The 72,089-nt window shown below is 36.3% G+C and overlaps 4 protein-coding genes across 4 annotated transcripts; 3 read left to right on the plus strand and 1 right to left on the minus strand.

The window, feature by feature from the left end:
- The first annotated feature begins 23,619 nt into the window (after window positions 1-23,619).
- On the plus strand, window positions 23,620-37,476 carry LOC115411127 (regulator of G-protein signaling 20-like). The gene is made up of 5 exons (XM_030123075.1): window positions 23,620-23,804; window positions 27,670-27,830; window positions 34,769-34,852; window positions 34,956-35,190; window positions 36,540-37,476. The coding sequence occupies exons 2-5, from the start codon at window positions 27,673-27,675 to the stop codon at window positions 36,726-36,728; spliced, it is 666 nt and encodes a 221-aa protein (XP_029978935.1). The 5' UTR covers window positions 23,620-23,804; window positions 27,670-27,672; the 3' UTR covers window positions 36,729-37,476.
- lypla1 (lysophospholipase 1) lies at window positions 37,400-42,542 on the minus strand. Its single transcript, XM_030123074.1, has 9 exons — window positions 42,180-42,542; window positions 42,005-42,036; window positions 41,827-41,892; window positions 41,581-41,628; window positions 41,416-41,486; window positions 41,239-41,312; window positions 40,598-40,699; window positions 38,443-38,619; window positions 37,400-38,340 (listed from the first exon to the last, which is right to left on the minus strand). The coding sequence occupies exons 1-9, from the start codon at window positions 42,246-42,248 to the stop codon at window positions 38,281-38,283; spliced, it is 699 nt and encodes a 232-aa protein (XP_029978934.1). The 5' UTR covers window positions 42,249-42,542; the 3' UTR covers window positions 37,400-38,280.
- Window positions 42,543-42,963: 421 nt separating this feature from the next.
- On the plus strand, window positions 42,964-45,436 carry mrpl15 (mitochondrial ribosomal protein L15). The gene is made up of 5 exons (XM_030123073.1): window positions 42,964-43,141; window positions 43,307-43,464; window positions 43,634-43,799; window positions 44,717-44,840; window positions 44,942-45,436. The coding sequence occupies exons 1-5, from the start codon at window positions 43,037-43,039 to the stop codon at window positions 45,277-45,279; spliced, it is 891 nt and encodes a 296-aa protein (XP_029978933.1). The 5' UTR covers window positions 42,964-43,036; the 3' UTR covers window positions 45,280-45,436.
- A 15,772-nt stretch (window positions 45,437-61,208) lies between these two features.
- Window positions 61,209-63,207, plus strand: sox32 (SRY-box transcription factor 32). Its single transcript, XM_030123927.1, has 2 exons — window positions 61,209-61,555; window positions 62,555-63,207. Exons 1-2 carry the CDS (start codon window positions 61,255-61,257, stop codon window positions 63,205-63,207), a joined length of 954 nt encoding a protein of 317 aa, XP_029979787.1. The 5' UTR covers window positions 61,209-61,254.
- The last annotated feature ends 8,882 nt before the right edge of the window (window positions 63,208-72,089 follow it).

Consider the following 72,089-nt stretch of genomic DNA (forward strand, 5'->3'; position numbering starts at 1 on the left):
ATACTAATAATGAATATATCTGTAAATCAACACCATATTTATGTTCATCGCTATGTTTATGGAATGACTTCTAGTGTCATCTCACAATAATAAATCAACAAATCATCGCGTTTGTGATTTAATGGAAAATCCAACATTATGCACTTTTGTTTTTTCAACATTTAGTAAATATTGGTAAAGTTTTGCACAGATGTCCAATGGAAAAGCGACTAGTGATATGGAAAACTATGCAATAAAAACATGTTTAATGCTGCTAATCTGACGTTTTCTCACATTTTAACATACTCTAATACTAGTTATTATTGACTTCATGGAGATAATATGCAAAAAAAAAAAAAAAAAAACCTGCTAATTACAGTCTAATGTCAATTAGCAGTTGATTTACACCCAAACATGTTAGTGCAGATGAGGTTTATTAAGAACAGCACAGTTACAGTAACGGTATGAAATGCACTGTATGGGATGGTGCATAAGTGTCCACTGTGTTGTCTGATATGGAACTAAAACAACAAAACCCATGAATATACAAGACAACAGCTGGAGAAGAACTGTCCACTGGAGTGACCACTATACATGAAAGGGTTAGAGCCAGTGTCAGGTTTCACCTCTGACATTTAAGGGAATTTTCACCAACAGCTCAGACAGACAAGTGACTCTACAAAACACTGTGTAAATAGTAAAGCTGCAGATAATGATGACAAAGAGTTGACAGAAAATATCTTAACTTTTCTCCAGATGAGTATGAATCCTATATCTTTAACCTTTAACTAAGGTCTAATCCCAGTTCACCCCTTGGCCTGGGCCCTCCCCCTTACCCCTACGAGCCCTTGGCGCTTGCACTTGGCCCTCCTCCATGAAACAGAACTGCAAGGGGTATGGGCTGAAACATCCCCCTATGAAATGAGACAACCCTTCGGGACCTGTTACATCATCAGCGGTCATTGATGCCGCTCTAAACAGATGCGACAACTTTGTTTCCGAAAGAATTCCCCATGCCGTCAGTAGCTGTAACCGTCTCTGCTGCATGGGTTTTGGGCTTTCTTTTTGCGGCAAAGCACAGAAATGCGGTTTATAACACATTGAAACAGCATTAAACGGTCGATCAAACGATTATGTTGTTTACAAAGAAAATACGAACATTTGTGTGTTTCTTTCTTCACAGTGCTGCACTTTTTTTGCTGTGTTTACCGCCATCAATTTTAATTTTTTTTTTATTTTTTATTTTTAAATTTTAAAATTTTATGTTCTTACCTTGGTTTTTATCCCAGAGACTGTTTTTATCTTCTTGAGGTTTTTTATTATCTTTTATTGCATCTTGTTTGTATTTATTTGACTTTTTTTTTTTTTTTTCCTTTTCCTTATCCATGCTGCTATACTGATGAATGGTGGAACACTGAGCACTTTTTGTCTTGACTCTCAATCAAGTACCTACCTAACAGGTTCAATGTGTGTTTTGTTGTAATGCCAAATGCAATCACTGTCTGCAAAACAAATCTACCCATGGGTATGAAATATTATTTTAATTTAGATAGTTGAATTCTTAAGTTTAATCACATATTAGTCAGTATTAGTCAGGATTCTTTTGTGTCACTAGATTTTCTTTGTTTCACTGGTCAGTCGTAAATTTCGTAGGATAGGTCACATCTTGGTCACATACTAAACTGACAGATTTCTGATCACAGGACGTAGGTTTTATCTTAGGCACACTTTTAAATACACATGTCTACAGATGATTGTAAACAGCAAGAGATAAGAGGTAAACACTGTCAATAGGGGGTTTTACATGGAGTTGAAGAATCACATTTGCTTGACTTTAGAGTCAGATGACACCAGTCCATTTTCTGTGACCCAGCCCACCTAGCACAAGGGGGTCAGCCCAGAGTTTGGAGATCAGTTTACAAGGATTATAAAAGTGATGTGCATTGGAATGTCTGGGTCCATTTCCCTGCTTGGGGTGTGGATCCTCAGCTGAGTTATATTTGTTTGCGATCAGACCAAGTCATTAATTAAATTTAGAAAAATGAGACCACAAAGAATCCGGACTTATTCTTGGAGCTTCCAATTAAAGAACACACTAACTGGTAGGGATGGGAATTGAGAACCGGTTCTTTTTGAGAACTGGTTCCCAGTAGCTCGATTCCTTGGAATCGTTTGCCTGCCTGCTTAACGATTCTGCTTATTGATTCTGCCTTTGTTGTGCATGCGCGATGCCGTCACACATACGCTGCATTGTTTTGGTCAGAACATGGCCAACATGGCGTTGAGGCAGAAATGGTCTAAACAGACGACACCAGGTCCACTGGAACACTGTCAAAGCTTCCATGTCTTCAAAAGGGTGGAATCCCTCAAATATCCTCAAACATTCATCCACAGCATGTGAATCATTTACAGGAATGTCACGTATTTGATACTCTACTTAGCGGTGCTTGTGAATGTAGCGGCAGAGCGAACACCGGGCCAGTTCTGGTGCAGGCGACAAACGTTGTAACTCCTCAAATACAAGTTTCTGAAGGTAAGAAGGGAAAGGAAATGAGGTGCACAACAACAGGAGACAAGCCAAGCCGAGTCGAACCGGTTCCACATGGTAGAAATGCGGCAATAGAGGAAAGCGCCTTTAGTTTCACTTTCACTGTGCCCCCCCTAAACCAGCCCGGTGTCATCTGTTATTATCATTTGTACATACTGTATATGTTATATTTTCTGTGCAGAGATGGAAATATAAAAGACAGTTAATGCAAACACACCTGTTTGTACTCTTTTATTCCCTCACCCAATGAGAATCGATTAGAGAATCAGATCAATAAGGAATATCGATAATGGAATTGGAATCGTTACATTCTTAAAGATTCCCGTCCCTACTAACCAGTATACGTGAAGTAACCTTGAACCTTGAATCTTGCTGATGATTCAAACAGAATTAATGCGAGATTTCTCATACCCCTCCGTTTGTAGTGCAGTCCTGAAAAAACTCCCCCTTAGCCCTTCCCTTCCGACTCATCGAGAATCGGGACACCCCTACCCCTTCATGTGAATGCGCAAAATGGAGGAGTAGGGGTAAGGAGTCGGACCAAGGGGTGAATTGGGGTTGGGCCTAAAACTATATTTGTATATCCTACATATCGAGCTGATTTGTTGCATTTGAGGTGATGATAAACTGGCAAAAAGTTAAGACATGCTCCTTTTGCAGTAAAGAAACTCTGTAAAATAAAGGTAAAAAGCCTTTGGTGTTTAAATTTACCTCCTGTTCTGTGGGCACGGAGATAATGCAACCATTCTCCCTGTGCCAAAATGAAGAAACATGCAGCATTTGAGTACGGGAAAGACTGCTTTAGTGGCAAGACATGACAAAGACTCTGTAAGGTTCCCAGTGTCATGCAGATATATCATCACTGCTGCAGGAGGAAGGAAAGCAATGTTTAGCGCGTGCATCTGCTGATAATATAGGAAGCTGCTTTACATCGACTATATCTGTCTCCATTAGTGGATGGATGTGATGGATCCTGGACAAATCCTAAAATACAAGCAGAGTTGAGATGAAGGAGGTGAAGGAAGATAGACCTCTTTTTTCTGTTTTTTGGGTTTTTTTTAGGTTTTTTTTTTTTTTTTACTGCCTCAGTTCGGCATTATATCAACAAGCTATCACTGTCTGTCCAATTATTTTGGAAGAACATTTTCCCTTTCTCTCAACCTTCATTTTATTCCTGAGAGATCTCTAATTAGCTGGCGTATTTTCCAAGTCACTGTCTGCAGGAGAAGAGTTATACGTCCAACCAGAGTAATGGAGGTGGCAGAACATTAAACTCTAACTGGTTTCTTGACAAATGTTTAATACAGGCTGATCTCACCTGAATGACTGTGCTGAAAACTTCCAGATGTATAGTGTCAGTGGCTCTGCAGACCCCTGTACTGGATATATGAGCGCTCAGAGACAGAAAAGATGAAGATTACACCTTCACTTTATCCTGACAGCTGGATGACATATTAGACTCCACCAAAAAGCTGAGGGAAACCCAACAAATTATTTCAGTTTCCAAGGTGAATGAAGAAAAACACATCAACGACTCAGCTGCGAGCAGATAATAGCTTTATTTCTTCAGATGTTTGCTTTTGCGCTTGCTGTGGATAGTGTTGCTGTTTGGCAGTGAATGAAGCATCGCACCATTACCCGCTTTCCATGTCTTTCATAACACTATTTTCAAAAGGGAATGCAGACATATCACCACAAGGCTTCTGTACTGGCTTTCATTATGCTACAGTCAAGTAGTTCTACAGGCTAAGAGCACTTTAAGATACATGGAATAGGACTGGCCATTCAAAGCACTAATCTAAATGTTTGATTTATTTTAAAAGTAGTAATAAAACCAAGGTAAGACGAGGTTATTTTAGAAATGTTTGTGAGGGAATATGTGGCATCAATGTTTATTTTAAAGCAGGGGTCTCAAACTCATTTTCTTTCAAGGGCCATATTCAGCCTGATTTGATCTGAAGTGGGCCGGACCAGTAAAATAATAACATAATAACATATAAATAATGACAACTCCAAATTTTTGTCTTTGTTTTATTGTAAAGGAAAAAAAAATTAAATTATGAAAATACTTACTTTTATAAAGTATCCAAAAAAAAAAAAGACGTGAATAACCTGAAAAAACTGAAATTTCTTAAGAAAAATAAGTTCAATTTTAACAATATTCTGCCTCAACTTATCATTTATACATGTACATTATGGATCGGATCTACAAAGGCATTAAACACTTAGTAACAGGCAGAAAATTGTTAAAATTGTGCTTAATTTTCTTTAGACATTTCAGGTTGTTTGTATTTGTTCAGGTTATTCACATTTTATTGTTACAGGATAGTTTGTAAATGTAAATATTTTCATAATTTAATGTTATTTTTTGCACTAAAACAAAGAAAAAAATTTGAAGTTGTTAATTTAAGATTTTTTGCTTAATTCAAGATTTTTTTTTAGTTTAATTCAAAAAATTCTTTACTTAATTGAAGATTTTTTTTTTTTTTTTTGCTTAATTCAACATTTTTTCCTTAATTCAAGCTACATTTTTTTGCTTAATTCAATTCAAGACTGTAGAATTTTTGCACTTTGCAAATTCATCCCACAGGCCAGACTGGAACCTTTGGTGGGCCGCATTTGGTCCCCGGGCCGCATGCTTGAGACCCCTGTTTTAAAGGTTCAATCTGTAACTGATCAGCCATGACGTTATAAAAAACTGACAGCCATAGTGGTGTTAATGTTGATGACCTCATGCCAGTGGGACCTGTCAGTGGGTTATATGTATCAGGCAGCAAATGAATATTTAACGCTCAAAGGTTTTGTGTTCGAAACAGTAAAATGGACAAAAGTAGAGATCTGAGCATCTCTGACAAGAGAGAAATAGTGATGGTCTAAGTCACTGGGTCAGAGCAGCTCCAGATCTTGGTGTTCATACCCAATGTAAAGTGGTTAGAATCTACCAAAAGTATCTAAAGAACAACAACCACATCTCAACCATTCCAGTATCTATAGGAACAGAACATTATTACCATCATTATTACCACTTTTGGTAAATTCTAACCACTTTACATTGGTCCTCCCTGAGGTTTCTCTTTTTCCCACTGGGGTTTTTGGAGTTTTTCTTTACCGAGAAGGAGGGTCTAAGCCTTGCACAGGTGTCAAACTCCGGTACTCGAGGGCTGGTATCCTGCATGTTTTAGATATTTCCCTCTTCCAACACACCTGGTTCAATTAATGAGAAGCTCATCATCAAGCTCTACAGAAGCCTGATAACGATGTAATGGCTTCCTGGTGTGACGGAAGAGGGAAACATCTAAAACATGCATGACCTCGATGACTGGAGTTTGACACCCCTAGACTCTAAGGACTGGGGGTGCCCAGGACATTGATCCATTTGCTTCACCGACTGTTTACTAACAGTGTTGGGCAAATTACTTTAAAAAAAATAATAATTAGTTGTAGTTACTAGTTACTTTCCCAAAAAAGTAATTTAATTAGTAATGGAATTACTTCTTCATAAATGTAATTAGTTACCAGGCAAAGTAATTATTGCATTACTTTTTTGAAAAACCTTCAAATATGTAAAAGGAAACAGATTTTTCAGTGTGTTTCATGGGTCAGTTGCATAGAGTAGAACAGCAGACAGGTACTGAAGACCATGACTGTGGTGAGGCTGGGGTCCACCAGGGCCCAGCGTGGACAAGTCAGTCTCATGGGGCACACAGGTGAAGCATGAAGGCAGTGTGGGCAATCTGAATATGAGAACGGCTCGTAAACGAACAGCTCACAATGAATTGGTTGTTATTGTTCACTGAAAAGAGCTGTTCAAAAGACTCGACTCGACTGCGAACGTCACACCTTTTGTGCCTGGCTAAACGAGCCAGGACGGATAACAGCTGTTAGAAAGATAGATATCAGTGCATAGTAACAAACCACATTTCACTGCCGGTAACGGTAACGGCGTTGTAATGTTTCAAATAGTAATTCATTAGATTACCCGTTACTGGAAAACAATAGTGGCGTTAGTAACGTTGCCATTTTAAACACCGTTATTCCCAACACTGTTTACTAACTGATTACTTGACTGTTTATTTTCATTGTGTTTTTTTTTTTATCAATTCAACAATTTCTGGAAAACCCTGTGAGGCAACTTTGTTGTGATATTGGGCTTTATAAATAAAACTGAATTGAATCTGTCTAATATTGTGTAGTTTCCCCCTTTTTCCACAAAACCAGCTCTGATCCGAGGCCTAGACTCCACCAGATCTCTACAGGTGTGCTGTGGTATCTGGACCAAGACGTTAACAGCAGATCCCTGAAGTCCTGGAAGTAGAGAGGATGGTAGAGACCTCCATGGATCTGATTTACTTGTCCAACACCTCCCACAGATCATCAGTCTTCCTGAGTTTGGATGTCCTTCCTTAGTGGTCAGTACTAAATACTGCAGACCAGGAACACCCAACAAGACCTGCAGTTGTGGCAATGCTCTGACCCAGTCATCACTGTTACAATATGGACCTGGTCAAAGTCACTCAGGTCTGTATGTTGCTCATTTTGCTGCTTCCAACACTTAGGCTTCAGTGACTAAATGTTCATTTACTGCCTAATATATCCAACCCAGTGAAAAGTACCACTGTAATGAAATAATCAGTATTATTACCACTTCTCCTGTCAGTCCTCAGAATGTTATGGCTGATCAGTGTACGTATTAATCGTTTCTTTACATTTCTAATCCATTAATGAATTCTAAGATGTCTCAGATATGGACACTTTCCTTAAAGGGGTCATATTTTGTTAAACCCACTTTTATTAGTCTTCGGTACATTTATTTGTGTATTTGGGCCCTAACAGTTTAAAAAGTTTGAATTTGAACCCTCCAGGTGCTGCACAGCTGTCTTTATATTCATTCCAGCAAAAATCGAGTGGATTTCTATAACCCGTTTCAATTCCTGCTTAATTTGTTAGGTTTTATAACTAGTTATGTCATGACATTTGCACATATAAGGTCAAGACTTCCGACGAACATGTCTCTGAGTACGACATAACTGTTTGTCAGTAGCAGCGGTTGTAGTAAAAACTGAAAATATGTCCAAACTTAGAGCCGATTACCTAAAATGTTCAGTTGTTGGTTGTATTAACGAACACAAGTCACTGACCTTGACAAAACGCACCATCAACAACCTGGAGGGGGTGGGATATGAAGTGGCTCATGTGCATTTAAAGGGCCAGCGCTCAAAACGACCTTTCTGGTGTCATTGCTTAGAAATAGGGTTGAAGATGGACCTGTGGAGTTGAATTAATGAAGAATTCAGACCCAAGCAGAGCATTTACAGTTTATGTAGACCAAAGGGAACTGTTTTAAAATGTAGAATTCCATTTAAAAAGGCAAAATATCACTCCTTTAACTGTCTTCGTTGCCTTATGTCCATGATAATGTCCTTCACTGTATGTTGATTTGTCCATAGAAAACTTTTTACTCACTTTGACCAAAAACTGGCTGAAAGAAAATTTCTCAGTGCATTGGGAAATTAAGGCTTGTCATTCTTTGGCACCTACCATGACACACCTATAATACAGACTTTGACTTGTGATGGTGCGTAGAGGTTGGAGGTCTTGTGGGTTTGCTACAGGTCCTCTTCCCATTAGAACTGTAAAATGGTGCAGGATGATGATGATTGATGTTGGATGAAAATCATAAACCAATAATAAAATAAATGTTTTAAAAAAAAAAGTCCAAACTCCAAAACTCAAACATCTTCATTATTTGGTTCATTTTTTTCTAGTTAAGTCAAATATTGTCAGATTTCGCCCACTTTCTGGCAACTGTCTGTACAAAAAATCCTGGATTAACTCACGACAATGCCACTGTATTCACTGAGTTTTCAAAAACAGTTTTCTAGTTTGCTGTGGAAAAGCTGGACTGCAAAAAGCACAGACTCAACCACATCTAAACACTTCAATGAGCTGCAACTGACTGTGAGCTGCTATTTAATGACCAACAGCAGTGGTCAGCCTTTAATCTCACCAATGCTGTTTTGGCAGACAAGACACAAATCCCTGTGGATAACTCTTAAAATCATGCAGGAAGCCTGTCAAAAAGTGGACATAGTGTAGTATGTTGATGCTCCTTGTTTGAGAAAACAATGATTGAGAATAACAAGAACATAAACTTTACTTGTCCTCATACATTTATTCATACCATGGACCATTATATACAGTTTTCCTCATTCATTTTGCTGTGTTTCTCTTAATACTAAACATTTGCCTGCAGAAGCTTGAAATACTTTTCTTCTGTCATTTCCATCAGAATGACAAGTCTATGTGTGACAGTGTACAGAACGAGTACATGTAGCATTAGTTTCTGTACTGTATTTCTGATGTAAACTATGGTTAAGGTTTGATGACAGTGATTGGAAACGCTCAAGGATGCTGTTTTTCTGCACATATCAATTTTCCCGGTATAATGTCAGAGATTATTCCACATAGGAGAGGGACAGGATTCACATTCACGTCTTTAATTTTTGAATGTTGACAAAGACAGGACCATTTACAGGACTACATGGCAAAAATGCAATAATACAAATGTAAACACAGGAAACACCCCTCAGACACAAGTGGATATATAGATATAGTGCTGTAGGGGAATTACTGTGCAATCTCCTGATGTTCCCATCTGTCAAACAAGAAGCACTCGGAGAGCGTAGACCTCTGCCAAGGCTGATCAGTGGGCCTCCCCGTGGGCCCCCCCACCCCCGATCACCCCCAAAAGTTGATCATTTCTTCCTTATCCCATTTCCAACAAACCCTGAAAATTTCATCAAAATCTGTCCATAACTTTTTGAGTTATGTTGCACACTAACGGACAGACAAACAAACCCTGGCAAAAACATAACCTCCTTGGCAGAGGTAATCACAGGTTTTCATCCACATAAAAACATCGTTTCTCACAATGTAGTACAGTCAAAAGGTGAGAAAAGACAGGGAGGAAGACCATGTGGTGGAGAAAAAACAGAGGGGTCAAGTCACACTCTAAAAAATGATTCATGGGGTTAGTAAGTTAAGCTTAAAGTCAAGAGCTTTCTTTGCTTAAAAAAATTAAGTTTGTTACATGTACACATTTAAATCAGATGATAAGTTATTTTATTAAGTTGGTCTAAATGAAAAACAAGGAAAACACTCTTAACTTAATAACATATTGATTTTGAACAGACATTTCTGCCTTTAACTTAACAAAGAAATATATTAAGTTAGTACAGCTTAAAAATCTTGTAAGCTTCCTCTAAAAGCTGAGTACAAAGCTGACAAGTCTGGACATGTTTTGCTGACAGACCATGCCTACCACAAGAAAAGGAGGGAAGCACAGAAAAAAAAGGGAGAAACATAATTTTGCACAGAACTTTACCAAACTTTAAGGCTTGATAGAATTTAGCTTTGTTTCTGCAACAGTAGTTTTAATTATTCAAGGACTGAATAATACACATTTTTCTCCTTTCTAATTTAAAATTGTAGTATATATTGTCGCGTGTTTGCTGCATTGCATTGTGGGTATTGGGTATATTGTTGAAAACGTGTTCTTTTATGTGCAGGGGTTCAGCAGGGTTGTGATGTTGGTGTTAATTTTGAGTTAATGTGTGCATTCTAATATTTATTGGCCTTTTTGTGTTTTTTTTATTTTTTTTATTTTTATAGAACTGCACCATGAGTCAGAGCCATAGGCCACACAGTGCCTTTCCTGTTTATTATTGCTTGCAGTTATATTACTTAATGTAACTCTTCACTGCTTAACAAATATAAATCAATATTGGCAAGAACGTTAGAACCATAATACAGTGTACAATTGAGATATTAACATGTGGACACATTTAGTAAGATAGTTGTGCAGAGAATAAAATGGGTCAGTCATATAACTGGAATTTCTTCTGATGTATAGATATAAGTTAGACCAACTCAAGAAATTCAAGAAACTACTTGTATGAACACTTTTGAGTAGAATAAAAGTAAAACAATAAGTCAATATAACTAAATGGAGTAGTTTTTACACAATTAAAATTAAGTTGGTTCGACTTAATTAAGCTCGTAGAGTAAAAAGCAAATCATGTTGTTTGTACTAAAGTAATAGAGTTTACTTAACTAGAGAAGTCTTGTGGCATTTAAGCAATTTGCCAAGTTGAAATAACTTAAAAAGATTAATGGAAATTGTTACCTCAATTTTTTTTACGTTGAGCCTATTAATCATTTTTTAGAGTGCACGCGGTTATGTAGGGAGTGCCCGACTACATTTTATACTCTAATTCAAAATGTATTTAAACTAGAGACATGAATAATACATCATTTTAAAGGTATTAAGTAGTACTTGAAGCTTATAAAAAGAAACAAAAGCTATAGTGCCATCTTTTGCCATAAAAATTTGAAAAACTGCATGGTTATGTAGGGAACAAAAATTAACATCTAAATTTTCCTTTTTTTCTAAACGTTTTAAAAGTGCGGTTGCAAGTGTCTCCTAACTATGACAATTTGCTGAGATGTTCTTTAAGGTGTCTATTTTGATAAACTATGGATGCATTTTTTATTTTTTAAATATAACTATGAGTTTTGGCAAGAGTTTTAAAGAATGGAATGGTTATGTAGGGAATTAGGAATTTCGGTTATGTAGGGAAAGAAAAGACAGGTAACAAATTTATACATATATATATATATATATATATATATATATATATATATATATATATATATATATATATATATGTGTGTGTGTGTATAGATAGATAGATAGATAGATAATGTCCCAGTGGAAAAAGATTAGACTGACCTCAAACATCTCCGTAAAATTCATTTTTTCTATGAGTTATTTGTTTTGTTTAGTATCCCTACAGTTCTCAGGTGGTCCAACTTTAAATGATTGCTCCATGACTAAATAAATAACATGTTCACCATGACAGTTATTCATCATCACCTGTCAAATGGACATATGGAGCTTCTGTTTAGAACTTTGGAAATGCTTTGAATGAATGAATGAATGTTTTACTGTTTGAAAGTGTTAATAGGGTAGCATTTAGCATTAGCTCACTTATTACACCTTAGACATGGCTCTGATCCTCACCATCCTGCAGTTCTGTCCCTTTGTCCAAATATGGTCATGTCATGCTCCAAAAAGTTAACCATGTAACAGCCAAAATCCCAATCAGCGTCCAAAATCTCATACTAATATGTTATTTACTAAACTGAAACAGTACGAGACATTTTAGTTTGTCCACAACCTCAGTATAAAAGTAGTACCATGTAAGTTGGATACTATTTTCAGGTAAATATGACAGTATAGCAGGTTTTGACATCATGAATATCCCATAAAGCAATGCAGTAATGCTATGACCCTTTCGTGGGTAGAGGCACAAACATTCCAGTGGAGGTGAAATTGGCCAGTTAAAGGTCATGTGCCTCCATCTGGTGAAGACACTTTCAGAAACTGACATGTATTCATACCATGGGTTGTGCACCCACATAAATACATTTGATTGATCATTCACACAACAGTAGGCTAAATGTCAGTAAATCTTGTGTAGGTTGTACATTATATAGGGTTTTTGAGTGCTGGAGGGATAACATCATGGTGCCTCCATCCTCTAATAATGAATTTACTATAGTTACCTCCACCAAGGAGGTTATGTTTTTGCCAGCATTGGTTTGTTTGTCTGTCTGTCCATGTTCAAAATAACTCAAAAAGTTATGGACGGATTTGGCTGAAAATTTCAGGAAATGTTGAAACTGGCACAAGGAACAAATGATTAAATTTTGGTGGTGATCGGGGGGGGGGGGGGTGGCGACTGATCTGTCTTGGCAGAGGTCTGTGCTCTCCAAGTGCTTTCTAGTTTACACTGTGGGATAAAGAATGGTTTTGTAGATCATATTTGATTTCATCCATTCTTTCTTTCTTCTACCTTTTTCAGCTTCTATGAAAAACTTTCCTTGTAAAAACTCAAGCAAACACTAAAATTCTAAAAACTAAACTAAACGTAATCATTTCTGCAAAATAAAGGTTAAAACTAGAAGCACCCGGAGAGCGCAGACCTCCGCCAAGGCAGATCAGTGCCCCGGATTTGGATGAAAATTTGAGGAAATGTTGATACTGGCAAAAGGAACAAATGATTAAATTTTGGTGGTGATCGGGGATGGGGGGGGGGGGGGGGGGGGCACTGATATGCCTTGGCGGAGGTCTGTGCTGTCTTTTCTAGAAAAGCCCTTGTAGAGAGCAGACCTCCGCCAAGGCATATCAGTGCCCCCCCCCACCCCCACCCCCGATCACCACCAAAATTTAATCATTTGTTCCTTGTGCAAGTATGAACATTTCCTCAAATTTTCATCCAAATCCATCCATAACTTTTTGAGTAATCTTGCACACGGACAGACAGACAAACAGAAAAACCAACACTGACAAAACATAACCTCCTTGGCAGAGGTAATAAACCTAATAAAAGACAAAGTCAGTAGGATGGATAGATTATGACAACTGGCCCTCCACTTCTGCTATGCCATTTACACAAATGATGTTTAATTGAAATATAATTTTACAAATCAAAAAAGTTTGTGATGAAGATGACATCCAGTAGTCTAGTTTTGTATGAAATGGCTCAGTGGACTGCATCTCTCACAACACGCACATCATAAACACCAAAACAGCTGATACCTTGGCAAATTTCAGTTTGTTCTACCAGAATAGTGGAATTAAAATAGGTGGAAAATAAGTCTGGTCATGTTTAAACTGCAGAATTACCCTCTGAAAAGAGTGTGGAGAGACACTTGCATTAATGTCACTGACACAAATTTCTGCTGTGTGATCTTTGTATTTATGCATTTTCACAGCCTCATACGTCAACAGTTGTAAGAGCCATATTGACATTCCTTACAATGGTTTAGTAGTGTTCCTTTAAAAATGTTGAACTGCTCCTTTAATCACACTGCTGATGACATCACAGCCACTTAGCTTTCAGACCAGATTAAGCAGCCTAAGGAGCAAGACAGTTTTTTGACTGATAAGCCTAGTTGAGCCAAGAGCGAAACTTGTAACTCTATTTTTTTTTTGCTTTTTTAAGTAAAGTTGTTCTTTGAACAGAGTTACTTCCTCAGAAGATTCTTTTCATGTCAAACTTATTGCTAAGAAGACTGCTTAATAGTAATGGTACTGTGGAGTACTGGGTGGATGAAAGCTAAAACAGTTTTACAAATAAAGTATGAATTTCTTGGCTTAAAAATTTAAAAAACAAAATCTGTTAAACTGAAATTCATGTAAATCATGGCATAATTCAAACAGGATCAAAAACATACCTTTTTTTTTACCATTTATATTAATTCTTTTTTTTTTTTTTTCCCAAAAATAAACTCTCGGACTATGTCACAGAGAAGCAATAGAATAGAATAGAATAGAACAGAATAGACTTTACCGTCATTACACAGGTTGTGCCACAAAATTGCAGGTGGTCTCTGCCAGCAACAGTGAACTAGCAACTATAGATACAAAGAGAAACAGAAATATGTGCAAATTAAAGATATACTCCTAACAAGGTAAAATAAAAAAAATAATATATATATATATATATATATATATATATATATATATATATATATATATATATAAATACATATATACATATATATGTGTGTGTGTAGGTGTGTGTGTGTGTGTGTGTGTGTGTGTGTGTGTGCAAATGTAACAGTGTAAACATACATGTGCCAGAATGGGCTACATGTTGGTCCCATGACATAAGTATGTGATGTTGTAGCAGATACACATAATAATTTGCTTAAATATTACCATGGATTTGGAATTTGGTCAAATGTTGTGTTGTGTTGTGTTATGTTTAATCTTAATGTTTAATGTTTAACTGTTTTATATCTGTATACCTGCCTTTTGCACCTGCTTTTAACCTGTTTTTAATATGTCTGTTTCTGTTTTTATCTGCTGTATGTAAAGTGTCTTTGAGTTACATGAAAAGTGCTATACAAATAAAACGTGTTATTATTATTATTATTATTATTATTATTATTATTATTATTATTATTATTATTATTATTATTATTATTATTATTATGTTTTTAATCTATTCTTGTATTTTATTCTCTTATTCAGGTTTTATCTATTCTTCTGTATTTTTATTTATTTATTTATTTACTTTTAATCTATTCTTGTATTTTACTCTGTTATTTTGGTTGTATTTATTTTTCTGTACAGCACTTTGGTCCACTGTGGTTGTTTTAAAGTCCTTTACAAATAAAGATGGATTGGACTGGATTGGAAGTGAAAGAAAAATTACCTATATTATTAGATATTTTGTAGTAGTTTTGAGAATTTGATTCAAAACAAGCTAAGTGATGAGACCAGCTCTTTCCTGCACCACAGACTCCTACTGTCCATACATTATACATACAGAAACACCGTACTATACCTTCCATACTGTGATCTGGTTGGTTTAGACAGAATTATTCACCAGGCGCGCAGTAAGAGCCAGATGAGAACGGAAGCATACATTGTTAATTCAAATCCTGAGAAAAACATAAAAAATTTAATGCTTTACTACTCATCCTAGACCAGTAAAATCCATCACCATGATTTCACCTGCCTGCATTAAATCATAAGGGTAATGTTCTACTCTGCAATGTGCTGCGCTTGTCACAACTTACTGCTTTCTACAACAAACCCCAAATAAGCATCTCTCTGAAAACAACGTCTGTAGATAAAACTTAAGCCATCCATCAAATGCCCAGAGGAAAATGAATTATGGTGCTTCTGAAGCTGTGAGTCAACATTTTATCCAAATGACAGATGTCTGCAGTCGGAGGTCTCCATACAGTTGTTCCTTCTGTTTCTCTGCCGCAGGAAAATGACCATCGGTATAGTAGAGGCAAACCAATTTCCTCCTGTACAAAAGCTTTGTTCGGAATTAAATTGGAAATTAACAGCAATCCTGAGACAGTCCAAATTGTTCCAATATGTGCATCAAAGAAGAGTCTTTCATTATCATATGGCTATAATGAAGTAGTAGTAGTATCTGTCTAAGAACAGGTCCAATCAAACCAGGTTTAATCAGTTTTATTTGAAGATGCTGAATTGAAAAAAGTCATTTGTAACATACAGTTTGTCCATTATTTTATGGAGAGAATATTTCACACCATAAATAGGAGTTTTCCTCATTATCACATGTTTCAAGGGGCCTTTTGGCGACTATCTAACAAAGTTCATGTCGCTGAGCGGCTGAACTGGGGAAAATTGCCCGACGTGCCTCAGTCCAAAGAACAATCCAGGGTTTAAACAAGATTCCTTTATTTTGTATCACACAAAAATCTTCAGGCATCCAAACATTAAAACATCTTGCAATTTAGTTCATTGGCATTAAATTAATCCATGACAAGAAAATATACATAAAAGGACAAAACAAAGCGGTCAGCAAAAAGTGAGCTTCCCCCCATCACCCACTCACTACCTAACCCCCACCTAAAGTGAACCAGTGATATATATCACAAATTGCTACCGTCACCAACACCACGTGTGTTGAGCTGCATTATGTAATGAATTCCCATTATGTGATAAAAGTTCAAAATGTAATAAGAATGTCACATCATCTTGTAATAAAGCTGCATTATGTAATAAACTGACGCATTTTGTAATAAACTACGTCAACACATTATGTAGTAAATTTTTTCACATTATGTAGTAAGTTAGTACAATTTGAGAAATTTATTACAAAATGCACTTGACACATTTAGTCATTTAGACACGTGTTTGGTACTGATTAGTGTGTGTTTATCGGCAAAACACATTTTAGTTACAAGTTAGCCACCAAAGGTGTGTGACAGTTTTGCTCTTTTTTATATCCAGAAATGTTGTTGACATTGTTAAAGACACTTTCCTGAGTTTTTTTTTTTTTTTTTCAACTGGCATAGACACCTTATATTGATCAAAATATTTTAATTTGCCTTAAAAAGGTTCTGTTTAGAAATAAAGCCATTTATTGTTCAACATCAGCATTTTCTACTTCGTGTGTGCATGTTGGAGTGTGTGGACTAATTACCTCCGCCAAGGAGGTTATGTTTTTGCCAGGGTTTGTTTGTTTGTTTGTCTGTCTGTTTGTTTGTCTGTCCGTTAGTGTGCAACATAACTCAAAAAGTTATGGACAGATTTGGATGAAATTTTCAGGGTTTGTTGGAAATGGAATAAGGAAGAAATGATTAAATTTTGGTGGTGATCGGGGGTGGGGGGGCCCACGGGGGGGCCCACTGATCAGCCTTGGCGGAGGTCTGCGCTCTCCGAGTGCTTCTAGTTGCAAATGTACTGGTAATAGGTAGGCTATCATTAGCACTACTACAACTACTAATCTGCAGGGCTACTTCAATTAAAGAGGGGAAAAAAATCTGCTCGAGTGTTGTTATTACGTAATGAACCATGTTATTACATTTTCCAGAAAATAAAAATGTGTCAAGTGCATTTTGTAATAAATTTCTCAAATTGTAATAACTTACTACATAATATGAAAAAATTTACTACATAATGCATTGAGGTAGTTTATTACAAAATGCATCAGTTTATTACATAATGCGGCTTTATTACAAGATGGCGTGGCATACTTATTACATTTTGAACTTTTATTACATAATGGGAATTTATTACATAATGCGGCTCAACACACGTGATCCAATTAAAATGCGTCACTACGTAGCTGCTACATCACCGAGCCTACATCTGTCTCCTACAGGGCCACATGTAGTATTTCAACTTCCAAATATTCAAAAATGATCTAAAATTATCTTTATAGTTAAAATTATCTTAGTGGAGAAGACCCACTAAGAAAGGTCAAGGTCAAGTTAATTTATATAGCACATTAAAACAATGCAAAGTGCCCAAAGTGCTGTAGAAAATTGTAAATACAAACACAAGATATACTAAAACTGGTAAAATAAGAAACAACTTTTAGAGTCAGTGAAAGTGACAAAGTGATCAAAGTTAGAATCACTTGTTTTCTCCACTGGACTCAGCTCTAAATGAAAAGAATGGAGTTTGATGCTGAAATAGCAGCGTTTCTTCTATACGGATGACTTTGATTATGAAACTTATGAAGGTATAACATTATTATGGGACGTTATTATCTTTGCTAAGGGCCCCTTTACATAGCACAGAGATCATTGGGTGACCAGTGGACAATCAAAAACTGGCCAGATCTCCTAAGCCTCGAAAAACCCCTTTCTGCGTACAGGGGTTGGACAAAATAATGGAAACACCTTCACCTCAAGATGATAATGCCCCAATCCATACAGCTAGAATTGTTAAAGAATGGCATGAGGAACATTCTAATGAAGTTGAGCATCTCGTATGGCCGGCACAGTCCCCAGACCTCAACATTATTGAGCATTTATGGTCAGTTTTAGAGATTCAAGTAAGACGTCGATTTCCACCGCCATCGTCTCTAAAAGAGTTGGAGGGTATTCTAACTGAAGAATGGCTTAAAATTCCTTTGGAAACAATTCACAAGTTGTATGAATCAATACCTCGGAGAATTGAGGCTGTAATTGCCGCAAAAGGCGGACCTACACCATATTAAATTATATTTTGTTGATTTTTTAAGGTGTTTCCATTATTTTGTCCAACCCCTGTAAATATTTGGGAGATCCTTGTGCACTCATTGTGGCTTTGGCCTCCTACTTTAAACTGTCTGGTCAGTCGGATCAGACAGGGGGGTCATCGAGATAGTCGTACCCATTCCCTCATTGATCTCTCAACCATCTCTACCTTTGGGGTGGAAAAATTTGGTGTTCATTGAAAGATTGCTGAGAGATCATTAGGAGATCGATGAGATTTTTGAGCGTTCCTTGAGCGTTTGTTGAGAGATTGTTTTGGACCGAGTCAAAACTTTGAGGAGACTGTGGAGATCACTGGAAGATCATTGAGAGACTTTGATGATCACTGGGCACTCATTGAAACATCGTTGAGAGATCTGGTCATTTTTTCATCGCTCAACAATCACCACCTCTGTTTAAAGGGGTTTAAGTTCAGCATTTGTTGATACTCATTCAGACTAAACGGTGACAGTTCTGACCTTTTTTGGTCGATTCCAAACAAGGTTATTATCGAAAACTAACAAAATGATGAAAACTAGAATTGAAAAAACATTTTCGTTGACTGAAATAAATAAAAACTATAATTAAAAGAAAAAACAATAAGTAACTGAAACTGTATTGTGTGCTTACAAAACTAACTAAAACATATAAAAATTATGGATCAAATTCCCTTCGTTTTCATCTTTGTCAGTGTCGGATTGATATGAAATAAATTTATTTCACTTCAGCAATTTTATCTGCCGGCACCATATTATATTTAACGGTTCGTCACTTGTGGTTTCCAGTCGTCTTCTGGTTCCCACTCTTCCTGGAAACATGGAGACTAAAGTTAGGAGAAAGCAGCAGAGTCCTGTCTGGGATTTATTTGAATACGACGGAGAAGAAGAGAAAAGATACAACAAAACTAAAATTAATACTAAAACTAAGCGTTTAGAAAAAAAATTAAAATAAAAACTAGAAAACCTGCTCTAAAAACGAATTAAAATGAACTGAATTAGAGGGGAAAAAAAGTCAAAACTAAATAAAACTAACCTATAATGAAAAATCCAGAACTATTATAACCTTGATTCCAAACAGATCTTTAGTGCAGATATTAACACAAACTGTACAGAAAACAGGGTGATTTGTGGTTTTACTGTGGCTGTTTAGACCTAAAAACAGAGCTAAGCTAACAGAGCTATAATGTAAAGTATCAGCTCCAACAACACATCAAGATTAGAGGACAGTTATATTTGGACTGTCAAAATAAGCAGCTGTGAGTTTCATTTTGAAGGAAAAAAAACATAATACAGATGTGTGTGAAGAAGGACTTTTATACTTTATTTAGTGAGTGATAGAGTCTATGGATACATAGTGTTGATGTGTTGGTGGTTTTGGTCCTATGTGTGTTCTGGTACACAACTAACCCCTGCTGTTTAGACTGTGGAATATCAGTACTACATATAATGGCCTGCATCCATTAAGTCTGATTTAAAGAGTGTAGAAAAGCAGAAAAACAACAAATCTGTCAGTGGTAGAAGGACACTATGAGATGAAACCTGTGTTGTGCAGTGAGGTCTGCAGACCCTCTCTACCCTCCTCTCATTCAACAGCAGTGGTTCAGCATGACCAACTGAGCCGTGAGGGTGTAAGGTATTTAATCAGACAGATAAAATAAAAAAGAAGAGTCATTACAGCAGAAGCCTCTGTGGCTTTGAGATAAAGTAAAGGTTCACAGTGTGTGCCTTCTGAAAGTACAGCACAAAAATGAGAGAAAAGTAGAACAGATGGGAATAATGGCCTGTAATGAATTGATCTCAGACTGGGAAAATGAGAAATATAATTACTAACGTGCAGGTGACTTCACATCTCATATGTTCCACTCTGTTGGAAATGACATCGGCAGCTGATTTACTGAAAATGTTTGTAATGCTGCATGTTCTTGGTACTGCTGATATTCAGAATGCGTGTCCATGTTGTATGACTACACTGGCCGACAGTTTATAGGTACTTACACCCATGTGAACAGATGAACAGATTCATACATGGGTTTCCAGGTCCAGTGATAGATCACAGCAGCCTATAAGCAGTTATCTCACAAGATGGCAAAGTTCTTTGAAGAAGCAATTCCTCTCAAAGATTACAACATACGATTGACGATAAGGCTTAAAGAAAATGACTCCTGTGTATTGAATTTATTTTATAGCGGTGCCACACGTACAGATTGGAAGGGGATGGATATTCGTCCCCCTCTGCAATCACTGCTTAGCATATTTTCACTGCCACATTTGCAACTTCAGCTGTAGATAGTCTCAGCCCACAGGACGAGCTGTTCACTCAACTACGGAAGAAGGGAGTCTCTTCAATTTTTATTTATTTATTATCCCGCCCCCTGAAGGGGAGGCAAGGAATATTGTTTTAGGTTCGGTTTGTTTGTTTGTTTGTTTGTTTGTTTGTTTGTTAGTTAACGCTCTGGCAGCAAAACTTGGTTGAATCCATACCAGATTTGGTTTACAGATTGCCAGTGATCCAGAATAGAGTCCTTACATTATGGGAAGAAAAGGTCAAAGTTCAAAATTTTTAAATCATTTTTTAAATTTTTTTTTCCACCATTTACTTATAATTGCTGAAATTTCAAATGTCTGTAAAAACATGAATTTTGTTTCAATTTACTTCAAACTTGGCACATATATAGAGGCAACTGATATGCTGACATCAGCACACGCATAGACTTGATGACATCAGTTGGGTCAATGCCAAATTAAGCTACAATACGTGCAAGGGGCGGGGTTTGTTGTGCCTGGCACCACTTGCTATGTATTTACAAATGTATTTATTTGTTTACAAATTTATTCATTTATTCATTACTAATTTTTTTTTTACTCATTTATTATTTATTTATTTTATTTCTGATTATTCTCTGTGTTAGGGAGATGAAGTAAAGCGTACGTGTATCACATACAGTATATCTGGTTTTCATCAGATTATGCAGAGACTGGAGATATTTACCCATAAAGACCCAAACCTCCACCATCGACCAAAAACATTTCCTGATGTAAAATGTGGATCCGCAAATCCTATCAATACATGTAAATAATTGTTGTAAAATGCAGTTTATCATCTTTTCATGGTCGTCAGATATGACCCATTTGGACGTTCAGAGGCTCCATAGTGAACATAAAAACACCGTCATCTTCTACAACATTGATTCACCAGTAAAACCCAGAGTTTGATCAAAGACAGTGGATGGAGATGCTTGGTTTATGTTCAGTTAATAATAGATTTGCTGAAAAAGTTACATTTTCTTCAGTTTTCTCTGTTTTTGATACAACCCCCAACTTTAATCTGAACTTTAATGAACATCTACATGATCAGTGAATTAAATATAAAAAAAAATACCAGATTTTCACTGAAAAAACACAGAATACAGAGGATAATATAACAATAAATGGTGATAATGAAGGTTAAAAATAGAGAAAATTCATTTGGGAACTGACGCAAAAGTAACACTGGGTCTTTTTGGGTTAAGTTTTATGTGATTTTTGTGTGTCACAGATAATGCTCAAGGCTTATTCTCCCATTTAAACTGATGGCAGAGCATGTGAAAATATCTGTGACTGCATCTCACATTCCAGCTTCCAACTGAAAATCAAACATCCATGATTTGATAATTAGACAAATACATTTTAACCCTTTCATGCATAATGGTCACCACAGTGGACAGCTGTTTAAAGGTGTTCTCTTGTATATTCATGGATTTTGTTGTTTTAGTTTCATATCAGCCAACACAGCAGACACTTATGCATCATCCCATACACTGACATTCATACCATGACTGTAACTTTGCTGTTGATAAACCTGATCTGCAGTAACATGTTTGAGTTTTAAAAAATTACTAATTGTTATTAGACTGTAATTACCAGTTTTGTTTTGCTTTAGAAACAAAAATGATTTTTTTTTTTTTTTTTTGCATATTATGTCCATGCAGGTATGTTGAGCTGCATTATATAATAAATTCCCATTATGTAATAAAAGTTCAACATGTAATAAGAATGTCACGTCATCTTATAATAAAGCTGCATTATGTAATAAACTGACACATTTTGTAATAAATTACCTCAATGCATTATGTAGTAAATTTTTTCACATTATGTAGTAAGTTATTACAATTTGAGAAATTTATTACAAAATGCACTTGACACATTTTTATTTTCAGGAAAATGTAATGTGCTAAATTTATCTTTAAACTGTGTGGTTAAAGTTCTGATTACATTACCTGTAGCTCCTGTGACTAATTTCTTCTAAATTTCTCTGAAATTATATTAATTTAGATTGTTATTACATAATGAACTATGTTTTTGTTTTTTTGTTTTTTTTAATGAAAATGTGTCAAGTGCATTTTGTAATAAATTTCTCAAATTGTAATAACTTGCTACATAATGTGAAAAAATTTACTATATAATGTTTTGATGTAGTTTATTACAAAATGCTTCAGCTTATTACATAATGCGGCTTTTTTACAAGATGATGTGACATTCTCATTACATTTTGAACTTTTATTACATAATGGGAATTTATTACATAATGCAGCTCAACAAGGTATGTTAAATAAAATGTTAAATGTGAGGAAATATCACATTAACAGCATTAAAAATGTTTTTATGTTTTCACACAGTATATCAGTAAGTAGATGTTTCTGTGCTTCTAAAATTAAATGCATGGTGTCCAGCTGAGTGGACATTTTTGTAACTTCATGAAAAAGAGGTTCATAAAAAAATCAATCGCATTTTTTTTTTTTTTTTTTTTTTTTAATGCCTAAAGAGGAATAAAAACGTTCAGGGAAAAAAAAAAATCTTGATTAAGGTTCTCATAATTCATGCTTGAAAGGGTTAATCAGTGGTACTTCCAGTTGTACTGAATCAGGACCAGAGACCTGGTCTCATCTGGTTTTCCATGTCAGACAGAAGCTGTGTAGTTTGCTTTATATTCCGGTTTGAAGAGCCTGTGTTTGCTTAATCCAGTTTTATTCCACTTAACTTGCTCTCTCCGCTTTATTTCACACCATTCTGAGAAAACCCGCACTTGGGTAAATGGATCTGTAGCGCCATCTGATGGAGGTGGAATGAACTGGACCTGATGGGCAGAGGTGAGGATGCAGATGTGAGGACTGAGTTTCCAGATGTTGGAGTGACTTATTAACAGACTTGGTGTTCAGAACTTCTCCAAACCTCCATAATAATAATAATAATAATAATAATAATAATAATAATAATAATAATGATAATAATAATAATAATACATGTGCATTCAGATTGTATCTTCCCTACTGGGGTTGAACAAAAATACCACTAGAAATAAATATAGATGGTTTATTTATAATTTACTCCACAGAACAGAAAGTTTAATGTCATTACATAATCAGCAGCAGCCGCACATCTCCAAAACCAGTGATCCGGATCAATAATCAAATGAAATCCTGGTCCGTGTTGGACTGAGCTGCAGTCAGTTTCCTGCCAGCCTCCGTCTGTCCTGGAGAAGCCATTTCTGTAACAGACAGCATTGTGTTCTGGCCGCTAATTCATGGGCGCAGAAAAATCTTTTCACACTTGCAGGGGACGCATGCGCAAAGAGGACCCCAACTGGTTTGTGTCAAGTCGAGGCAGACGGATGTGATCGAGCCAAAAATCACCTGTATTCTGGCATTCATGGTGACACAGTGAGTACGCGTTTATATTTGATCTGTTTTGGATAGTGTAGGCCGCTGGGAAAGCTTACAAACATCCCAGTTCGTGCATCTTTTCTGTTTTTTTTTTTTTTTTTTTTCAAGGCGGATAAATTTCAGCATCCTATGAGGTTGGAGCATCTTTACTGGATATTCCAATATTTACCATGGACAATCCGGTGCATGTTATAATATGCATTAAAACCATATTAGAATGGATCCTACTGTAACCTAATGTTTAACATGTATTGCTTTTAGAGACAAACCTGGACCACACAGTATATTATCACCTCCTCTGATCAGATAATTGCATTATTTCTGTATAAATAGCTACGTTTCCGTTTGCTTTGGGACTGATTTGCTTTTTTCTTGAATCGACCATTCCATCTGTGCATCCTCTGGTGGATGCGACTGATGGATGCGATCTCTGCGGTTCAGGAGTAACGCCTTGTCGCTATCATTACCGCTCATCCCTCACAGACGCACAACCAGAGGAGGAGGAGGAGGAGGGGGGGGGGGGGGGTGATGCTCATCATCACTGTTTGGTTTTATTACCCTCAGCATTATGCACTAAAGCACTGGGATGTTTGGCACTGGCTCGTGGAGGTTTTTGCACAGATAAATATGAAGTTTGAATGCATGATGCTTTTTCTGTTTGGCCTCAAATATGTCGATTTTTCAGGTTGCAGCGCGCGCACAAGTTGAGGCCACGCGTCATGACCGTGAAGTAGTCGTGCATTCCAGTGTGTGTGTGTGTGTGTGTGTGTGTGTGTGTGTGTGTGTGTGTGTGTGTGGTACTAAATTAGGCACAACACAATCACTGTCATTCTCAAGTATCCAAGGTTGTTCTGCTTCATAAATCAAGTTTGTATTTTCTCATAAGGAAAATAACTGGGGCCTTATTAACCCTTTCATGCATGAATTATAAGAACCTTAATCAAGATTTTTTTTTTTTAATTTTTTTTTTCTGAGTGTTTTTATTCCTCTTTGGGCATTAAAAAAAAACAATGTGATTGATTTTTTTTTTTTTTTTTTTTTAATGAAGCAATTTTTCATGGAGTTACAAAAATGTCCTCTCAGCTGGACACCATATGTTTAATTTTTGAAGCAAAGAAACATGTATTTACTGCCATACTGTGTGAAAACTATGAAATACAAACATTAAAAGCTGCTAATTTGATGTTTTCTCACATTTTAACATTCACTATGAACAAAAAGTTATGGATATTTTTAATTTTTGGGCTTTTTTTTTTTTTCAGCTGGGATTCTTGCACAGCGCTTTTTATTTGTTTTGTGTGTGAATTGAATTGAAGCACATTTTTTTAATGACCAGACAGTTTTATTTACAAATGGCAAAAATGACAAAAAAAAAATAAAAAGACAAAAAAAAAGAGAAATATCCTTAACTGTATTTATTGACATACTGTGTGAAAACTATGAAATAAATGTTTTTTTAATTATACTAATCTGATATTTTCTCACATTTTAACATACTATAATAGTAGTTATTACTCACTCAAATAATATGCAAAAAACAACAAAACACAACAACATAAAAACAAACAAACAAACAAACTGTTAACTACAGTCTAATAACAATTAGCAACTGATTTACACTCAAATATGTTGCTGCAGATCAGGTTTTATCAAGAACAGGAATGTTACAGTAATGGTATGAATTGCAGTGTATTATGGGATGGTGCATAAGTATTCACTGTGTTGGTTGACATGCAAATAAAACAACAAAATCCATAAATATACAAGAGACCAGAGGTTATTTGGTTTCTAGATATATTTTAGATTGATTTTATGTCTCAAAATTAGGCTAAAGTTGAACTGCATTTTGATTTTTTTTTTTTTTTTAACCCTTTCATGCACAGTGGTCACTACAGTGGACAGTTATTCTACAGCTGTTCTCTTATATATTCATGAATTTTGTTGTTTTAGTTTTATATCAGCCAACGCAATACACAATACACTGCAATTGAAAACATTATTGTAACTTTGCTGTTCTTGATAAACCTGATCTAACATGTTCGAGTGTAAATCAATTCCTTGTTATTGTTATTAGACTGTAATTAACAACAAAAGTTTTTTTTGGGCATATTATGTCCATGAAGTGAGTAATGACTACTATTAGAGTACACTACAAACAAAAAGTTAAGGATATTTCTCTTTTTTTTTTTTTGTCTTTTTATTTTTTTGTCATTTTTAATAAAACTATGTCTCGTCATTAAAAAAATGTGTTGCAATTCAATTCACACACAAAACAGTAAAAAGCGTTGTGCAAGAATCCCAACTGAAAAAAAAAATTGCCCAAAAATTAAAAATATCCATAACTTTTTGTTCGTAGTGCATGTTAAAATGTGAGAAAACATCAAATTAGCAGCATTTAATGTTTGTACTTCATAGTTTTCACACAGTCTGTCAGTAAATACATGTTTCTTTGCTTCAAAAATTAAACACATGGTGTCCATCTTGGTGGACATATTTGCAACTCCATGAAAAATAGCTTCATAAAAAAAATAAATAAATAAATTAAATCGCATTGTTTTTTTAATGCCCAAAGAGGAATAAAGAAAAAAATCTTGATTAATGTTCTCATAATTCATGCATGAAAGGGTTAATGTGGTTTTATTAAAAAGATATTTAACCTCCTGAGACCCAGGAAAGTACAAGATTTGTCATTTTTTAATTAAATAATTGCCTCTATTAGAAACATCATGATGTAACAGTTTTTTCAGATGCCTTTTTAAAAAAAATCTGTTGAATGTCCTTTGCGGTGAACAGTTTTATTATTATTATTATTTATTTTATTTTTTTTTGTCTAAAGTTGTGAACCTCTCGTCCAAACGTGGACAGTAAACCCATGTATGGGTCTGAGGAGGTTCACTTTAGCAGATCCCAGATCAGTCCGCATTCTAAACTCAGATGATCCTTTAGTTGACAGGGGTCAAACATGCGGTCCGGGGGCCAAATCTGGCCCACTAAAGGATCCAATCTGGCCCATAGGATGGATTTGTGAAATACAAAAATTACACTGAAGATATTAACAATCGAGGATGTCAAAATCATTTTAATTCACATTCCACATACAGACCAATTAGATCTCAAGTGGGTCAGACCAGAAAAATACTATCGTATTAAAACTATAAATAATGAAAATTTTATCTTTGTTTTAGTGTAAAAAAGTAAAATTACATGAAAATGTTTCTATTAAAAACTGTTATTTTACAAAAATGTGAAAAACCTGAAATGTCTTGAGATAAGTAAATGCAATTTTACCAATATTCAGCCTGTTATTAAATGTTTTGTGCATTTTTTACAATTGTAATGTAAGTTGTAATGCACATGTGTAAAGGATAAACTGATCATCTGAGGCATAATATTGTTAAAATTGCACTTGTCTTTCTTAAAATGTTTCCAGTTGTTCATGTCATTCAGATTTTTGTAGATGTAAACATTATCATAATTTAATTTTACTTTTTTCACTGTTATTATTTTACTGGTCCGGCCCACTTGAGATCATATTGGGGTGAATGTGGCCCCTGAACTAAAATGAGTTAGACAGTCCTGCTTTAGTTCATTGTCTGTCTGAGGGTCTGTACAGACTGAACCCATGTGGTTTGGACTATAGTACCTTTAAAACCTTTTGGACAGTGAGTTAAACTGTGTACACAAATGTGGACATCATGCATGAAAGGGTTAAGTCTGGTCTAATGTTGTGATTTCTTAGACTGTGATGTATGTGTGTGTGTGTGTGTGTGTGTGTGTGTGTGCTGCTTAATGCAGTAATAATCTTCCAGTAAACCTTCCCTTCCCGTGCTCTCACTCCTGGTATTCCGTTTTCCTCCCTCAGTCCATGGGCTCAGAGCGGGAGGAGATGCGTAAGAGACAGATGCAGGTTCATCAGGAAGCAGCTGCCAGTGTCCTCCAAGCCCGCCACAGAATGGGAAACACCCCCACCAACGCCTCAAACGCCTGCTGCTTCTGCTGGTGCTGCTGCTGTAGCTGCTCCTGGTAATAACACTCCACTGCCTCCCACACACACATACACATACACACACATACACATACACACATGGCAGGGATGGGAGATGTGTGGTCCAACGTGTCGAAATGATGCTTATTTCTGTCAAAGCCTCAGATGCAGGAAACACTACAGGGCACAGATGTCAAAGGTTCCATTCCGGCCCGCAGGATGAAAGTGCAAAAATGAACCTGAACAGTCCAGGTTGTCCAAATCATTTTGGTTCAGGTTCCACATACAGACCAATGTGATCTACAGTAAAAATAACAACACAATAACCCATAAATAATGACAACTACACATGTTCTTTGTGAAAAATTATGTGGGAAAAAATGTAAGTGAAAAAAATAACATTACACTGTGAAAATATTTACATTTACAAAACTATTCTTTCACAATAAAATGCAAATAAATATATAAATAAAAACAAAGATGAACAACCCACAATGTGCAATTTTAACAACATTCTGCCTGTTACAAAATGTTTTGTGCATTTATGGATCCACTGTGATTTGTAGTTGTGTGAATAATAATAAGAAATGGAATATTGTAGAAATTGTTCAAATTTTAGTTCCAAACTCCAAAATTTTAGCAATATTCTGCCTGTTACCAAATGTTTATGGAACATTGTGTGTAATGTACATGTATAAATAATAAGTCGAGGCATAATATTGTTAAAATTGCACAAATTTTTCAAATGAAATTTCTGTTTTTTCAGGTTATTCACATCTTTTTTGTAAAATGTAAATATTTTCATAATTTAATTGGGGTTTTTTGTACTAAAACAAAAAGAAAAACTTAGATTTGTCATTATTTATAGGTTTATTAAGTCATTATTTTACTGGTCTGGCCCGCTTGAGATAAAATTGGGCTAAATATGACCCCTGAACCAAAATGAGTTTGACAGCCCTGCTATAGGGTGAAGTCAAGGGAAGGTTAACATCTGGTCAAAAAAATCAAAAAATAATAATAAAAAAAATAATAATTAAAAAAAATATCTACACCAAACTTATATTTTTGGGTACGTAATTACTTATATTTTCAGGAAAATATAAGATCATACAGATCATAGATGTTCTTGAGTAAATTCAAAGGTTATTATATCAAAACAGAGAAAAATGAAGGAAAAGTTACTTTATCAGCAAATCTATCATTAACTCAACATAAAACAAGTGTGTCCTTGATCAAACTTTATGGGTTTTACTGGTGAATCAATGTTGTAGAAGATGACGGTGTTTCCACGTTCATCACGAAGCCTCTGAACGTCCAAATGGCTCATATCTGATGACCATGAAAAGATGACAAACTGCATTTTACACCCATTATTGATTTAGTGGATCAACAGGTATTTAACTAGTTTAAATCTGTAGATGGTTTAGGTCGGCGGTGGATGTTTGGGTCTTTATTCGTTAATATTTAATATTTCATCCTGCATTTTCCCAGATTAAAAGGCTGCATCAGAGTCCATCACAAGTTTGACAGAACAGTGTAAAAAATCCATTAATTTTGATGTTTGTTGTAAGAAATCTAATCTGTTGCACAGGTTGATTTAGCGCATCTGCAAATATGGAGCTGCAGTTACTGATTGATGTGAAAGGACTTTTTAATAACTGATGCATAGCAGAATGCATTCTACACACAACATTGACATTCAGAACAAGCTTTTCTGTTTATTGTAACCTTTGAGACAGAACTTTTTTAAGAGGGCTTCCATGTGCAGATGCATTTTTGACATATTTATGTGTTACTGTTACATTTAGATGCAGTTGTAAGGTGTTTAAATGTCTTACTGTGAGGTACTTCAGAGTCCTGCAGACCTGTGATATCAGCCTCAGGTCTGAACTACATCTGAAAATAATCTAATAATGATTATTTATATTCTCGATTCTTATCATCATATAAACACAGCCACTTTGTGGATGTAAAACATTCCAAATGTTTGGCATTACTGTGGATTTTACAGTTTCTACAGGAATACCAATGTCATTGTTTGCTTTTTGCACAATGACAATAAAGGCTATTCTATTCTATTCTATTCTATTCTAATAACGGCATGTAAAAATGTAGAGGTGTCAAACGCATTTTAATTCAGGTTCCACATTCAGTCCAATTAGATTCTCCAGTGGGCTGGACCAGTAAAATAATAACATAATAACCCATAAATAATGACAAATTATTCTCTTTGTTTTAGTGCAATAAAAAACATTAAATTATGAAAATATTTACATTCGCAAACTATCCTTTCACAAAAAAGATGTGAATAACCTGAAGAAATTATACTTCATTAGAAAAGCAAGTGCAATTTTAACAGTATTATGCCTCAACTTATTTATACATGAACATTAAACAATGTTACACAAACATTTGGTAACAGGCAGAAAAATGTTCAAATTGCACTTGATTTTCTTTTCATTTCAGATTGTTCGTATTTGTTCAGGTTTTTCACATTTTACTGTCAAAGAAAAGTTTGTAAATATCAGTATTTTCATAGTGTAATGTTATTTTTGTCACATATTTACAGGTTATGTTATTTTACTTGAGATCACATTGGTCTGTATGTGGAACCTGAACTAAAACCAGTCCCACATCCTTTACTGTTAATATTTTCAGTGTAATTTTTGCAATTGGAAATTTATCCCCTGGAACCTTTGGTGGGCCAGTTTTGGTCCATGGGCCACATGTTTGACACCCTGCAGTAGAATGAAGTGTAGCAGGGATGGAAAACAGGAAGGAATGGACTTATAAATAAAACTTACTTCATGAGTAAAATTCTTAATTAGTCCTTTATGCGTTTCCATTGCTCTGCAGTGACAGATTAAAGTCATATTCAGTGCCTTTTTAACATATTACTAACGTGGACTGGACCTCTGCCTCCACGTTCCCACTGTTTCTAACGCAGCACCCAGAAAAACAGATCCACCGTGGTCGTCGGATCCACGCTGGGTCTCATTGGACAGAAGCCTCGGGGGTGTTAATCTGTTTTGGAATTATCAAGCGTTTACTTCCTCTGAGGACAGCCGACCTGTTGTGTGCAGAACACGGCCACGTTAAGTCAGTCCGCTGGGGCCCAGTAATACATTTTGTCTCCACATCTATATGAATCTAATTGTTGCACAGCTACAACAGCCTCATTCCCTGATGGGAGGGTGCAGAGTGGACTCTCACCTGAACCAATTAGGTTACAACCAGCTGCTACATCAGGTGTTGGGAACATTTTAATTACGTGTTGGTGATCCCCACGGGACCATGTGAACAGTTGACACACTTTGCTATTTACACAAACGTTCTCCGCTCCCGTTGGACTGTCGTGAGTGTAGGTAGATGTGTTGTGCTCTGCTAATCAGTACACGCATGTGTGGATTCTGTTTTCATTTTTTCTCTACATAAACCAGGGGTCTCAAACATGCAGCCCAGGGGCCAAATGCGGCCCGCCAACGGTTCCAATCTGGCCTATGGGATGAATTTGCAAAGTGCAAAAATTCCACAGATTCATTTTAGTTCAGGTTCCACATACAGACCAATATGATCTCCAGTAAAATATCTTACAAAAAATAATGACTCCATATTTTCTTCTCAGTTTAATGTGAAAAAAAAGATCACATTATGCCTATAAATAATCACAACTTCAAATTTTTGTCTTTGTTTTAGTGCAAAAAATAACATTAAATTATGAAAATACTTACATTTACAAACTATCCTGTAACAATAAAATGTGAATATTATGAACAAATATGAACAACCTGAAATGTCTACAGAAAATTAAGCACAATTTTAACAATTTTCTGCCTGTTACTAAGTGTTTAGTGTCTTTGTAGATGCGATCCATGATGCACATGTAGAAATGATAAGTTGAGGCATAATATTATTAATATTGCACTTATTTTTCTTAGGAAATTTCAGTTTTTTCAGGTTATTCACATCTTTTTTGTTTGGATAGTTTATAAAAGTAAGTATTTTCATCATTTAATTAGGTTTTTTTTGCACTAAAACAAAGACAACAATTTGGAGTCGTCATTATTTATAGGTTATTATTTTACAGGTCTGGCCCACTGGAGATCCAATCGGGCTGAATGTGGCCCATGAAAGAAAATGAGTTTGAGACCCCTGACCTAAACTAAATGCAGGGTTTGTACATGTTTTTAAGGTCAAATTCAAGCACTTTTAAGGGTCATTTTCAAATTTTTCCACCCTATCGCTGGGGTAAAATACATATCTACAGGAATACATAGACTTATGAGTATTATTACTCTGCCCGCCAGTAGGGTAGGCGAGGGGTATTGTTTTCGGTTCAGTTTGATTGTTTCTTTAACACTCTAGCAGCAAAACTATTGGTTAAATTCATACCAAATTGGGTTTATAGTAGTGTTTTTCAACCTTGGGGTTAGGACCACACTTGGGGTCGCCTGGAATTCAAATGGGGTCGCCTGAAATTTCTAGTAATTGATAAAAATAAAACTTACTAATAAAATATATGGTGAGTTGAGAGAGACAATCCCAATCCATAAAAGAAATGACAAACTCTGAAGCTGAAACTGAAGCACTGTGGTTCTGTTTATCTTTCAAATGTTCATTGTGGTCAGTTTCAGATGCTGCAGCTCTTTCATAATTCATAGTTTGAGTTCTTGTTTGTTCAGTATTGTCAGCCTTGTAAATCCAAGATGGACTGACTGTACATATCCTGACCAAGGAAAACAGAATTATTTGCAACATAGTGTAGCAAACTATGTGCAGTAATCTACACCTGAGTTTTCTGCCTCCGTCCACAATAATATACATTATATAGACTAAATGTCATCTAAAATCAGTGTTTATTTGCAACATAGTGTAGCAAACTATTACATGATCAAAAACAAATTAATTTTAGCAAAAAAATAATGTCTCCGTTTTGAATGTCTGGGGTCACCAAACATTTGTGATGTTAAAATGGGGTCATGAGCCAAAAAAAGTTGGGAACCACTGGTTTATAGATTCCCAGCGACCCAGCATAGATCTGATTACATTTTGGGAACAGTAGGTCAAAGGCATATAAAGATCAACTCCTCCTGAAGTATTCTTATAAATATCATGTAACTGTTCATACGCTGTAAAATGTAATGTGTTGTTTCAACTCAAAAATATGAGTAGACAGAGGGAACCAATAGTTGTGAAGAAAGGCACAATAATGGTTAAAACTGCCAATAATACCTGTGGTAACTGAACATACTGTAGAATGTAGTGAAATGAGTGGAAGGGCTGCCTTAAATGTTTACGTCAAATGAACAAACACAGCTCGTTTTCCTAACATACATCATGTCTCATTGAACTATCCCTGTTTGTGTGTTCCTGTCTTTGTTTTTGGATACATATGTTAGTAAGATGAACTCTTGGGGTAGTTGTTTGAACTTAAAAAATCAATTTAGCTCAATTTTCCTTTGGTTGACTCAAACTTGGGATCTTCTTCTTACTGAGCAGCTGTACGTACCACTGCACCACCATATCTGGACCAACTGTGCTCCAGATATGTGGGCCAGATAAAACATGTACAAATGCAGAAAGAATTGTCAATATGCACTGGAAACTTAAATTGGATGTCAGTGATCAATTGTTTTGAGCTTGTAAATTTGTGTTTGTTTGATTGTAACAGCAACTAAACCAAAAAAAACAAAGTGTTGTTGGTGTAGGCCAGGGGTGTCCAACCCTGGTCCTGGATAGCTACCATCCTGCGTGTTTTAGATGTTTCCCTCTTCCAACATACCTGATTCAAATGATAAGGCTATCATCAAGCTCTGCAGAAGCCTGATAACAACCGTCAGGTGTGTTTGAAGAGGGAAACATCTAAAACATGCAGGATAGTAGCTCTCCAGGACCAGGGTTGGCCACCCCTGGTGTAGGCTGTTGAAAATCAGGTGTAGGTGAAGGTTGATCATTTCTTTTTCTTTTAATTGTTCAATTAGGGGGCAGACAAATATAAGAAATATTTTCTTCATGCAGCTCCTTTCCACTCACGGAGGTGTTGATTTGAAAATGTGGTGTGCATTTACACTTAATTCTGTTGTCCACTTTCATGAAAGGAACATAATCTTCTACCTGTATTTCTGTGTGATTTTTTCATTTCTTCCCAAATCTCTATCTCTAGCTAAACCAAGACAAAATGGAAAATGTAATAATAATAATAATAATAATAATAATAATAACTATTATAACAGTTCAGATGCAGCAATTTCAGTTAAAAAAATACAAAGCTCCAAATCTTTTTTGCTTCCATATTTTCAAACAGTAGAAGTTCATACAGTTGAGGCGCTTTCTTAAAAAATAAATGCATAATGTATGTTTATAAAAATGTATTCCTAGCTTCGAAATGAGGTGCAGAAGAGTGATGATAAGTTCACGATCAGAAAACACACCTGCCAGTTGTCCATGTTGCATTTGGATGTTACGTCCCCAAAATGTCATGATGCAGGGCTTAACTCCGCCCACTCTCCTAAACTGTCATTGAAGTTAGGTCGACAGAATTTAAGCTAATTAGACAAGAATTTTCAAGTAAAAATTTGAGACATTTTTAACATGTATTTTTGTATTATAACAAGTCAAGTAGCCAGTTGTTCTAACAGAATAATATGTTCGCACAATTCTATTTTACAGTGTATATATTTAGTTTTTTACTCGACTGTCTGCATCATCCACCACCAAATACAGACGTGTCATTCTCTATTACTGTGGAAATCATTTGTCCTGCCTGAACTGTAGTTGTGACAGATGTGAAATTAGGTTCTAACCAACAACAGATGTTATTTTTAGTGTAGAAGGTTGACTTTAAAGGGCTTTAGAGCTATTTTAAATGTTCTAGGTTTTGTGTGGTGGTGTAAAAAAAAAACTTGTATGAGGATGTTCTTTAAATAACCTGATCAAAGTAACAACTGTCTTTTTTGTGTTTTTTTTTTACTTCCAGTCTGACTGTGAGGAGTGAGGACGAGACAATTCAGAGGTCAACTTTTGAGCGTAGGACAGAGGGAACCAATAATTGTGAAGAAAGGTACAATAACAGTTAAAGCTGCCAATAATACCTGGGCTAACTGAACACAGAAACAATGTATTCAATAAAGCCTATAACTGATTTTTCTTTTTGGCCATTTTAGCCTCAAGCCCACTCTGGAAGACGCACGCTCCTGGTCAATGTCGTTCGAGAAAGTGATGAAAAGCGCAGCGGGTCGTGGCTGCTTCAGGCAGTTTCTGCGGACAGAGTTCAGTGAGGAGAACATGATGTTCTGGCTCGCTTGTGAGGAGCTGAAAAAGGAGACCAACAAGACTGTGGTGGAGGAAAAAGTTCGTCAAATATATGAGGACTTCATCTCAATCCTTTCCCCAAAAGAGGTACCGAACCCACTGAGAAATTAATGATCCACTGGTGCTGTTTTCATATTTACAGAGCAGTTATTATTCTGGTATTGATCTGGATAATTGGACTAATGCTGCCTTCACGTGCAATCGGGAAGAAGATCCTTTCCACCTGCGAATTCAAAATTACTAATGCATTGTGTTCAAGTGCTTTTGTTGTTGTAGCAAAATGAAAAATTGCCAACACAATTTATCGTGGCCTGTTCCTTGGGTATAACAGTTTCAGACCTGTTAATTCATCTACTACAGCCTTTTGTTTTTTTCATTCATTCATTTTCTGAATTTTATCCTCGAGAGGGACATATACACACTGAGCCTGTTTACATGTACACCAATACCCCGATCATTATCCGATTTTTGGAGTTATCAGATTACTCAAGTGATCATGTAAACAGGATAATCTGATGTGTTTTATCAGATAACAGCAGTAATCTGATTATTGAGAAATCAGATTAACACACCTGGATTTCTCCCCAATACTCCTGTATGTCCTCCTACATGCTTACAGGTTAATCGGATTTATTTCATTCTTTTACATTTGTGCACGAGTAAACACAATTAAAGTCATAGAGAACGGAAAGTACGTAGTCAAATGGGAGCAGAAATTTGAGTCTACCATCACTATGTACTCGTCTGTAGTCCAGAAGAAATCCGATAATGGACTGGAGTGTCTAAACCAGGGTTTTTTGATTTTCGCATTTGGCAGTTAGATCTGATTATTACAGTTATCCGATTACTCCCAGATGCTGGACTTTTATGGTCGTGTAAACAGGCTCATTGACATACTGTATATAGAGATGAACAATCAATCACTCTCACATTCACACCTATAAGCAATTTATCTTAAACTTATTAATCTATTAATGCATGTGTTTGGAGGCTGGACAGAATCCACACACACAGGGACAACATGCAAACTCCACTTTTTTTTTGTAAAATTGTTTTTTTTTTGCAAATTGTGTCTATTTAATGTGCAAAATCATCAGCTAGCAGCAGCAGAACGTTAATAAAAGTAGTGTTTTTCATTCATGATTAATCCCTCTTAGCTCTCCGCCCTGGTGAAAGGTCAAAGGTTATTTTCATCTGTCCAACTCCTATCAAAAATTTTTTCAGTTCCCCAGGACGTTCATGTGCGATTTTCAAGTTTGTAACTAGTATTTACCATAATTCCCATAGCACATGAAGGCAGCATAAAAGGTCCTCTTAACATGAGAAACTATCCAACTATAGTTTTAAAATGACATATTTCTAATCAATATCTAATTCCATCTTCAGCTACTTCCCATACAGTGCTTACATCTGATTTTTCTGATGATTTCCTCCAGGTTAGTCTGGATTCACGCGTTCGAGAGGTGATCAACCGTAACATGCTGGAGCCGACCTCGCACACATTCGATGACGCTCAGCAGCAGATCTACACGCTGATGCAGAGGGACTCGTACCCACGCTTCATAAACTCTACGGCGTACACAGATCTGATGAAGAGTCTGGAGGAGCCTCCCCCCGAGCCATAGACTCTCACACTGCCACACACTCTTTTAGCTTTCACAAATGGCGCATGCGTCCCACCCGAAGCAGTTTTGTGTTCCTGTTGGAGTCCTGCTATTTAGAGAAAGACAGACAGGAAAATGAACACTACTTAAAACTGGTCTTTATCCAGCTGTAACTGCTGTTTATTTACCCATGATTAGCTTACCAAAATCCTTGGCGCAAACAAGAACAAATGCTAGGTCCAGCATCAGTTACTTGTTCGACAACATATCTATATTTTTATATATTCCCTAGCGCTTGACATTGCACTTTTCTACCTTGTTTAATAAGGGAAAGCATGTATCTGTGAGCACTGCATTTGTATTTAGGTATATTGTGAGCCTTAATGCATATCCAGTTCTTGTAGAAACTAGTAGGTTTTCATTTAATAGTAACTTAAGAAGAAGGAAAGTGCCTTGGAATAAGATCTTCTACACTAGCACCTTTGGTCTAACACGAATGGTGCGACAATGACTTCATATGTTGGTGCTTTCAGCTCTTCTCAAAGATCCGTTTTTACAAATCGATGAGCTGATTCCCGAAAATAGATCGTCTGTGTATTTCAATACTGTGATATTAGTCATATTCTATTTCATTTAAGCAAGACAGGGAGAAATAAACTGAATACATGACCATGACCACTGATATATTTGTGTATTTAAGAAAAAAAGGGATTTATGTGAACTAGCTATATGAATTCTCACAAATTAAATAAAGCACAATCGTATGTTGTTTTGCTGTTACGTGTCGTGAACATTCTCACATTGCATATTAAGCTGCATGGGTCGTATACTTTCAGTGTAATATCAGAGTATGTGCTTTGTCTGCAAATGCTTTATGGTGAATTTTGTTTAAAGGCATACATGTCACAGATCAGGACTGCCAAATCTATACTGCTTTACATTAATTGCTTATCTTTAAGATGTTAAAAATACTCAAAAATGTTCTTTCATTTTTCTAAAAGCCAGAGCGGATGCTTATTTTATGCAACAACAAACCCCCAACCAAATAATTTTCTACTTGGACTAATTTAAGCAACGCAAAACAGCAGATCTTAAAATCAGAGAAGCATAAATCAACAAAATTGCTTGATTAAGGTCTTAACTAAGTCAATTATTTAACTTAACTTCTAAATCCTAAAACAGTCTACATTAATTTAAAAAAAAAAAAAACATTAAACAACAGGCCATTTATTATGAGATAAAAGGTATTAACCAAATAGTATAGCCCTAGTTTTTCCGATACATACGTTTCCTGCAGAAAATGGCTTCTTAATGGCAAATACAATCAAGCAACTAATGTTACTCTACTGTGACGCTGAGGATCGTGTGTGGCTCCAGGTCAGGATGCAGCATCGTTTCAGTCCCGTCTGTCCCGGGCTCAACGTGTAGCCCCGTGTTCGGTCTGGCTCTATGAGTAGCAGCGTGGTTTTATTGTCAAGTAAGTCAGTGTTTCCTCAAGTCCGCAGAGTCTCGCTGGAGTCACACCTGAAGGACTCTGGTGATGCCGTGCGGGTGTATGCAGCCATTTCCCACTTCATTCGTCGCCGAGGGCAGGAAGCTGCTTCTCGATGAATCGCTTGATGTCCACCATTTCCTGCAGAGTCACAAAATAAAGCAAAAAAAAAAAAGTCTCTCATACAGAACGACGACAATAACAATATATCAAGAACCAAATCGGACTTGCTCCACCACTGACTTCTGGACAGGCGCTGTGAGGTAGACCCCGGTATGACTTGAAGGTGATGTTGGCTGGATTAATGAGGCCTTTCAGCTTCTCTGAGGTCTGGCTACCAAATACAAAGGGGACTAGGGGGTCCGAATCCCCGTGGCATTGGAGCACATGCATGTCCTTGTTTGCAGAGTTTGCAGCGGCCTGAGAATAGAAGAGATTAGGATTATTCTTATTATCAGATTATGACTTGGTTCAAATAGTTCACCACCAGTTGTATGTGAAGGAGTAGACTGGGCATTTTTGTATTTCCTCATTAATGTAGTTCCAATATAAAAACTGTAAACCTAAACAAGGAACCTGTAGGTGAGTCTGATCAATTTCCATCCCAGAATATAATGTAATTAATGACAAATATAAGCCTATAAGTTATGATTATACTTTGGCATATACTTAAATCACCAGGACATATGAGAACACAGTATAAAATATCTATAACCATAATATAACATAAAATAACCAGAATAATTACCAAAAACATACTGTATACATACGTGTGTACATATGGTTTATACGTGAAATTATTAACATTTTCATATACTATTTCAGAGCAGCACAATTAATGGAAATGAATCACAATCTCAATGACAGCCTGTGTTATTACATATTTGCTAAAGGCTGCAATTGGAATTAAATACAAAAAGGGCATGTGTGGAGATGATAACCTATTCTCTGAGTGCATTCTGCTTGTATGATAAAGAAATTACTAGTCTGTTTATGCAGTGCAGCATGCGCAGTGTATGGCCACATGACTCTCAAATGAGTAGAACAGGCCGCATGGATGCCACTGAGGGGTCCGATCAAGAGAAAGTGAACATCAATGTGAAAAAGTTAATCTGCACACATCATTTAGCAAGTGGGCTCATTTTTTTGCTAAAGATCTGTATTTTATGGAACTGTTATCCTTTTCTAAAATACCACTCCCACAGTACAAGAGAAGTTCTGAACCTTCTGATAGGCTGTATTAAATTAATAAAAAGACATGCAAAAAACTGTCTATGACTTAGAGAAATTAAAATTCTGAATGATGAACTTTGTGAATTCATACACTAATCACATTTAAAACAACTATCTGTGAACTGTTACTGATAAATTACTATTTATTTGTAATTTATCTATATCAGTATGGACCAGCACAAGTTTTAAATAACACTGTGTTAGTATTAAATACATTAAATAAAGCATTGTGATTATATCTGGCTTGTTGTTTTAAAAAATAAGTCAACATTTTGGGCGATACATACAATGGTAAAGAGTAGTCCACATGTTACTATAGCAACCTGTCCACGTGTTACCACATTCTCATGTTAATAAAGCAGAGACTTTTTAATATTTTACTCAAAATTTTATTTTCTGTATAGTTGAACGTAATATCTAAAAAGTTTTGTCCTACTTGAAATCAATTTCTGTCGAGAACCTTATATTTTGAATGTTTGCATAAAGCTTAAAAAATGTATGTCCCTTTCAAGTCCACGTGTTACCGAGCAGTAATTTGACATTTTTCACCTGAAAATTTTATCTCCCAAATTTGTTATACATAATGCTAAAGTGCTTAGCAATATCTACTCAAATATGTATAATACATGCATATAAGTTACTCTGCTTACATAACAGAGACTGCTGAACACAAAATGTGTCCACGTGTTACCGCTTGATCGGACCCAGAGGTAAAAATAAATAAACAAGTGAAAAAGTGGCGAATACCCCCGCACGGTCACCCCTCCTGCTCACTCATACCCTGCCTACGCAGGGAGTCCTGACTTTCAATCTTTTGAAAAACTTTTCAAAACTTTGTGAAAAAAAGTTTTCAAAAATGCAAAATTGAGAGAACGACACATGTAAAGAACATGTATGTGAAATTTGAAAAGAATCAGGTGAATAATGTTCAAGAAATCAGTTGGACAAAAATCTCGAACAGATGGACGGGCGGAAAAAAGGACAGACAATTCTTGGTATACCTGTATAACAAGACTTGTATGATGTATGATGATATTTTGGATTTTGTGAGACTGAAAAAAAAAAAAAAAAAAATCACTAGATAACTTTTGCTGCAGCCCTTATGTCTTTCATATGTAGAAGTCCAGGAGACGCACATATATTACATTTGTATACGGGTCTCTACCTGAGGGAAGGACTTGCGGAGAGGAAGCCAACAGCTAAGAGCAACCACTCCAGCGAGCTTCTGCTGGGTTGTCAGAGCTGTGTAGAGGGACAACGCTCCACCCTGGACAAAACAAACCAAAGATTAGGAAAACGCAAGAATGTGAACAGAGTCAAATAATAAAAATGGTTTGACTAGCGGTCACCATATTCAGGAATTTTACAAAATGTTTTAATCAGATTTTGATATTTGGTACGGTAATGTGCTCTGTACAGTATGACACTTTTTTTTTTTTAGAGTAAGTGCATTACTTTACTTACAGACTGACACTACATTATATTGTAATCCCTTTAAATAGACATGTGCCAAAACATAGCCCCAGTAAACCCAGGATTTTGTTTCCTTACTCAAAACAATCAGACAGAGAAACTGTAACATAACTATTACTTCTTCTTTTTCCTCAAAGTGTACTATTATTAAAAAAACAGTCTTTTGAAATATTTTATTATAACTTAATTTAGGGAATGTATAAAGTATATCTCAGCGCATGCAGCTTCAATTTGAAAATTTAATTACAGTTCATACATGAACAGTGAATCACTGAACTGTAAAAAGAGCTGTTATGTAATACACTGTGTAATCCTCATACATGCCACACCAACCTGTGAAAATCCACCCAGGAGAATTCTGTGGGACGGTATCCCATTCTTTACCTCTTGGTCTATCAAGGCCTTAACTGTAAAATGAATCACATGAACTTTGACCCACAAGTAAACACACTCTTGAGGCATATTTCTGCTCATGTATGTTCAATGGCAAGGAGTTGTTTGTACACATACTGTTTTCTGAGGCTCGTTTAATACCAATCTCATCTTCATCTGCCTCCGGGCTCAATCCGTAGATATCAAACCTGGAGGGCAAAAAAAAAAAAAAAAAAAAAGTTAGGATTAATGCGTATGTGACTAATCCGCTGTTTATTAAAATGTACTTGCAACTTTACTCACCAAGAAGGCATGGACATTCTCATGTTCAAGGACACAGGCATGGTGGGACTGAAATCACAGACAATATGGTTAATGCAAAAGTGATACATGAACACTGTTCTTTGGATTTACTGCAAACTAGAACAGCAAGTAAAATTAGATCATTTCCATTTGAAGCCAATCCAGTGTCGTTATGTTTGATAATCTGACATTGCCAGGACTTGCAGAAACGGATGTGTTCAGTGCACAGCTGCTGTCAATACTTACGCATGTGGACAGATGTATTTCACATGTGGTATCCTGATGCCTGCAAAAGCCTCAGCCCAGCTATGCCTGTCACAAAGTTACACCATTTTTACCACTTTCAAATGTTCAATATGATTTACTTTAGTTACAAACTGCACTACTATTATTATTGTTGTACTAAAAAGCTGATTTCACATACCCAGTATCACCAAGGCCATGCAGAAATATTACCTGTACCAAAGGAAAGGACATAAATGAATAACACATGGCGGAATGTGGCAGCTGGGGGGGTATGACTGAGGATCCGCAGGTGTTTCTACCGGACATGAAGTAGCGTTACATGTCTATTCACAGTGTTTGTGTGGCTAACTCACCGCTGCAGTGGCTTTCCGGGCAGCAGGCACAATGGCAGGTAAAGGCGCTGACATGTTATTGCCGCACATACAGCGCTGAGGCAGCTGATATGCAGGGAGAAGTTAGCTACTGTTAGCTAATAACGATTTCTCCTATTGTCAATCTGTGTCGATCGTGCTGCGACTCTGCTTGTCATATAAGAAACACGCGAAGGACAAATACAGACCACAGATGGAAGTCAAGGTCCTACCGCCTTGTTGTAACGCTGGTTGAAGTGGATTTCTCTTTGGAAGTTGAATTTTGTGGAAAAAAAAAATAGACGGACAAGATCACACTAACTACTTGCCAGTTGCACCAACACGTTAAATTGCCCCGCCCCCTCCGTAACACGATTGGTCATTATTAGAGGCGCTTTGTAAATGCAAAATAGTCATTGGTTGTTAGAAATGTCAATAATGGCTTCTTTAATCAGTTAAATCCTGAACAATGACAGCAAATCACACCCTGTGGCTTTTTAAGTTAAATGAATTAAAATCATTGTGTAGCAATACGTTAGATCAAATTAAATAAAATATAAGAATTTAGCAAAGAAACATTTTCTTTTCACCTTTGACACAAGATATTGGCAGTCTATTTTGTATTTCCTGTGGTCATTTATTAATTTTTTTAGTCACCATTATTCATTGGACTAATACACAACGACATCAGGAAATAAAATATTTAATCTACTCATTTTTTAAATGTATGGTTTATGAAGCGCATTTGTACTTTTATGTTGGAACCTGCACCGTTTAGATTAGAAGTACTTCCGCTGACCCCTGTCACGTGATCTCCTTGTCCTTGGTTTAGCTAACTTTGACATGTGAGCTGCATAAACATGTCTTTCCCCAAAAAACCCGGTGGTAAAGCTACAGATATTTTACAAAATCTACCCCGCATAACTCTGGCAAACCTGCGACCGGAGCCAGGATCCAAGAAGTTGGTATGTTGTAATATTTTAATGTAATCTGTGTCGAAGCTAGAACACTACATAGAGGCTAGCACAGTGTGTGTTAGCCAGTGGAAACGTCTTCTAGCCTCTGTCAAGTTAAATATATGATGCAGTAGCTGTCCGGACGACAACTTGTTGAATATCCCTGTATTTTAGGAACAACGACGGGGCAGAGGACAGCACGGTGGAAACAGAAGCGGACGGGGACATAAGGGAGAACGACAGAGAGGAAACCGGCCCCGACTGGGGTTTGTGGGGGGCTCCACTCCATTTTATTTAGCTATTCCAAAATATGGCTACAATGAAGGACACAGGTAACAACTACAGACTCTACTGCACACCTGAAATGAACCAGTGCATGCTTTGTATCATGTGTCATGTCACACACAAGTTATAGAATAGAAGCACAAAAGGATGATGAAATAAATCTAGTAAACAATCTGCTTTATTTACTTACTCATTTGTGTGTGTGCTCCTCCTCAGCTGTCGTCCTCAGTACCAGCCTCTGTCTTTGAAACGCCTGCAGTACCTCATTGATCTTGGACGGGTTGACCCAACTCAGCCCATCGACCTCACCCAGCTTGTCAACGCCAGAGGGGTGACAGTCCAGCCTCTGAAGAGGGACTATGGAGTCCAGCTTGTTGATGAGGTAGGTAAAGCATGTAGCAGACCAAACAATGAGTCAAAATACAGTATGATTCAACAGTTTTTGTCATATGTCAGATAGTGTCTTAAGTATTACACCAGGGGTCAGCAACCCTGGTCCTAGAGAGCCACTATCCTGCATGTTTTAGATGTATCCCTCTTCCAACACACCTGATTCAAATGATAAGCCTATCATCAAGCTCTGCAGAAGCCTGATAATTGCCATCAGGTGTGCTGGAAGAGGGAAACGTCTAAAATATGCAGGATAGTGGCTCTCTAGGACCAGGGTTGCTGACCCCTGTATTACACCCTCCTCTGGTAGAGCTGCAACTAATTGTTTTTGTGGCAATTTCCATGACTGGTCCATAGGTGTGAATGATGAGGGGGTTTTTTGTTTGTTTTGTTTTTTTTTTTTACTTTTGTCTAAAAGTTTTCTTAAAGTAATTATTAATTTGTAAAAGTAGCAGAAGCTGAATCTAATAACTGGAATCATAAGATTCATTGTTGCAGCTCTACTCCCTATCTACCACTTTTCCTCTGTTTAAAATGCAGTGTAATAAGATATAAAATAAAGACCTTTGTGGACATGTGATTACTAAATATAGGTGTCCGTGATGACTGGTAATAAAAGAAAGTGGATGGAGAAAAAGAAGAGACAGTATAGCCAGAGATTATAAAACTGCAGGCTGTTTGATTCATGAGTGTTATAGATAGAAAAGTGAAGGATAAATGATTAAAGCACTAGCATCTCATGGAATGCTGTATAAGGAGGTGAAATTATTGTTAAAGCTGCTTTGAAAGGTGCTGAGGTCCTGATCATGTTTTGCCAGTAGGTGGCACCACATAACCATCACAGTGACAGAAATGTTCTTGACCCTCAGCTCTGCTTGAATTTCACCTCACATGTTTGTTCTGTTCCAGGGTGCTGACATTTTTGCTGCAAAAATCAACATTGAAGTGCAGAGAGCTTCTGAAGGAGCCATTGCTGCTATTGAGAGAAACGGGGGGGTCGTTACTACCAGTTTCTACGACCCTATAAGCCTCGGTAACTAAGAAGTGATCAGTTAATGGCACTCACCCACTATTAGCATTTAAATGACACATCTTCAAAAGCAGAGCCTGAAAGATTTCCACTCATTTTTGCAGGTATTCTCATCAAGCCCGTCCCGTTCTTTCTGCGAGGGCAGCCTATTCCACGGCGAATGTTACCAGGGGAGGATATGGTCCCGTATTACACTAATGCTGAAAATCGGGGTTATTTGGCCGACCCAGAGAAAATCCAGCAGGCCCGGCTCGCCCTGGCTCAAAAGTATGGCTATATTTTGCCTGACATTTCAAAGGATGAACTGTATCACATGCTCTCCATGAGGAAGGATGTCCGACAGATCTTCTTTGGCCTCGCTCCAGGGTGGGTCGTCAATATGACAGAGAAGAAGATTCTCAAACCCACAGATGAGAAACTGCTGAAATATTATAGTTCGTAGTAGGTTTTTGTGTATTTACGGGGTCTCATTAAAAGTCTGGGGTACCACAAACCTGTGAACATATCTCTTATGAAAAATCTCTTCATTTTATGTAAAACTGCAGAAAAATAATTCCATTTGTCTTTTGTTTCAGAGAATAAACTATTATCACACTTTATCTTGATAATCTAATTTCATTCAAATAGTACACATTTTCTTGTTATAATATAAATATTGTAATTTATTCTACATTCATGAGTAATTAGTTGGTTTTGTTTCGTCCTTGTATCAAATCATAGTTGACCCATGTGGCATGATGGAAGGAACGTGAACTGTAACAGGTGAGAGGGAAATAAGGAAAATAAGATAACTCAAAGAATGAAAACAGGAAACAGATGCCTGGTGATGTGTGTTACTTGTGAAATGGATTGCATAGGCCTAGAAGGGGAGTTTGAAATTAGTCATAGGCAGCTGTATCCTGGTCTGGACATTCAAAAGACCCCTCCTGCCCCCTCCTCTTGGAATACAATCAGAGGCAAACACATACGACTTTGCCCGGTTGTGCTTTAGCGACATAACGCTGCCATGAAAAAAGGATGCAACAGAGTCAGGATACATTTAATAAGATAAAGTTTAAAGGAGTTTAACTGATTTTAATCGACAGGTTTACAACATTTTTGACCCTTTACATTCACACCATACAACAAGAAACATGAAATACTTTAAAAGAATTACATACATACATGACACCTAGTTTTAATTCATGCTTTTTTTGACACATGGTGAGCTGTCTGTCTCTGCCCTCAAAACAACTTTTTCTGCCATTTTTTTTAGAGGAAAAGCTTTGTGTCCCAAAAACCGGCAGGTAAATTTATATTTTTAATCATGTAGTGTCATTTATTTCATATATTTATTACAGTGGAAAATAGTTAAAATGCAAGGAACGTTGTACTGTGCCATTTTTTGGTATTGTATGTAACTGTAAATTATATCCAACTGAAAGCAAGACTCATAACTATCTCATAATAAATTAATTATAAATCTGACAATAATAGTTCCAACCCTCTTGAGTTCTAAGTGGCTCAGAAAATGAATGAATGCGTCAGAAAACTGAGAAGTTATGTTTGCATTTGTTCAATTAGAACTTAAATGTCAGAAAAACACTGATGGAGTAGTGAACAGAGGCCAAACATGCTGACTCCACAAGCAGAGGAAAACACATCCTCAACTATACTTAACTATGGAAAAGATTGGCTTTTCTATAAGAAGGCCACAAATGAACATACAATAGCAGCAATCAGTAAATGGACACAAGTATTGGGACACATTGAAACATAACATGAAACATGTTATAATCTTATATTGCAATAAATGCTATTGCAATGAATGTTACTCTGTTAATTTTCTTAGAATTGTTTTAAATATTCAACTTTTTTTTTTTAACATTTGTCTCATTTTGACTATAAATAATCATTTAAACCACTTGTTACCATCTGGTTTGTTCAGCTCCCACTCAGGATTTAAAATCATCTTTTAAAGACATTTATTTGTCAGATTATCATTTTCATCATGATGATATGTCAGATCAACAGCAATAGGAGGCTTAGATGTGATGTGTCCCAATATTTTTGTCCATACAGTGCATCAGAAAAGACACACCTTGTCTCTTATTTGTTCATTGTGATTTCGAAGATTGTTAGAATGTAAAGTTTGTTTTAACTTCACACTTTTACTTTAATGTAGTCATGCCTTTAACAGTGTTCTATTATGGGTCAGTGCTGCCTGAACATAAGATTCAGACAAACAAACCCATGTGAAGGGTTCTTTTTTAAATTTGGAATGTTGTGTATTTTAGACAAATGAATTATAATTTTATTAGAAACTATTTTCTTCTATGTATTTTCTACAATTCCTTAAGTTAATGCACCCTATTGTTGGAAAATTTGTTTAAGTCATGTCTGCTTTTCACGTCTGAGAAAAAAAAACAAAAAAACATTACAATAATTTTTTAACTACTAGAGAAATAATGCAAAATTGTTAAAATTAGAACTTTATTGGAAATAGATGTTCATTTAACACTGCCCAGCACTTTAGAAGCTCTGTTAAAATACAGTTTCATAGCTTTTCAGTGGATTTCAAAACCCATTCCCTCATATTTAAACTCTCCATTACACTCATGTTTATTTTTTGAAGGCAAAATGGCACATTCACTATAAATAACTTGGTATTTTACGCAGATATTGTCTGAAGAGACGCTGCCATAGAATTTGCGCTGGTATAAAAACACTTTATCAAAGGAAGCATATGTTTGTGTGTGTCTGCAAGACTATGAGCATTGTGTTTCCATACAAAGTCCCCTCTGCCATGTTCGTTATTGGTGGGCAGCTCACCATTATGCAATAGTCAAAAAGTGTCAAGAATAAGCAATCCATCAGTCAGTTTAGTCGTAATTATTAAATCAGCTTTTATACTTTGCATTTTTAAAATATATTTCTGGCAGTATTTGTAAATGTTATGATTTACTGGTGTATGAAGCAAAGGTTACACTTTGATGACTTCGCTCGTGGTTCTGCAAACGCTTTCCTGAATCTCAAGTATCCAATAAACTACACAAGTAGTGGATACATACACAGCCAGCCCTGCCAGGAAAACCAGCCCAAATCCTTACAGCATAATACTTTAAATAAATCACACCACAGGAAAGAAACAGCACAATCATTGTTTATGGCAGAACTACAGTGCTTATCTTCAAAGCAGCAGATCCTTTTGAATCTGTATCAGGTCTCAGACGAGCAGGAGTGAGCTAAGACATCTCAAAATACATACTTAACCCGACTGTGGGGGTGTAGTTCTGAATCAATGACGAAACCAAATTAGGCATTTTCTCTAATCACAATCAAGAATCAGCCCTTCCCTTTGATTAAAACGATTGCTTAGACGTTATTGGTTAAGTGTTTTATCTCTGTTTCTGCTTCAAATAATCTAATGTCTGAGTAGTTCACACTATTTAATTAAACATTCAGGCATGGCTGCTGCAGCTGACCAGGGCAGATTCTTTTGGTTATCTGCCGCCTTGAATGAGCCGTTTAGGACAGACACAGATATCATGGTGTCTCGCAGGTCTCAGTCTAGTTCCAGTTAATAATTAGGGATAATTACAGCTAAATGCAGGCCTCCTTCTCTGTCTGCCAGAGTGAGACATGTGGCAGAAGTCAGCCTCCAACACGAGGACAGTTTGGGATTAAAAACTGCATACAATGGTGAAGCTTCACCTGTGTACAGTAAAAGACCCAAAAGATTCATCCGATTCAGCAGATAAGACTCTTATCAGTCGTCAGTGAAGAATACAGTTGCTAATTTACAAAGAATAGCATCGTTTTCTGACATGAGATGAGCTTTGCTTTGCTTGTCTCGGCCTGATAAAGTCTGTGTGGCACAAATAAAACAAAACTGGAAAAGAAGATGAAAGATTTTGCTTAAAAGGCAGATGAACTGATGGTTTTGGGCTCATATGTGTGCATCACAGGTAAGTTTCTGATCAGTATTTTTGTACATTTATAGCTTCATATATTCATTTATTTTTCATTTTTCTGTTGTATTGCTAAATTCTTTCCTGCTTCTTTTAATTATACTTGAATGTAGTAACTGTAACACCCAATAATTTCCCTAATCTGTGATTAATCAAGTATTCTGATTTGGATTATTCTGATTTGTTTGCAAACTCAAAGCTGCAACTGGTTCATGAAAGAGCCAAAATATAAGAATTTAAAATAAAATAAAATAAAATAAACACCATAAATCCTAATGCTTTTAACAGTAAATTATCCTGAATTATTGCTAATCATCTAAATTAAGTCTAAACATGATGAAATATTGGCAAAATTTGTGCAGAACTGCAGTTTGACAGTTGAGTGTTCATGCAGTGCACTACTTATAAACTGAAGGTAGAGTGTTTGAAGTCTGGCTGAGGCTGACATGTGATCTCTGCTCTGAGGTGGGGGCATCATTGTGTTCTGCTAATGAGGCTACATTAAGCCTGTCTACACCAGGGGGCATGTAATCCTCTCAGCTGGCCTGTCGTAGGACCGGGCAGGGCGCTGTTTACACTGGGAGTGTGGAGGCTAGCACTCAGGACCCCTGGACCTCATGTGCTCAAACAAGTGATTAGAATAGGAGCTGGGTCTGGGTCTGGTTGGGGGGGGGTCACAGGCAATAGAATGGTGTCTGAGTCCTGACTGAGTATATCTTGATGCTGACCTGCTGGGTCCATACAATACGACACAGTCCCACACCTCAGACAATGGTGTTATATTGTCCTCACACATAAGACAATGCAGCTCTATATGAATGAGCCTCTGTAAGGAAAATCTGTGGGATGGGACTGAAGGGACTGCAGCAGGAATACAGAGGTTCGTTAGTGGAGCCCAGGACACGGGGCCTCCGCTCTGAACTTTTAGAGGTCTCCATTTTGGTGTCAGGACACGCTTCAAGTCAAACCATGCACCAGATATTCCATAACAGCAGTGACTGTGAGGAAAAACGGATCAGTTTGTGGAATCTGCTTTGACAAACGGCCTCATTCCACACCTGCAGCATATGCTCATCCATCCCAGCATCTGTCCCAGGTAAAAGATGCTCCAGACGTCACCCATATTTACCACAAACATCAGGCATCCGTATTAAATCCAGCACGTTGTCCCTTAGAGAATTAGAAATCGTCCCAGCTCCGGAGTGCACTGCTCTTCCTGTGCCGTCCTGACCATCACTGATCCAAAGTGAAGGAGGAGAGGAGGGTCCCATATATGAGCTGTGTCCACTACAATGGCACATTGTGATCAGAACAATCCCTATTCAGACTGCATAGTGCCCATTGAGCTGCTGCACTGTCCCTGTTTGGCTATGATGATACCTAGTGTCAGCTCGCAGATTAGGACGGTGTTTTTCAACCTTGGGGTCGGGACCCCACATGGGGTTGCCTGGAATTCAAATGGGGTCACCTGAAATTTGTAGTAATTGATAAAAAATTAAAACTTACTGATAAAAATTCACATTATATAGCCGAAATGTTGCCTAAAATTAACGTTTATTTACAACATATTGTAGCAAACTATTACATGATCAAAAACAAATTAATTTTAGCCAAAACAAATGTCTCTGTTTTGATTGTCTGGGGTCGCCACTGGTTTAACCCCTTCATTCAGATGTGTACAACTGGTTTCAGATGTTTGTGGCACAAGATTTTATCAGTTTGAGATAGAACAGAATGTACCAAACAGTGCACAGACGTATGCCCACAACCTTAGTGAAAAAAGAGACAAATGCCCACAACTTTATTTCATAATATTCTATTAGCAACAAAAGTAACAAAATTATATACATTGTTATGGTTAGGGGTTAGGGTTTGGGGTTTGGGGTTAGTATTTGCATGCTTCATATATACTAGTCAACATTTGCTAGGGATCAGTTTTATATTTGCACAATAATTGATCTTGTATAATATTTTAGGTGACTTCATATATTATGTGTGTACTTTGGCTAGTCATGTAAAGAAAAATGGACCAAAAGGTAAAAAAAACATAAATTTTTATTGCACTTTCAGGCAAAAGGGTGATACAACCCTAGAAATTAGAGTTCACAACAATTACTCTTCCAATTTTGTTTTCACTGAAACCACTCAGAATGTTCTGAAACACATACGGTGTGATGTCAATAATGTGTGTGGCCACCATCCGCATCCGCAGGCTGTACTCCACTGGGAAAGTAAATTTTCAAGTTTCTAGAATTACACCCCCGAATATAGCAAAGTTATAGTCCTGATCCCTAGCAAATGTTGACTAGTGTAGTCCCCCCATTGGAATAATGCCATACTACAAATTGTAGGCATTTGTCTCTTTTTTCATCAAGGTTGTGGACATTTGTCTTGTGGGCATTTGTCATGGAATCGTACCAAACAACTTAAAAAGGGGATTGGGAGCAGTTAATGCAGTGTTTGTCAACCTTGGGGTCCGGACCCCACATGGGGTTGCCTGAAATTTCTGATAATTGATGTAAAAAAATGTTAAAAATTAAAACTTACTAATAAAAATTTACAATATATAGTCCAAATGTTGTCTAAAATTAATGTATATTTGCAACATAGTATAGCAAACTATTACATGATCAAAAACAAATTAATTTTAGCCAAAACAAATGTATCCATTTTGAATGTCTGGGGTCACCACTGGTTACCCTCTTCATTCAGATGTGTACAACTGGTTTCAGATGTTTGTGGCACAAGATTTTATCAGTTTGAGATAGAACAGACTGTACCAAACAAATTATAAAGGGGACTGGGAACAGTTGATGCAGTGTTTTTCAACCTTGGGGTCCAGACCCCACAAGTGGTTGTCTGAAATTTCTAATAATTGATAAAAAAAAAAAAAAAAATTAAATAAAATTAAAATTAAAATTAAAACTTACTGATAAAAATTTACAATACATAGTCTAAATGTTGTCTAAAATTAACGTATATTTGCAACATAGTATAGCAAACTATTACATGATCAAAACCAAATTAATTTTAGTCAAAACAAATGTCTCTGTTTTGAATGTCTGGGGTCGCCAGAAGTTTGTGATGTTAAAATGGGGTCACAAGCCAAAAAAGGTTGGGAACCACTGGATTAGGATCATTAATGGGGTCAGAATAAAGGAGCAGTGACACATTTATGAGCCATGACATCCTCCCAATCAATTATTCACTGGTGGATTAAAATGTGTTATTAAAGTAATCATGATAGTTTAACCCTTTCATGCATGAATTATGAAAACCTTAGTCAAGATTTTTTTTTACCTGATTGTTTTTATTCCTCTTTAGACATGAAAAAAAAAAAACAATGCGATTGAAATTTTTTAAATGAACGTATTTTCGTAGAGTTAGAAAAACCATGAAACAAAGAAACATGTATATCAGAAAGTGATGTACTGTGTGACAGTTATAAAATAAAACATTTTCAATGCAGCTAATCTTATGTGACTAGTTGTTACTCACTTCATGGAGATAATATGCAAAAAAAAAAAAACTTTAAGAAAACTGTTTTTCTTATAGTTTAATTGCAATTAGCAAATGATTTACACTAAAACATGTTATTGCAGATCAGGTTTATCAAAAACAGCAAAATTACAGTGAATGTCAGTGTATGGGATGGTGCATAAGTGTCCACTGTGTTGGCTGAAATGGAACCAAAACAACAAAACCTGTGAATATAGAAGAGAACAGCTGGAGAAGAACGATTCCATGACATGTCCACACCCTTACTGAAAACAGAGACAAATGCCAACAATTTGTAGTATGGCATTATTCCAATGGGGGAACTATATGAAGCATGCAAATACTAACCCCTAACCCTAACAATATATATAATTTTGTTTCTTTTATTGCTAATAAAATATTATGAAATAAAGTTGTGGGCATTTGTCTCTTTTTTCATTAAGGTTGTGGGCATTTGTGTGCGCACTGAGAAGAACAGTCCACTGGAGTGACCAGTATGCATGAAAGGGTTAAAGTTAGGCTTTATTTTCTACACATAAACTCCCATTTTCCATCTAAACACTGTTGAATATTTAACCCATTCAGTTCTCAGGGGAGGACAGTCGAAACTAACATTATTGTATTCACGCTGCGTCTTTCAAACTAATTGATTAAATCCATTAGCGCTTTTCACCGCGCACTGAAGCATGCGTTCCGATTAACATGTCGGATGTGGATTCAGCCACTAATCTGACAACATGTGAGAAAAAGAAAAAGAGACCCCCACCCCTTCCCTTCCCTCCCTTCATTGCTCCTCATCACCTTTTCCTCCTTTTTTTTTTTTTTTTTTTTTTTTTTTTTGTAATAAAACTAAATAATAATAATAATAATAATAATAATAATAATAATAATAATAATAATAGCTTTATTTATATAGCACCTTTTAAAAACAAAGTTTACAAAGTGCTTTTGACAAACAAGTAAAGGGCACAACAGCAGGATACAAGATGTAAGTAAAAACACTAAAACAGAAGCAACACAAGAGGAGAAATGTGTACAACAATGCAGAAACATGACACTTCGAATAAATTAAATGAATCGGAATAAAGAGGGCAGGGATAACGTAACATGATCCTGTTAAATCAATGCAAAAATAAAGGCGTGAGATAAAACAACATCATGTATGAGAATAGAAACCAACAATCAAACAGGGTAAGATTCAATGTTTTTTTTTTTTTTTTAATTAAAATTTAAAATTAAAAGGGACAAACATCACATAAAAGCAAGTCTATAAAATGTATTTCAAAAGCATCTACGGTTTAATTGATTTCCTGAGTCTTAATGTGATCTCCGCTATCTCCTCAGGTTTATCTATCAAAGCTGAAGATGCCTTGATCACTTCAGTTAATGAATGAATGACACAGGATTGATTTATTGATCATCCTGCCTTTTTGATTAAAATAACAGGTTCATGCTCTGACCTGACTGTGGAAAGTCTAACCTTATCCATTCATATTTATATCAAACTAATAATTGAAACCTGATGGGACTGTTTGTGTATTACATCCACAACACTGCAATCCACCATACATGTGTATTAAAACCCTGTCAGGTCTCCAGTTTAATACACACTATTTACAATATAAAGAACCTCCATAAGTGAGTCGTCTGCTGGGACAAAGCTGCGCAGGTGCAGGAGTTTACTGAGGCTGGGGCGTGTTTTGGAGATTCATTTCTGGAACTGTCCGCATCATTATAGCATCTATTGTTTTGTAACGCTTGTCGTCAGAGCCAAAGAAAGATATGCATTGAAACTGTATGGAAGAAGTGCGCACCTTTAATGGCGTCCTGTTATTTTAACCCATAAAGACCCAGTGTTACTTTTGTGTCAGTTTCTTAAGGGATTTTTCACCATGTGTTATACTATTATCCTAAATCATGTATTTCTTTCCTATTTTTAATTGACTGATCACAGAAAATTCAAAGGTTAATCTATCAAAACAGAGGAAAAATAAGGGAAAAGTGACTTTTTTAACCAAATATATCATCATTTGGACATAAAAACAAGTGTCTCCATCCACTGTCTTTGATCAAACTCCATGGGTTTTACTGGTGAATCAATGTTGATGAAGATGATGTTTCCACGGAGCCTCTAAACGTCATATCTGATGATCATGAAAAGATGATAAACTGCATTTTAAACCAAACATTTACATGTATTGATAAGATTATCCCTTTCATGGATGAATTATGAGAATCTTAGTCGAGATTTTTTACCTGAGTGTTTTTATTCCTCTTTAGGCATAAAAAAAAAACAATGCAATCGATTTTTTTTTTTTTTTTATGGACCTGTTTTTCATGGAGTTACAAACACGTCCACTCAACTGGACACCATGCATTTAATTTCTGAAGCAAAGAAACATGTATTTAAAACCCATTATCAGAAAGTCATATGTTGTGTGAAAACTGTTCATTCATTCATTCATTCATTCATTTTTTTTTTTTTTTTTTACAGAGTACATGCAAATTCAAAATTCCAAAATCATTCATCGACACTAGAAAAGGAGTTGGAAGAAGAAAAACTGTGAAATAAAAACATTTTTCATGCAGATTATCTGACGTTTTCTCACATTTTAGCCTACTGTAATACTAGTTATTACTAAGTTCATGAAGATAATATGCAAAAAATAAAATAAAATAAAATAAATAAATAAATAAATAAATTTTTTGATTAAGAAAACTGTTAATTACTGTCTTATAACAATTCGCAACTGATTTAAAGCATGTTAGTGCAGATCAGGTTTATCAAGAACAGCAAAATTACAGTAACAGTATGAATTGCAGTGGATGGGATGGTGCATAAGTGTCCACGGTGTCGGCTGATATGGAACTAAAACAACAAAATCCATGAATATACAAGAGAACAGCTGGAGAAGAACTGTCCACTGGAGTGACCAGTATACATGAAAGGGTTAACCCTTTCATGCATGAATTATGAGAACCTTAGTCGAGATTTTTTTCCTGAGTGTTTTTATTCCTCTTTAGGCATAAAAAAAACAATGCAATTGATTTTTTTTTTTTTTTTTAATTATTTTTCTTTTTTATGAACCTGTTTTTCATGGAGTTACAAACACGTCCACTCAACTGGACACCATACATTTAATTTTTGAAGCAAAGAAACATGTATTTAAAAGCTATCATCAGAAAGTCATATGCTGTGTGAAAACAGTTCATTCATTCATTATTTATTTATTTATTTTTTCCAGAGTACATGCAAATTCAAAATTCCAAAATCATTCATCTACACTCGAAAAGGAGTTGGAAGGAGAAAAACTGTGAAATAAAAACATTTTTCATGCAGATTATCTGATGTTTTCTCACATTTTAACATACTCTAATACTAGTTATTACTAAGTTCATGGAGATAATATGCAAAAAAAAAAAACTTTTTGATTAAGAAAACTGTTAATTACTGTCTAATAACAATTCGCAACTGATTTAAAGCATGTTACTGCAGATCAGATTTATCAAGAACAGCAAAATTACAGTAACAGTATGAATTGCAGTGGATGGGATGGTGCATAAGTGTCCGCTGTGTTGGCTGATATGGAACTAAAACAACAAAATTCACGAATATACAAGAGAACAGCTGGAGAAGAACTGTCCACTGGAGTGACCACTATGCATGAAAGGGTTAAAGTGGATGAACAGTTATTTAATATTATGTAGGATTTTGGTCACCTGTTGCTGTTTGGGTCTTTATGGGTTAAAGTGGGATCACACATCTCAGGAGTGGTGATGATGATGATGATGATGATGATGATGATGATGATGATGATGATGATGGCTGAAGCTGCAGGGCGTCAATGCGCATGTGTTGTTATTCAGTATTTTTTATGATTAGTTAATTCCTGTTGGAATGGAATCACTTATCAGTTATCGTGATAGTAGCACGTGGTCTGTAACAAATCTAATACATTTTGATTTATTTGCAAATATAAAGAGATGAGTGCCATTTACATTATACAGGGTGTCCCATAAGTCTCCATACATAGGAAAAATAAACGTTTCTTGACATAAACCATTTTTATTTTTTTAATATGCTCTATATGACTGCCATTTTGTCGGGAACACATTTCAATGTGTGTCCTCCACTGCTGAAGAACTATAAAGAAGAAATATAAAGAAATACATGTTAGAACCATATATGTATGGAATGTATTATGTCTCCTATGTATGGAGACTTATGGGACACCCTGTATATTAGTGTTTTAATGGTCCTGTAGCAGCTATTTGTCATTAAAATTAAAACAACTTAAAGGTGACTGAACTTAAGACTATAATATAACTCAAATAACCACTAGATGCACCATGGGTTTGTGGTTTACGCAGTCAAAACACAATGTTCATATCACAGATGTAGTTCAAATGATTTATTTTTAAGATTTCTCAGGCAAACAACAACTAAGGCCTTTTGTGATGTCTGTCCTGCTCATCCTGTCTGATCTTCTGTGTGTCTGTGACTGGTAAAAAACCATAGGCCCACCCAGGTGCATGCTGGTCTATCCTTGTGCTCCCTATTTATACCCAGGTGCCCACAGTCTAAACCAATAAGAAAACACAAAACACAAAGGTGCTAAATACCAACGAATGAAAACAATAACCATAAAAATCAAAAAATATATTCTAAATATTAAGCAAACAAAAAATAAACTAATCAAAATAAATTAGCAAAAAATACTAAATTAGTTAAAAAAAAAAAAAAAAAAAAAAGGAAATGAACTTTAAACAAAAAACTAAACCGACAAATAGCTCCTACAGGTCCTATTATTACATTGGAATTTAACCCTTTCATACATACTGGTCACTCCAGTGGACAGTTCTTCTCCAGCTGTTCTCTTGTTTATTCATGGGTTTTGTTGTTTTAGTTCCATATCAGCCAACACAGTGGATGCTTATGCACCATCCCATAATACACTGACATTCATACCATTACTGTAACTTTATGTTCTTGATAAACCTGATCTGCAGTGACATGACTGAGTGTAAATCAATTGTTAGTTGTTATTAGACTGAAATTAATAGTTTTCTTAAACATTTTTTTTTAATGTTATCTCCATGAAGTGAGTTAGAATATGATAAAAGGTGAGAAAACATCAGATTAGCTGCATTAAAAATGCTTTTCTTTCATAGCTTTCACACAGTTTCACTTTCTGATATTGCGTTTAAATACATGTTTCTTTGCTTTAAAAATTAACCCTCTGGTATCCGGGTGTGCTTTTTAGGCACACTTTGCACTTCATGTTAAAAAACTTCATATTATTTTTCACAATTTAAATACGGTTAGAATTCAAAAGTTGTTCATTTGTACATGATCTGTAAAATTCTGGCCACCAACTAAAATTTGCACATTGCAAACAAAAGAAATTACAAGACTAGCATCTGTCTCCCAAGTGTGCCTAAAACACACTATTTCTTCCATTATAACCACTGTTTTTGATCCATAAGCCATTAAGGCATAAGTCATACTTTTACTGATATCTGAGCTTCATTTGAGAGGTGAGGGTCTAAATTAATTTATTAACGTTGTTAATGATGCTGTTAATCATTGACATATGCCAGGCTGCAAAAATCAAATAATATGTAATCCAATTTTTTAGTAGTATTTTGAAAACAAACAAACAAACATATTTTGTGTTTTTTGCATCAAAAAATGTAGTGATATCATGATGAAAAGAGATCGTTTAAAGGGTTAAAAAAAAAAAAAATCTAAAATGAATGATTATTTGGTAAGTATGATGATTAGAGCTGACCTTGATTTACAAAAATAAAATCAAATTAGAGCAGAAAAATAAATCAATATATAATATTTAATAGTTGGATTTATAGGTGTGCATTTTTGACACACTTGGTGACAGATGCTAGTATTTTTGAACATTTGACCTAGCGCCAAAAATAATCATGCAAATTAACCAATGTTGGAGTTAATCTTTGACATACGCCAGGATGGCAAAATCAAATAATATGTGATCCACTTTTTATGTAGTATATTAACCCTTTCAGCATACTGGTCACTACAGTGGACAGTTATTTTACATCTGTTCCCTTGTATATTCATGGGTTTTGTTGTTTTAGTTTCATATCAGACGACACACTGGACGCTCATGCACCATCCCATACACTGTAATTCATACCATTAATGTGTGTGACAGACTGCAGTGGGACGAATAAGAGTGAATGGTTGAATGTGAATGAATATTTTATATAGATGGAGTTATAGAAATGCATTTTTTACTGTTTTTTAATGTTTTAGTTTTTATTAAATCTGTTTTTTAATGAGAACATCAGCCTGTTCAGGGACTACAGGTGGAAATTAGCACTAGTGCTAGAACCTGGTACACTACATCTGTCCTTTTTAAGGTTAATGTGTATTTTGCATTGTCCTTGTCTAAATAAATAAATAAAATGGAAAAAGAAATAACTTTGCTGTTCTTGATAAACCTGATCTGCAGTAATATGTTTTAGTGTAAATCAATTGCTAATTGCTTTTAGACTGTAATTAACAGTTTTCTTAATCAAAAAGTTTATTTATTTATTTATTTATTTATTTATTTATTTATTTATTTATTTATTTTTTGCGTAGTAGCTCCATGAATTGAGTAACAACTAGTATTAGAGTATGATAAAATGTGATAAAATGGCATTAGTGGCTTTAAAAATGTTTTTATTCCATGGTTTTCACATAGTTTATCACTTTCTGATAACACGTTTTAAATACATGTTTCTTTGTTTCAAAAATCAAATGCATGGTGTCCAGCTGAGTGGACAGTTTTGTAACTCCACAAAAAATAGGTTCATTAAAAAAAATTCAATTGCATTGTTTTTTTCATGCCTAAAGAGGAAAAAAAGCACTCAAGAAAAAAATCTTGACTAAGGTCCTCATAATTCATGCATGAAAGGGTTTAAAAATATATATTTGTTTGTGTTTTTTTGCATCCAAAAAAATGGTTTGTTTACATTACAAACACGGCATTTAAAGGGTTAAAAATGTGACAATTATTGAGTATTTAGTATTTTTATTTAAAGCTCAAGTTGATGAAATAGAAAAAAGTGTAAAAGAATTCAAAACAAACTGTATGAAAAGTTTTTTTGACATTATTCCACAAGTGTGCCAAAAAGGCACACTTTTGGTGAAAGGTGTAAGGGCCTTGCTGGACCGGATACCAGAGGGTTAAACATATGGTGTCCAAATGAGTGGACATTTTTGTAACTCAATGAAAAATAGGTTAATTTAAAATAATAATAATAATAATAATAATAATAATAATAATAATAATAATAATAATAATAATAATAATAATAATGATAATAATAATAATAATAACAATAATAATAATAATAATTCAATCTCATTGTTTTTGTTTGTTTGTTTGTTTGTTTGTTTGTTTGTTTGTTTGTTTGTTTGTTTTTTTCATGCCTGAAGAGGAATAAAAACACTCAAGAAAAATATCTTGATAAGGTTCTCATAATTCATGCATGAAAGGGTTAATATCACGTCCAGTAATGCTTACCATTGTTCAATAAATACGGAAAAAAGCACCAAACACATAAAGTATTGGTTCAAATAAGTGTCACCCTCAGCCCCTCTGCAGTAGTTTCTATGAGTCTGCATGTCAGCTGGAGTTTTGACTGACTTCAATACACTTCTGCCTCTTTCATTATGCACCAGTCTTAGTGGGTTTCCTTTTGGGGATGTTAGTTTTTTTTATGTAAAGTAATGAAAGTAAAAAGAGTCTATTTTCGTATTTTTGACGTCCTAAATGTGAGCTCATCAGTCCTCTTTTGTACCCTCCTATCAGTTTGGTGTCGGGTAAATATTTGTAATCGTGCAATAAACGCGCCTTGATCATGTTTGTTCCATTCTTGTAAAATGCACTTTGATAGAGACAGTGGATGGCCGATAAGAGCTGAGAGCCCCAATGTAATTAGTAACTAACCCTGCCTCCTGGAAACTTTGATGTTCACTTATCAATACCCTGACTGTCTTTCAACACTTATTGATTAGATTCCATTTCTATCAATAATGGAGAACTTTGTGATTTCATTTTAATAATATAGTTTTTATTGGCAAAGGGAACGACTTTATTCTGGTTATTCATACAAAAACAAATGGAAAAGAAAGGTTCAGGAGGGCAATATTTATATTATATATTGGATGTTTATTATCATGAGGTGAGCGCACGAGACATAAAAAACTGCGGGATTTTTAACCCATAAAGACCCAAAACCATAGTGATCTAAACTGTGTAATACCTGTTGATCCACTCCTCCAATCCTATTAATACATGTGAATAATTGATATAAAATACAGTTTGTCTTCTTTTCATGGTCATCAGATTTGGACGTTCAGAGGCAACATCATCTTCTACAACATTGACTGACCAGTAATACTTGGTTTATGTTCAGTTAATGATAGATTTTACTGAATAAAGCACTTTTTTCTCAGTTTTCTGTGTTGTTGATACAATAACTTTCAATTTTAATCTGAGTTTCATTGATCATCTACATGATCAGTGAATTAAATATAAGAATTTATTTGATTTTCACTGAAAAATGATTAAATTCAGAGGTTAATATTATAATAAATGGTAATAAATTACTTAAGAAGAATTAAATAGAAAGAAAAAAAAACGCACTGGGTCTTTATGGGTTAATATACATGAGATGATTTTTTTTTTTTTTTTTTTGCATTGTTGTGAGAGTTATTACAGGCTGTCATCTGAAGTTGCGTGGGGTCGTTGATTGGGGGGTGGGTGTGGGGGGTCAGATGGGCCTATCACCGACTTGACAAAACACCTTGAATTCACACCTTTAATCCACTCCTCCTGCTCTCCTATTGGTGGAGGTGCCTCATATAGCCGTCACTCACTATCAGCAGGATTATGACAGCGGCCTCCACCAGGGTCCGAACCGGATCAGCACAGCCCACCATGCATTTCAGCCAAGACCCCGCTGATCTCCAGCTTTGCGCAAACATGTTCCATAGTGAAGACTCCGTGTGCGCAGAAGGGGAGCAGGTGACCGAGGTGCGCAGTCCGAGTTCAGGGCCTTCCAGTCCGCTGTCCGTGAACTCGGACTCCAGCTGCACCAGCCCTGAAGGGAAGTCCTCCTCAGCCCAGAAGAGGGTCAGGAGGCCCCTGAACGCATTCATCATCTGGACCAAAGAGGAGCGCAGGCGCCAGGCGCAGCTCAACCCGGACCTGGAGAACACGGATCTGAGCAAAATACTGGGTAAGTTAAAAAAAAAAAAAAAAAAAAGTTACATATATACCCAGTTGTTGCTCATATTGGATAAGAAATATATATCTGATCATCTGGAAAACAGGCTCTATTTTTACTTTCATTCATAAAGCCTTAACTATGTGGAACATATTGTAATCCAGTTTTTCTCCAACCCTGTCAATGAGCTTTTGTCCTGGTTAAAGAAAGGTTATAATAGATAGATAGATAGATAGATAGATAGATAGATAGATAGATAGATAGATAGATAGATAGATAGATAGATAGATAGATAGATAGATAGATAGATTTACTTTATTAATCCCCTAGGGGAACATCAAGATCCAAAATGCGGTCACCGCTCCACAAACACAGCCATACCACATCAACATACAATAAATAAATAAATCCAGAGTATAAGTAGCTGTGAATAACTTAAATTAAAAAGAGGTAGACTTAAAAGACAAGATATGTTTTCTACCTGTCACATAAAAACATAAAAGCATAAAAACATTAAATCAAAGAAACCCTCCCGAGGACAGAAATAATAATAATAATAATAATAATAATAATAATAATAATAATAATAATAATAATAATAATAAAGGGTGACACGGTGGTGCAGTGGTTAGCACTCGTGCCTCACAGCAAGAAGGTCCTGGGTTCGATTCCAATACCAGCTGACGAGGGTGGGACCTTTCTGTGTGGAGTTTGCATGTTCTCCCCGTGTCTGTGTGGGTTCTCTCCGGGTACTCCGGCTTCCCCCCACCATCCAAAGACATGCACTGATAAGATAATTGGTTAATCTAAATTGCCCATAGGTGTGAATGTGACAGTGATTGTTTATCTCTATGTCAGCCCTGCGATGAACTGGTGACTCGTCCAGGGTGTACCCCGCCTTCACCCTTAAGTAGCTGGGATAGGCTCCAAGCGACCCCCGTGACCCTAGTGAGGATAAAGCGGGTTCAGAAAATGAATGAATGAATAATAATAATATAATGTGTCCCTCAGGGAAAACCTGGAAGGCCTTGTCTCTGGCTGAGAAGCGTCCCTACATGCAGGAGGCTGAGCGTCTGAGGGTGCAGCACGCCATCGACTACCCCAACTACAAGTACAGGCCCCGCAGGAGGAAGCAGCTGAAGAAGAGCTCCAAGCCCCAGCCTGCAGAGACCCCGTCCCCCCACCCTTACGTCTGCGGACCCGGCTACAGCGTACCGTACAGCCTAGCCTATCTGCTCCAGAACCACCAGCACGCCTTCCCAAACACACCCCGTCCACCAAACAGGCTGGTCCACTTCACCCCTGTGCACAGCAGTTTCCCAAACACTGTTTTCCCAGACGCTGCAGACACTTTCTCACATAAGTCTGTCATGTGCTCCAGTCCACCTGCCTACCCCTCAGACCCCCAGGTGTACCAGCATGGACAGATACAGTATGGGGTCTCCAGCCCTGCAGGGCCTTATGTGGAGCAGGGGGACTCCAGGCTGTACGGGGGGTCGCTGTACCCTGCCGGCCCCACGCTGGATTTGTACATGGAGCAGATCCACCTGGATATGCTGTATGATCTGGACCGCAGTGAGTTCGAACAGTACCTGGGTCCATCTGCTGACATGTCTGAGTCTGTGGATGCCGTCAGCCACATGGCGGGACGCTCCCTCTCATAAAACTGTTACTGCTCTCTGAGAACAGTGTATTTATTAACAGTAAATTATGTTCAGTGTATTACACACAAGTGCAATCTAATGATGGCGGCTCACTTTGTAAATAGTGCATTTTGTTTCTGAAAATTTGTGTTCGAAAATGTCTTATAATGTCATATATGTGCCAATAAATACATGAAAATATTAAACTGTTGATGTTTATGTGCTTATTAATATGATTATAACAGTAAAACTACTGGACTAACAGACCGCTACACTTAAACCACACATTGTTTCAGTTGCAGATACACATTTGGCTCCAAATTATTTTAAATATATGTTGCTTTAAATGTTTTAGCTATACTACCCACCATTTGGCAGAAGCCTAACTGTTCATAGACCATTTTATCTCCATCTCACCGTCTTTTTTGGCAGAGGGAAATGGGGTGGGCGCCAGAGGCATAAACTTCCCAGCTTCCTGTTTCATTTTAAAGCATTTCACAAAGACGCTAAAAATATGCCCAAAACTTGACATATCTCCACACTCATTGGAGTTTGGCTGCCAAATGTTTATCCATTTAGGAAAATGTTTACTTCCCTGTCCCATATTTTGTGTGTGTGACCCTCAGGCCGGCTTCTCTCTGGGGTTTATATAAGACCTGAAACCCTTCACCCACTCAACACACGTCAGGTGGTGCAAAACAACCAGTATCCTTTGGAAATGAGTCTGCATATGGAAATGTTATGAGTCAGTAATGGAACTCAGATCTTAAAATGTTGGAAGGAAATAGAGGAGCAGAAAGGCAGAGGGAAGGATGACCTTCCTTGGGGGGCAAGAGCAGAAGAGCTGATTAGGAAAGTGAGGACCTGCTGCAACCCAACACCACCTGAATAAGCGGAAGAAATCTGACGTCAGTTCACTTCCCACGACAATATTTACCAGAGCGCCACAACCTTAAATGCAAAATGCAGAATAATAATTAAAAACACAACAATAGATAATAAAATAATGTTTTCTTAATCCACTTTATGACAGTTTTAATGTGTTTGTGCAACTTCAACTCAAACTTTTCCTTCAAGTTGTTGTTTTTGTCAAACTTTGGCCCCTCAGCAACAATTAACAACCAGCAACAGGAACTTCCTGAGGGAAAAACAACTGGATGATATCAGCGTTTCAGGTGAAAATATGATCAACAGTAAACAGTGATGGAAGTGAGTGGAAGCTGACACATCAGATAATAGTGATGCATGCTGATTCATTAAAGTCAAGATTTGTGCTTTAGAATCAGAATCAGAATCAGAGTCAGAATACTTTATTAACACCAGAGGGAAATTAGTGTGTGTTACAGTTGCAGCAGGAAAGAAATGAACAATACCACAAAAAGAAAAATATGTATGCATGCATGTATGTATGTATGTATGTATGTATGTGTGTATGTATGTATGTATGTGTGTGTATGTATGTATGTATGTATGTATGTATGTATGTATGTACGTGTGTGTGTGTGTATGTGTGTGTATGTATATATTTGTGCAACTATATATAAATATATATATATATATATATATATATATATATATATATATATATATATATATGTTTATTTATATATATAAATGTGCAAAAATATGTATAACTCTGGATATATACACCAAATATTCAAATTAAAACACTCCACTAACACACAATTAGAACAGCAAATTGTACAATATCAACTAGACCATATATTATCAATACAATAAATAAATTAATAAATGTGCAAAAATATTGTTGTATTAATAAAAGTGATGTGGGTATAATGTCGGGTTAAACCACAGATGTCAAACATGCGGCCCGGGGGCCAAATTCAGCCCACCAAAGGGTCCAATCCGGCCCGTGGGATGACTGTGCAAAGTGCAGAAGATATTAAAAGTCAAGGGTGTCAAACTCAAAAATAACAGCATAATAACCTAGAAATAATGACTCCAAATTTTCTTGTTGGTTTAATGTGAAAAAAAATAATATGACATTATGCCTATTATTAATGGTAGCACCATTTTTTTCTCTTTGATTTATTGCAAAGAACATAAAATTCTGATATCCTTTAATAATAAAACGTCAATAACCCGAACAAATATGAACAACCTGAAATGGCTAAAGAAAAAATAAGTGCAATTTTAACAATATTCTGTCTGTTTTGTGTCTTGGTAGATGCATGTATAAATATTGATTAAATTTTTCTAATCATTTCTTCTTATTTTTCTTCAGAAATTTCAATTTTTTCAGGCTATTCACATCTTTTTTGTTTGGATAGTTTGTATAATGTAAAGGATTTTATAATTTAATGTTATTTTTTGTTTATAAAAAATTTGGAGTTGTCATTTCTAGGCTATTACGCTATTATTTGACTGGTCCGGCCCACTGGAGGTCAAACTGGGCTGAATGTGGCCCCTGATAGAAAATGAGTTTGACACCCCTGAGTTTGTTTATTTATTTATTTAATAGGGACAGTGCATATTAATGAACATCTACAACAATTGCAGCTGTAAATATGCCGGATTGTAGCAGCAGTGCTAATTTCCATCTGTAGTCCCTAGGCAGGTGACAGAAAAGACAGTTGACAAAAAGGCAAAATATCGTAAAAGACATCATAAAAAGACAGTAGACAGAAATGCAAAACATCATAACACACAGAACAACACAGTGAGGATGATCTACTGATGGTCACACAGTTCAACAGTCAGATGGTCAAAGGCAGGAATGGTTTCCTGTGCATTTGGGTGGAATCAGTTTATTACTGAACGTACTCCTGTGGCTGACCAGCACGTCAGACTTTTGAAAATAAACTTAAAACAGCTCATGTATGTTAAAAATGAGAGGATTATTTCTGTTATTGTGATTTGATTACACATTGAAAACCTTCCTTTCCTTCTTCCTAAACAGTTTTTCCAGCTCCAACAGAAACACAAACTGCTCATAGATTAATGTGTTTATTGTGCGCATTTTTAATCATCTATAAAACATTGACATAATCTTTTCCCACAGTTATTTCTGATCCATTTTTCCATTTTTTCATGGATCATAAATGTGCTCACTGAGGAAGGTTGGAGCTTATCGACAGCAAAGAATTCATGGAATCTCAATATGTCAAACATCCTGAAATTCAGAAGAGACATTCCTCAGCCACTAAATATTCTCCATGTTAGAGATTAAAATGTGTATACACGCCAGCTCTGCAATGACACACAAAATTCCTGGAGTTTATATTAAACCACACTAAAAATAGACTGGGGTTGACTTACTTGTGCATTCTTGAGATTTTGTGAGCCATAATTAGATTTGTCTTGTCGTACCTCCACCATGAGGGTCCTCTATGATTTCCTGTCCTGAGAGCGGTTTGGGTACATTTGGGCTGCTGTCTACAGATAATGCTCATCCGAGTATTATCCTGCAGGGATGTCTGCCCTGTCTGCAGAAGCGGAGGAAGCTCAAACAGGAAAAGCCCTGAAGTGAGATACTCGACAGTTTCTTATCCTAAAGAAATAATGAACTAAAGCAAACCTTTCATTGTTTCCTCTGTAACTGTGTATAAGTATAAATTCATAAAGTAACCCTTCAGGTAGAGGCAGTTCCATCAGCTGAGACTCATAAGGAAAAGAATTACACGTCTGATCACTTCATTATGAGTCAGTCTGCACTAATTGGGCCTATCAGATTACTATAACCTCATCAGGCCGGTCCTGCAGAGGAGTTTCACTGACTTTCACCTCATATTTCACAGGTTCCAGACACTGCTTTTACTCAGACTGTGACACCTTTAAAGGGTCAGTTCCCAAATATAAACATGTCTATTCACTTATCTCTGACTCGCAAACGGTTTTGGTTTTATTTACATGAGCTGAGGCTCAATAGATCAAATTAATTTGTAATTTGCAAAGGTTTCGATTAATCTTGTTTTTGCAAATTAATTGAATTATTCTGATTTGAGTTCTTGGGTTTTCTCTACTGCTACTGATTCCTTTATTTGGGTTAGTCTTTGATTAAAAAAAAAAAAATTCGGGGAGGGGGGGTAGATAACTTAACTTTTTTTGTGACTTTTTACCTCCACCATTTGCTAAATTTTAAACTTTTTAGCCTCTTATTATTGTGCAAACATTCCAAATGCCAAACTGAAATTACTGCTTAGGAGATTTTTCTCATTCGTCAAAAATTCTAAAATGAATCTGTATGTCCATTGTAAATACATTACCTTTCAGTGTGGCTTTATACCAACTCAGATTATTATTATTAGTAGTAGTAGTAGTAGTAGTAGTAGTAGTAGTAGTAGTAGTAGTAGTAGTAGTAGTATTTATTTATTTATTTATTTTACCAAATAATACTCACTGACACCCTTGCAAGTGCTGCTTTTTGCAATTATTATATAATGCACATATGCAGTTTTAGTATTGAAAAAAATTTCAGACTCAGGCTTAACCTGAATAACTTAACCCAAGATATCTGATTACAAGTGAAATGAATGAAAGAATTAGTTAATGAGACACAGATTTTGTTCAGTCAACACACATAATACAATTTAGAAATAACAGAATAAACAAATGCCAACAGTCTGTGCATTAACTAGTGACTGAAAGTCTTATAAATGCCTGCATTTTTATTAATTTAAGATGCCTTCCAAAAATAACAAAAACAGAATAAAAGAACCCTGTATATACACATTTTAAAATCTATTTTATTATATATATCATAATTTAACCCCTGCAAAAAGAGTGCATTATCTTTTAATCTCTTTTCCCCATTTTTGTAAAGTAAATATACAATGATCATGTATTGAAATGGAACATTCACTGTAGTCGTTTGGTCCCTTTTAGTTTGCTTTAATTAATAGTAAAATGTTTGTGCGTGCATTTATGTATTTGTCTAATGTTGCAGAGTCTGTAGGCTGATTTAACGTACAATGATAAAATAGAGCATGTTGTGGATTTTTTTTTTAAACGATAGGAAAAAGATAAATGAAAAGGTTACACTTTAATGCATTACATGTGTAAATGTACTCTTTAATATTATGTTTTGCAGCAGAAACTAAACTTAACTATGTGTAGTTACATACCACAGGAGGTAAAGGACAAAGAGTTGAGGTTGGTTATTTGTCATTTGATTTACTGTCAGTCCTAAATGAGAGGCATCATGTGTCTCTGCTGTCAGTGATTATTTGACCTTTTTGTTTTGAGTGAAGAGGCAGACAGACAGATGATTACTGTGACGTGGGTCCGACAGACGGACTCAATAGAATAAAGCCTCTGGGTGTGGCCCTGTGACCTGCTGGGCAGATACAACACTAGTAAAAGACACTAACGCCTGTCAACAAACACTCACAGGATGATTAACACAAATACAGCCTGTGAATTTACTGGAAGTGTGTGTGTGTGTGTTTTTGTTTGTGTCTGCATTTTATTTTTCATGCATATTTCCACTCAGATACAATAAATCACACCACATATCATACAGAATTCCTTTTGAATGTAATGTGGCGTGTCATTCCGACCAGATCATTGTGGATGGAAATAACGTCACACCTTCTTCCTCAGTGTCTCCTGGTGCTTTGTGACTCAGTCTGCGGGCACGTCCAGGAGTTTTAATGGGAGAGAGTGTCGAGGCGTGTGTCCTGAGTAGCTATTTTGCTGGATGCTGATTAGATGATCATTCCAGATACCATGCGCGCACACACACACACACACACACACATACACACATACACACACAGAGGAAACAAATCAAACAGTGCGTGTCCACCTGGCTGAGACACGCCTATCAGAGCTATTTCAGGACTTGATTGTAATTTAATATTCTGTTAAATTCATTTCCTATTTTGTTTTTATTACAGTTATTTGACCTCTGCCTCACTTTCACTGGAATAAAACAACTATGTGGTGACGGGAAAGCGAAGACATGGAAATAAAATGGAAATGCCTTTAATGACAGAATCCGCTTCTTTTATAATTTATATTTTTACCTCTGCCAAGGAGGTTATGTTTTCATTGGGGTTTGTCTGTTTGTTGTCTGTCTGTTTGTTTGTTTGTTTGTGTGTTTGCCTGTTAGCAAGATAACTCAAAAAGTTATGGAAGGATTTTGATGAAATTTTCAGGAAATGTTGATACTGGTACATGGAAGAAATGGTTGCATTTTGGTGGTGATTGGGGGGGGGGGGTCTGTTTATTTGTTTGTTTGTTTGTTTGTTTGTAAGATAACTCAAAAACTTACAGATGGATTTTGATGAAATTTTCAGGAAATGTTGATACTGGCACAAGGAACAAATGATTACATTTTGGTGGTGATGGGGGGGGGGGGTGTCTGTTTGTTTGTTTGATTGTTTGTCCGTCTGTTAGTAAGATAACTCAAAAACTTATGGACAGATTTTGATGAAATTTTCAGGACATGTTGATACTGGCACAAGGCAAAAATGATTACATTTTGGTGGTGATTGGGGGGGGGGGGACTGATCTGCCTTGGTGGAGGTCTGTGCTCTCTGAGTGTTTTTCTATTTATCAAGTATAATAACCTCCTGAGACCCAGCAATGCATTGTTGTCCTCTGTAGTGGACAAGAGTTTCATATATTTTCTTTAAAAAAAAAAAAAAGTGTCCACTGAAAATAAAAATAACTAGAAAAGCACTTGGAGAGTGCAGACCTTCACCAAGGCAGATCAGTCCCCCCACCCCCCATCATCACTAAAATTTAATCGTTTGTTAAACATTTCCTGAAAATTTCATCCAAATCCGTCCATAACTTTATGAGCTATCTTGCCAACAGTCAGACAAACAAACAACCCTCCCCCCGCCCGATCACCACCAAAATTTAATCATTTGTTCCTTGTGCCAGTATCAACATTTCCTGAAAATTTCATGAAAATCCATCCATAACTTTTTGAGTTATCTTGCTAACAGTCAAACAGTCAGACAGACAGTCAGACAGACAAACCCAGATGAAAACATAACCTCTACAGTTGCACTTAGCGGAGGTAAAAAAAAAAAAAAAAAAATTAAAATGTATCTGAAAAAACTGTTGCATTATGTTGTTTCCAATTAAAGCGATTATTTAATGTAAAATGTGGAAAATGTTGACTGACTGGGGCTCAGGAGGATATTGCATGTGTGCTGGTGTGTGTAAGCAGGGTGTAAGCAGGGTGCAGAGCTTCAGTGAAAAAGCAAAAAGAAGAATCTGTTCAGTGTCAGAAAAAAGAAATGTTTCTTGCAAGCTGCTTCAGATGTGTGTAATATTTGTATTTCCATAAAACAGAGGTGGTCACACATATACAAGCAACAAACAAGCCTTAACCTTTAAGTCTCAAGCAAGTCCTATCGGTTCTGTGGTGAAAATCAAGCAAGTCAAGTTCCTGATAAAAAAAAAAAAAAAAAAAGACAAGCAGGACAGAGGTCATGGTTCAGGTCAAACAAATGATGAGTCAAGTCACATGAACCTGTGATGATCCATCCTACATGAAAAGTTGAGTCTTAGAAATGAACATCAGTGAGTGGTGTTTTGGTTCAATGTCTCTTACTTTGATTGGATTTTGCTTTATCATGACTGACACATGCTGAGTTATAAGTAACCCAGTTGTATTTCTAAAATCAGATGTGACTTCTTATATGCTCCAGACTCAGGATTACATCTACCACCAAGTCAAAATCTAGTCAAATCTAAGTCAAGTTTAACCCATAAAGACCCAAACAGCCACCATCGACAAAACCATCTATGATCTACAACAGGGGTGGCCAACCCTGGTCCTGGAGAGCCACAATCCTGCATGTTTTAGATGTATCCCTCTTCCAACACACCTGATTCAAATGATAAGCCTATCATCAAGCTCTGCAGAAGCCTGACAACGACTGTCAGGTGTGCTGGAAGATGGAAACATCTAAAAAATGCAGGATCGTGGCTCTCCAGGACCAGGGTTGGCCACTCCTGATCTAAAATGTTTAATTCCTCCTAATTCCTGATCCACTAATCCTATAAATACATTTAAAAAATAAATGTCGTAAAATACACTTATTCATGTTTTCATGGTCATCAGATGTGACCCATTTGGACGTTCAGAGGGTCCATAGTTGAACGTGGAAACACCGTAATCTTCTACAATTTTGATTCACCAGTAAAACCCATGGAGTTGGATTAATGACAGTGGATGGAGACACTTGTTATTACCTCCGCCAAGGAGGTTATGTTTTTGCCAGGGTTTGTTTGTTTGTTTGTCTGTCTGTCTGTCTGTCTGTCTGTCTGTCTGTCTGTGTGTCTGTCCGTTAGTGTGCAACAAAACTCAAAAAGTTATGGACAGATTTTGATGAAATTTTCAGTGTTTGTTGGAAATGGGATAAGGAAGAAATGATTAAATTTTGGTGGTGATCGGGGGTGGGGGGGCCCACGGGGGTGGGGGTGGGGGGTGCAGACCAGAAAATTTCATCAAAATCTGTCCATAACTTTTTGAGTTATGTTGCACACTAACGGACAGACAAACAGACAGACAGACAAACAAACAAACAAACCCTGGCAAAAACATAACCTCCTTGGCGTGGGGGGGCCCACAGGGGGGGGCCACTGATCAGCCTTGGCGGAGGTCTGCGCTCTCCGAGTGCTTCTGGTTTATATCTTTGCTGAAAAAGTCACTTTTTCTTCAGTTTTCTGTGTTTCTGGTTTGATAACCTTTGAATTTACTCTGAGCTTTGATGAACATCTTCATCAGGGGTGTCAAACTCAGATCCTCAAGGGCCGGTATCCTGCATGTTTTAGATGTTTCCCTCTTCCAACACACCTGATTCAAATGATAAGCCTATCATCCAACTCTGCAGAAGCCTGATAACGACCGTCAGGTGTGCTGGAAGAGGGCAACATCTAAAACATGCAGGATACTGGCCCTCGAGGACCGGAGTTTGACA

The sequence above is a fragment of the Sphaeramia orbicularis genome, chromosome 20 (genome assembly GCF_902148855.1).
Source record: "Sphaeramia orbicularis chromosome 20, fSphaOr1.1, whole genome shotgun sequence".
Classification (NCBI taxonomy): domain Eukaryota; kingdom Metazoa; phylum Chordata; class Actinopteri; order Kurtiformes; family Apogonidae; genus Sphaeramia; species Sphaeramia orbicularis.

Bases quoted from the DNA above. Each gene is read 5' to 3' on its own strand.
- lypla1 (XM_030123074.1), bottom strand. From the start codon at position 42,248: ATGTGCGGCAATAACATGTCAGCGCCTTTACCTGCCATTGTGCCTGCT. The intron at 40,700-41,238 runs GTTGGTGTGGCA...TGTTTTGTCCAG, and splicing joins TCCTGGGTGGATTTTCACAG to GGTGGAGCGTTGTCCCTCTA. The intron at 38,620-40,597 runs GTAGAGACCCGT...TTCTATTCTCAG, and splicing joins TCCGCAAGTCCTTCCCTCAG to GCCGCTGCAAACTCTGCAAA.
- LOC115411127 (XM_030123075.1), top strand. From the start codon at position 27,673: ATGGGCTCAGAGCGGGAGGAGATGCGTAAGAGACAGATGCAGGTTCAT. The intron at 27,831-34,768 runs GTAATAACACTC...TTTTACTTCCAG, and splicing joins TGCTGCTGTAGCTGCTCCTG to TCTGACTGTGAGGAGTGAGG. The intron at 35,191-36,539 runs GTACCGAACCCA...GATTTCCTCCAG, and splicing joins CAATCCTTTCCCCAAAAGAG to GTTAGTCTGGATTCACGCGT.
- sox32 (XM_030123927.1), top strand. From the start codon at position 61,255: ATGCATTTCAGCCAAGACCCCGCTGATCTCCAGCTTTGCGCAAACATG. The intron at 61,556-62,554 runs GTAAGTTAAAAA...TGTGTCCCTCAG, and splicing joins GGATCTGAGCAAAATACTGG to GGAAAACCTGGAAGGCCTTG.
- mrpl15 (XM_030123073.1), top strand. From the start codon at position 43,037: ATGTCTTTCCCCAAAAAACCCGGTGGTAAAGCTACAGATATTTTACAA. The intron at 43,142-43,306 runs GTATGTTGTAAT...CCTGTATTTTAG, and splicing joins AGCCAGGATCCAAGAAGTTG to GAACAACGACGGGGCAGAGG. The intron at 44,841-44,941 runs GTAACTAAGAAG...TCATTTTTGCAG, and splicing joins CTACGACCCTATAAGCCTCG to GTATTCTCATCAAGCCCGTC.